The sequence below is a fragment of the Abramis brama genome (assembly GCF_963993115.1).
Source record: "Abramis brama genome assembly, chromosome: 10".
Classification (NCBI taxonomy): Eukaryota; Metazoa; Chordata; class Actinopteri; order Cypriniformes; family Leuciscidae; genus Abramis; species Abramis brama.
In genome coordinates this window covers 34,401,978-34,474,066 of record NC_139972.1, presented here as the reverse complement: position 1 = coordinate 34,474,066, position 72,089 = coordinate 34,401,978, and the positions used below count along the sequence as shown (strand labels likewise).

General features: G+C 39.6%; 2 protein-coding genes across 2 annotated transcripts; both read right to left on the bottom strand.

Annotated features, from left to right (window-relative positions):
* Positions 1-10,865: 10,865 nt before the first annotated feature.
* On the bottom strand, positions 10,866-11,783 carry LOC311090505 (olfactory receptor 6N1-like; the record flags this gene model as incomplete). The annotated part of the gene is made up of 1 exon (XM_084125802.1): positions 10,866-11,783. The coding sequence occupies one exon, from the start codon at positions 11,781-11,783 to the stop codon at positions 10,866-10,868; it is 918 nt and encodes a 305-aa protein (XP_083981928.1).
* Positions 11,784-53,936: 42,153 nt separating this feature from the next.
* On the bottom strand, positions 53,937-54,931 carry LOC311091338 (olfactory receptor 4B13-like; the record flags this gene model as incomplete). The annotated part of the gene is made up of 1 exon (XM_084127231.1): positions 53,937-54,931. The coding sequence occupies one exon, from the start codon at positions 54,929-54,931 to the stop codon at positions 53,981-53,983; it is 951 nt and encodes a 316-aa protein (XP_083983357.1). The 3' UTR covers positions 53,937-53,980.
* Positions 54,932-72,089: the final 17,158 nt, after the last annotated feature.

Sequence of the window (72,089 nt, the reverse complement as noted above, 5' to 3'; positions counted from 1 at the left end):
TCCGGCGATATCCTTTGCAAAAGCTCTTTTCTGTGTGTTTTGCTTCCGCAGCACTATCTAAAAGAGCTGAGGCGTTGTTGCAAATGCCTCGCACCACGTGCGGCTCATGCCGCTCTACGCTCAGCGACAGAGACCGCCATCTTATCTGCGCTCTCTGTCTGGGCCGGGACCACGCAGCCGTCGCGCTTTCCATGGGCGGCTGCACCTTCTGTGAAGAGCTGCCGATGTCGACCCAGCGGGCTCGACTCGCCCTCTTCACAGAGCCTGCTCCAACCGTCGTTGGGCCGCGAAAGAAGAAACGCCGCTCTCAACGACCACCGGAGCCCGAGACTCGAGCCAGGGCCTCGCCGGAGCCTCTCCCGCGAGCCTCGCTCTCTCCTTCTCCGCCCCCGCTTCCCGACGCGCAGCCGACGGCTCTCGCCCTCGATGCCGTCGCCTCAGGGGATGAAGCGGATGACAACGCGCTACTGGACACGTGCTCATTAATGGCGTCGGACAGCGAGGGATGGTCCGGTTCTGTCCGCTCCGCCTCCTCCACCAGAGCATCCAGCAGGACTCACGCCAGTGTGGACGCCGAGCTTCTCCGCCTCCTCACTTTGGCAGTCGAGCACCTGGGCCTCGAATGGTCTCCGCCAGCGGTGTCCCCGCCCAACAGGCTCGACGGATGCTTCCTGCCCGCCAGTCGACAAGCTCCAGCGTCCAGACCAGCGCCTTTTCTACCGGAGCTTCACGAGGAGCTTGCTAAATCGTGGAATGCTCCAGTTTCGGCCAGACTCCGCTCTCCGGCCTCATCAGCTCTTTCCCGCGTGGATGGAGCCACGGAGAAGGGGTATGACCGGATCCCACCGGTCGAACAGGCGGTTGCTGCGCATCTTTGCCCCCCATCCGCTAGATGGCGTTCAAAGACTGCCCTCCCGTCTAAGGCCTGCAGGACTACTTCGGCGTTTGTCAGCCGCGCTTTCTCCGCCGCTGGGCAAGCCGCCTCAGCCCTGCACACAATGGCGGTCCTTCAAGTTCTCCAAGCCGACCTCCTCCGCCAGCTCGACGAGGGAGAACTGAATAAATCTGCCTTGACCGACCTGCGCAGTGCGACGGATCTTTCCCTTCGCACGACGAAGACAGCGGCCCAAGCTATCGGACGTTCCATGGCTTCGCTGACCGTCATAGAGCGCCACCTCTGGCTAACGCTAGCCGACATGGGGGAACAAGAGCGGTCCGTGTTTCTCAACGCCCCGCTCTCACCCACCGGTCTCTTCGGCCCTGCGGTGAGTGGCCTCGTGGACCGCTTCTCTGAAGTACAGAAGGCGTCACAGGCCATGAACCTCTTTCTGCCCCGCCGCTCGAGCTCCGCTGCAGGCCGCTCTAACACTCAGCCTCCTGCACGCAGCTCCACGCAGCGCCCGTCTCGACCTCCAGCTTCGCAGCAGCGCCAGCGCGGCCGACCCAGGTCCCGCTCCACCAGCCAGCACAGGCCGCTACCCCCGCGGGGTCCCCGGCCTAGAGTTTCGCTGAAACCCGAGCCTGCGAAGTCCTCCTAGCACTCGTCGAGAGGAAAAGACGGTTGAGTCCCGCCGCGGCCGGACCGCCGTCAAAGCTAACTTGTATCCCTCTGCCAGTCCCCTTGATAAAGGCTACTGCAGTAGTGTCCACCGCAGCCAACGAGCCAGTTTCTCAACTCTCTCGCCTGCACACAAACGCCGTTTTTACGGCGACCCAGATAAATCAAATAAAGAGTGTAAAATCTGGTCATTCGGCTCACGCCGTCAGTGTTATGAGTGTAGTAAACATGCCCACGTCCCAGTGTTCATTGCTACACACAAGCACAATCTCCCCTGTGTACCCCACAGAGTGCACTCGCATAAAGCGCGCTACGGCCGCTCGAGTGTTAGTTGTAGGTCACGTGCCCACGCCCCAGTGCTCACACCTACACAGTGCTCGCTCTGTCTCACACATTCGGGGTCCAGAGCAATCCGTCACCGGCTGTGTGTTAATAAAGAGCCCTGTGCCCGCTACACAGCACGCACACTCTCATGTGAACACTCACAAGCCCGCCCCGCTTCCGCGCCGCGAGCCGTCACACACAACGCTCTCTCACAGCGTCACTCAGCCGGCTGCCGCTATCAGCGAGCCCCCGTCTCCCCTCACTGCCACTGCGCGACTCGCGCACATACCGCCACAGGCTCCTTGTCCCACGCTGTGCGGCGGGCGGGACCCGGAGGCGATTCGACCCCTAGCTATGAGTGCGAATGCATGGAAAGCTATTCCGGGAGTGTCGAAGTGGGTACTAAACACAGTGATAAAGGGCTATTCGCTTCAATTCGCTCGCCGCCCCCCGCGCTTTCGCGCCCGGGTCGAGACTCAAGTGAAGGCGGATGCAGCTCATCTGCTTCACGCAGAAATAGCGAATTTGCTGCACAAAGGGGCGATAGAACGAGTTCACCCGCCGGTTACCGAGGCAGGTTTATACAGCCGTTATTTCCTCGTACCCAAGAAAGGCGGAGCGCTCAGACCTATATTAGATCTGAGACATTTGAACAAAGCGCTCGTGAAACGACCGTTCAAAATGCTCACGACCAGTCAAATCCTCGCGCAGATTCGCCCGGGGGACTGGTTCATCTCTCTCGATCTGAAAGACGCGTATTTTCAGATTCAGATTATACCCCGTCACAGGCCATTCTTGAGATTCGCCTTCGACGGTCAGGTATATCAGTACACCGTCCTGCCGTTCGGCCTGTCCCTGGCACCCCGTACATTTACGAAGTGCATGGATGCGGCTCTCGCACCCCTGAGATCGAAGGGAATGCGAATTCTGAACTATCTGGACGATTGGCTCATTATAGCGCACTCAACAGAGGAACTAGTTTCTCACAAGACAGCGCTTCTCGGTCATTTGGAAAGCCTGGGTCTTTCCGTGAACTGGGACAAGAGCTCTCTAACCCCCAGCCAGTCTATCACTTTTCTGGGTATAGATCTGGATTCGGCGGCGATGACGGCCAGATTGTCAACACAGCGCGCACGCTGTGTTCGACACCTCGCCGCTTCCATTCAAGTGGGGAAAGTTTTTCCCCTGAAAACCTTTCAGAGGCTCTTGGGCCATATGGCGTCAGCCGCAGTGGTCCTGCAGCTGGGTTTACTTCGAATGCGCCCGCTTCAATGCTGGCTAAAGTCGGAAGTGCCCCGCAATGCATGGTTTTCGGGCCGTGCACCAGTCAGAGTGACTCAGCGCTGTGTCTCAGCCCTGCAGCCCTGGCTGGCGGCCGAATGGTATCAGCGGGGAGTGCCGATGGGGGTCATCGCACACCGCAAAGTGGTCTCGACAGACGCGTCCAACATGGGTTGGGGAGCGACTCACGAGGGCAGTCCGATTTGCGGCCCATGGTCGAATACGGAGAAAAGCCTTCACATAAACTGTCTAGAGATGCTGGCGGTCGAGAAAGCGCTGAAGCACTTTCTACCGCTTCTACGGGGACACCATGTGCTAGTTCGCTCGGACAACATGTCAGTGGTGTCTTACGTGAACCGCCAGGGCGGAATCAGATCCAGAACCCTGCGCGCTCTCACAGAGCGCCTCCTATCCTGGGCTCAGGGCCCGCTGCGCTCCCTAAGGGCAGCTCATGTACCCGGTCGTCTGAACGACGGCCCGGACAGACTGTCCAGGGACAACGTTCCCCCAGGGGAATGGTCTCTACACCGCCAGACGGTCCAAACGCTTTGGCGTCGTTTCGGCGAAGCGGAGATCGACCTCTTCGCCGCGAGCGAGAACGCTCAGTGCCAGAGGTTTTTCTCAAAACACGAGGACGCGCTGGCCCAGACCTGGCCCAGCGTTCCGCTGTATGCGTTCCCACCGATCTCGATGCTGCCTCAAGTGCTAGCGAGGATCAGGGAGGCGGACTGCGCAGTGCTCCTCATAGCTCCGCGCTGGGAAAACCAACCATGGTTCCCCGAGCTAATGAGACTGGCAGACACAGCCCCATGGCCGATTCCGGTGAGGAGAGATCTTCTCTCTCAAGCCCGAGGATCGATTCTGCATCCCCATCCAGAGCACTGGTCTCTGCATGCGTGGGAAATCAACGGATATTCGTTGATCTGCCAGAAGGGGTAATTAACACGATCACGCAGTCCAGAGCCCCCTCGACGAGGCGGCTCTATGCGTCTAAATGGTCGGTGTTTAGCAAATGGTGTGTGGAAAAGGGTTCTAATGCTCAGTCCTGTGGAGTCCCACAGGTATTAAACTTCCTCCAAGAGATGTTGGACGCGGGCAGGTCCCCCTCCACGCTCAAGGTGTACGTCGCGGCCATAGCAGCGTTCGCCGATTCGGCGCGCGGCCGCTCGCTGGGCAGGAACGAACTCATTACCTGCTTTCTGCGCGGGGCCAGGAGGATGAACCCTCCTCGGCCCCCGTCAGTCCCTATTTGGGACCTGTCTCTGGTCCTAGAGTCCCTAAAAGTGCATCCCTTCGAGCCTTTGGACTCTGTGGAGTTGAAATACTTGACGCTTAAAACCGTTTTTCTGTTAGCTCTGGCTTCAGTCAAACGAGTGGGTGATTTGCAGGCGCTGTCCGTCAGCGCGTCGTGCCTCGAGTTTGGACCTAACGACTCGTTAGCCATTCTCAAACCGAAGCACGGTTATGTCCCCAAAGTGTTAGGTACTCCCTTTAGGGCTCAAGTCATTACCCTATCGGCCCTGCCGTCATCCGGCAGCGAGGAGGGTGTTAACCGCCTTTGCCCGGTCAGGGCGTTAAGGTGTTATGTCATGCGCTCTGCAGCCTTCAGGCTCTCAGAGCAGCTTTTCGTCTCGTTTGGAGGGCGCACTAAGGGTCGCGCCGCCTCGAAACAGACGCTATCCAGATGGATAGTGGATGCTATTGCAGCAGCATATGCGTCAAAAGACCTGCAATGTCCGTTGGGCATACGGGCTCATTCCACCAGAGGCATGGCCTCATCGTGGGCATGGTCCAGCGGGATTTCCATTCATGACATTTGTATGGCGGCGGGCTGGGCGTCCCCCTCTACATTTGTTAGGTTTTATAACCTGGAAGTTCCCGCCCTGCAGGCTAAACTTCTGTCAGTCTAGTCGTGTTCACGTCCTGCTCATGTGCGCAGGCTGTATTATCGATTAGCTTGTCTGTTGAGCTGCACGCTCAGGGTATCAGTATGCATAGACCGGCCGTACCGTTCTTGTGTTTCCTAGGTGTGCTTATGAACATGTGTTGGCCCGCACCGCTGGCCACCTGTCATTTCACCTCTATGCTTTTCATAAAGAGTCATATGTGATCGTTAGGCGCGCACGGCGTGGACAAGGGGTTCCCGCAGCGTAAGCAAGCTTACGCAATACGAGAGAACCTCTCGTAAGAGAACGATACTTGGTTACTCACGTAACCTCGGTTCTCTCTAGAGAGGGAACGAGTATTGCGTTCCCTGCCGTGCTTAAAGCCTATAGCTCGTGTCGCTTCATTCGACAGAAAACAGAGAATATAGCCTACGAGCCTTCCTTATATACGCTCTGACGCCGCCCATTCTGGCGGGCTGTGACGCGCGAGGGCGCGTGCGCCCTCATTGGGCGTGACGTCACGCCAGGCTCACTGGTAGGCTTAAGCAGTTGCCGCGCGGCAGCCAATGAGCGTGCAGTATGCCGCTCTAGCTCAGCTGCCTGCAGCTGCACTGCGTTGACAAAATATGAAATTAAGGATAATTTTTGGCTTCAGTATCTCGAGAAAAGAAGACTTTTCCCGCAGCGTAAGCACAGCTTACGCAATACTCGTTCCCTCTCTAGAGAGAACCGAGGTTACGTGAGTAACCAAGTATCGTTTTCGCGTGCATATGATACGCACTTTATGGCGTGTAATACGCACGCCCTCCTCACCCCTAATCCTACCCAAGGGGTTTGCAGTGCGTATCATTTGAACGCAAAAACTCGTTTTGGCGTATAAATGAATACGAGAAATATAATTCGTGCTATAGATACGCACTTTCATGAGATTGTGTTGGCTTTTTCACAGATGACGAAATATTTTACCAGGATGGGGAAGATCCATTTGAGGACTGGTATGTAACATCAAATAACCTCTTTATCATTATAATTTATTGTCTCATACATCTTGAGTATGTGTATGTATTGGATTTTTAGTCAGAGAGAGATTGAGACATGAAATGTTTGTTTTAGTGTACTATACTCCCCCTTCCCTGTAAGCTCAGTTCAAGAGTGGTGTGAAATTTGTTTCAATAGACTGACTTACCACCTCCCCCTTCACTGTAAGCTCAGTTCAAGAGAGGTGAAATGTGTTTTTAGTGGACAGTGCAGTTGTATAGGGTTACATGAGTTTATAGTGGAGTTGTTATTTTATCTACAATGAATTTTGACACAAAAAGAAGCTTCCAGTTTCATTGTGTAATTGCTCTCTCCTTTTACATTTATTTCAGTAATGATAATGACCCAAGCAAGCACCTCAGCTTCCACTGAGGAGGAGATTTAGCCAGCGAAGCACGTCATCTACACCGGCAACAGCACCTCAGCTTCCACCGAGGAGAGAAACTCCAACACGCAGACAATCTACACAGAGTGTTCAGAGGCCCACACTGAGCCACTCAAGATCACGCTCCCCACACCGTACAACACCTGAACAACACTGGAAAACCGAAAGCGATCCAGATGTGGCACCCATTCTCCCCAGGTTTGCCCCTGCCAGGAGTGCAACTCGATAAATCCAAAGTGTACAATCCACTTGATTTGTTCCAGCATTTTTTCAGCAATAATGTCATCAGACAATTATGCAGTAACACACATAAGCAAGCAACAAAGAGGATAGCACAAGGACTTCAATTCAAATGGACTGATATCACCCCCACAGACTTCCTAAAATATCTTGCACTTGTTATTTTCATGGGACTGCTAAAACTTGGATCAGTGAAAGCTTACTGGAGGCAAAAAAACAACAACATTTTGTCAGTGCCATTTCCAAAGAAAGTGATGCCAAGGGACAGGTGGCTCTGCATTTCCTCAAATTTGCACATGAGCGATCTGGCTGAGGACGTTGTGAATGACAGCAAAAAGGGCACATCAGACCATGACCCACTGTTTTGCCTCAAGCCTCTGATGACAGAAATCAAGGCAGCATGCAAGACCTTTTACCAGCCCCAAATAAATCTGGCAATAGATGAGAGGATGGTGGCAACAAAAGTCAAAACAGGAATGGCACAGTACATAAAGGATAAACCGACTAAGTGGGGATTCTAACTGTTCATCTTGGCCGACTCTACAAATGGATACACGTCTAGCTTTACCGTGCACACGGGGAAGGCAAAGTTCCCCACTGGCTCTGGACTTTCCTATGACGCGGTTGTGGGCCTCCTGGACAAACCGTATTTGGGAAGTGGTTATCACATTTATTGTGATAACTTTTATACAAGCCCTCAGCTATTCAGACACCTGTCATCTCTGCACTTTAGAGCCTGCAGTACATATAGAGAGGGGAGGAAGGAAACCCCTAAATCCACTGTGAATGCCCTCTCCAAAAAATCCCAAAGAGGCACAATCAGATGGATCCGAGATGGTGACTTGCTCTTTGTCAAGTGGATGGACACAAGAGAGGTGTCCATCTGCTCGACCATCCATCAAGCCTACACATCTGAGAAGGTCGCGAGAAGGCAAAAAAAGAGAGATGGAACCTGGGAGAAAGTGAGCATTCCAGTTCCCACTCCAGTTGTGGAATACAACAAATACATGGGGGGTGTGGACTTGTCCGATCAGCTCATCCAGTACACCTCTGCTCACCACAAAGCACATAGATGGTATAAGACTATGTTCTTACACTTTGTGGACATAGCCACATGCAACAGCTACATCCTCCACAAAGAACTGTGTAAAGAGCAAATGACTACACCGCTGACACACAGAGCCTTTATGGAGGAGCTCTGTGCTCAACTTGGCAGGGTGACAACTGAGGTAACAGTGGCTGCAGACAGGACAACTCATCACACACCCCTGCCCATTGCCCCCTTGGACCCAGCAAACCCTGCACACAAGCCTGCAGATATCAGAAAGTACTGTGAGAACTGCAAGGCAAGCAGAGTGTACAACAAGACCCCCTGGCAGTGTTGGGCATGCCAGGTGCCCCTCTGCAACTTCCTGGAGAGGCCTTGCTTTGCTCACTGGCATGCCTAAGAAAAAACGCCTGGGACTGTTTGTAAAAAAAAGTTAATTATTTCATTGTTCTTTACACATTTCATTGAACAATTACAAATGTCTGTCAAGAAAAGGGTTTGAAAAATATATTTTTTGTTCAAAAACTGTTCACTATTGTTGTGTGAGGTGTGATTTTCAGTAATAAATGACTAAAATATAATTTTCGTTTATTGTAAAATATTTCACTCATACTGGCAGAAGCTAGTGATTATAGTTTCTAAAGTTTTAAATATGGGTATTTTCCTTACAGAAATGCATGGCTTTACTTCAGAAGGCCTTTATTAACCCCCTGGAGTAAAAGTTGAGAAATTTTATCATGGATGGATGCACTTTTTTGGGCTTTAAATTTTCTCCAGCCATTCACTGCCATTATAAAGCTTGGAAGAGCCAGGACATTTTTTAATATAACTCTGATTGTATTCGTCTGAAAGAAGAATGTCATATACATCTAGGATGGCTTCAGGGTGAGTAAATCATGGACTAATGTTCCCTTTTGGGTGAACTATCTCTTTAAAGACATACATCATTCTTATGAAAATACCTGAAATAGCTTGATGAACACATATATATTATCTATGTACTGGGCTTCCAGTATGAATGAAACCGATGACATGAGAGTGTTTAACGCTCCATATCACTATTGTTGTATATCTGCCTAGCAGGGCAGATATCTTTGTTCCATTATTGAGATCTGTTCAGAATGCTCGCTCTGGGTTGTTTTGGTTATGTCTGGATTTCTGTTTTTCCGAGCTATGTTCAGTAAAGCCCGGTGTGAGTCTGCATAGTCATCTCGTCTTGTGTTTTACTTCATGCATCATATGACAGACATCACAACTATCATCTCCCCATTTTGGGTAAAAATAGAAAAATAATACTAAAGTACTTTGTAACGTAGATACTTGAGTAGTTTTTAAGCAAACTACTTATTTACTCTTACTTGAGTCATATTATTTTTCAGTACTTCTACTTGTACTCAAGTAAATTATTACTTAAGTAGCAATACTTTTACTTGAGTACAATTTGTTAGTACTCTTTCCACCACTGCCTGTCTGTAAGGGCCGATATTTCCCGATATGTGCGTTTGAGCATTTGACTTGCCATTTTCGATGTTGGTTCCGTTGATTTATCATTTGTGCAGCCATTTTGAGAGTTTGATTTATTATTTAATAACTTGACCATTTGATTTATCATTTGAACAGTTGTTTTGAGACTTTGATTTTATTATTTGATCTTTTTAAGCATTTGAATTTGAATTTTAATTATGTTAGGAAAAAAACTTCCATAGCTGCACTGTAAAAATGAATACACTATATCTAATCAATAAAATTGTGGCAACAGATTACAAGCAATATTATTAATTACATTTAACAAATTAGAATTGAGTAATAATTAATCAAATTAATTCCTTAAAAGTTAACCATTTAAAATGAGTAAAATTTACAACCATTTTTTTTTTTTTTATTGCCAACATTGAAGACACCTGATGTTAACAAGCAGAATCACTGAAGGAGAAAACCGTAATTTTAAGTTACCATGATGGTGATCAGTGTTTGTTTTAGTTGGGCTCTTGACCTTAAATCATTGACTTTAGATTTTGTTTGGCTGCTGTACCTGAGTTATAACAGCCAGATGAACAAAGAGAAAAGGTGATCTGATGGTTTTGGTTGTGTTTTAACATAATCATTATTCCACTATCATTTGACCTGAATCTCTGAAATTCTAAATTTAATTAATAATATTGCTTGTAATCTGTTGCCACAATTTTATTGATTAGATATAGCGTATTCATTTTTACAGTGTATGTGCCTGCATCATTGTTACAACGTAGAATTGTAAGACGCGATAGGGCTGTAGCAACGTTGTTGTGCGACATTCAGCAACTGAGAGATGACGTTCTGACCATTTTTTTTTTTTTTTATAATGCTAGATAGACCTATAGATATCCCCCATTTAGCGTTTTATGTTTTGAGGTTCATTTTTAATTAGTCAGATGTTAGATAATTATATACTTTTTTAAATATTGTTTACCCTTATTATTTAATGGGGCTATCAGTAAATTAGCCTAATCATAATCAACACCTGCATGTGTAAACTTTGAAGAGTAAAAATAACAGAAGGTTACGTTAATTCAACTTTATTAAAACTGCATAATGGTAGGCCTTATCAAATTGCACTTCCAAAAGTCACACATTTGTGAAAAAAAGAAGAAAAAAAAACTAAATAAATGAATATACAAATTTATTTTAAGCATAATAAATAAAACATAAAAAGCAAAGATCAAAACATTTAATGAACAAAACCGGGTTCTGTACAAGGCAGACAGGGGAGCGTAGTCGAAAAAAGCCCGTTGATAAAGGTTGGTAACAGAATCAGTCCAAGAAACATCAACAAATCCAAAGGAGCAAAGAAACGAACGAGACTAAATAGCAGACAAATCAAATGAGTGAAAAACTAATCAGTGTGAGCGAGGCTATATGAGAGGAGATAAAACAATGTTTGATTAAACAACGATACACTGTTGTATCACTGTATATCATAAACATTGTGGGTTGTGTTTCCTAAAAGCATCATAAGCCTAAGTAGACCGTAGAACCATTGCCACCAACGGTCTCCACAATAAACTTAGCTCACGATGCTTATGATAAATCTAATTCTGTATAGTATCAATTACATCAAAAACACATCTATTTGGATGCTTTTATAATGCATATAATTTTTTTGCGAATTTCAGGAAAATTTAAACCATAAACAAGAGGGTTCAGGATGGGTGGAAGAATAAGAAACTGCAGTGAAAGAATAATTGACAGACCTAGAGGGAGATCCAAAGTCGCGACCCAACTCAAAGTGACCTCACAAAAAAGAGCAATAGAGAAATTTAAAAGGATCACTATGTGTGGAATACAAGTTTGATATGCTTTTCTCCTGAACTCTGTTGAACTTTTTGTACAAATGATAATAATTTTAACATAGGAATATAATATAAAACTTAAAGGCATGATAAGAGTTGTGGTAATTGTGAAAAAGCCAAAAACATTATTAATAATAGTGTTTGCACAAGAAAGCTTGACAATTTCCCAGTTGTGACAATACACTTTCCACAGTTTGTTACCACACATAGTCAGTCTGGCATTTAAAATACCACCAATACCAATACAAAGCATTGGATAAATCCAGCTTATAGCAATTAAAACAGATAAAATCCTGGGAGTCATTATGCTGTTGTATTGTAAAGGTTTACAGATTGCAACATATCTGTCAAATGCCATTAACATTAATATTGTATTTTCATTCGATGCATATGAATAAATGACAAAAGCCTGTAAGAGGCATACTTCATGGGACACCAAGTGTGTATCAGACAGCAAGTCTGTCAGTAACCTTGGGAAAAAAGCAGCTGTTCCAAACACAGAGTTGATGGACAAACATGCAATCAGAATGTACATGGGCAGGTGTAAAGTCCTTTCCAGACAAATTGCAATAATTATAAAGGCATTAAAGAATATAATAGCACAGTATAAAATAATTCCCAAACTGAAGAAAGCATATTTTATGTACCCAATATTTTCAAACAACATCAAGTAAAAATATGTTACATTTTCCATTTTTCGTTAAGCAAAGGATGGATTCATTGACCTGAGGATGAAAGAAGACACAGTTCACGTGATTTTTACCTCAAAAAAAGAATGTTTGGTAACACTTTATTTTACATTGTCCTTGTTACATATGCTACATGTAGTTAATATAGTAATAACTATAAATTATGAATAAGTACACACAACTAACCCTAAACCTATTATTAATCTTAACCCTACAGTAAGTACATTTAGTTACCGTATTTTCCGGACTATAAGTCGCACTTTTTTTCATAGTTTGGCTGGTCCTGCGACTTATATTCAGGTGCGACTTATATATCAAAATTAATTCAGACTGAGATGAACCAAGAGAAAACATTACCGTCTACAGCCGCGAGAGGGCGCTCTATTTGGCGGAGTTATTCAGAAGCGACACCATATGAAGAAAATCCAATGGATTCAGTGATGTGGAATGAGATCGCGGGAGCATGGTGAACTTGTTTACTGGTAACTTGCTTGTTGGACTCCCTGGCTTATGTTAATTTAGCCTATTCAGCCTCCCAGGTATATGTTTTTTTATGCTATTGTGTAGCTGAATAACTGTTAATGTGTTGCGTTAACATACCGGACACCTACTCAGCCTGTTGTTCTGTGTGCTACTGTGTAGTTGAATAACTTGCCTTTCCAGATTAAATGTCTGTTCTTGGTCTTGGATTTTGTGAAATAAATTTCTAAATAAATGCGACTTATACTCCAGTGCGACTTATATATGTTTTTTTCCTCTTCATGACGCATTTTTTGATTGATGCGACTTATAGTCCGGAAAATACGGTAATTAATATTACTCTGCACCACTGCATTGTAATAAGGACACCTTAAAATTTAAGCTTAAAGTGTAACCAACTGTTTTCATGCTTATCAGCTTTGTATAATTGTAGCCACAATGTTTAATAAAGCATGTGAATATGAATTATTTAGTTAGTTTAACAATATACATGTACATGAAATTGCATTACCAGAAATACCTTCTGTGATACGATCTGACATTACCATCACTTTATCTTCAGAGAATGTGTGAATGTGCAGAGAATCAGGTCTAGCCTATGTGTGCTCTGTTTAGAAGACCTAAGAATTACCATACATGCTTTTTATAGCATAAAACAAGTCTCTGACCTCTCTGCTGTGGCTTGACTTGCATAAACAGCACACCAGAAGTTTTCCTTAACTAAAAACATTAAAAACGTGGCACAGTGGGTAAAAATCTTGTTACTCAAAATGTACAGATAACAGAGACACAATAATGAGGTTGCGAGTCTTTGGGAACGTATTCTAGTTGAAATTTAAATTGTACATATATGTAAAGTGTCAGTGGGAATATGGTACTATAGAACTAGATTCATACACCATGTTCTCAGTTGTGTTTGTCTTTTAAAGGTGAACTAAGTAAAAAAATGTATCTTAACCGAACAGCTTCGGAGACATTGGAATGGTTATATGACTGTATTCGGGTTGAATGGTGGTCTTCTCGCACACCCCGAGCGCCAAAAAACCACCCTTGCAACTTTGGGCCAGCGGGCCTCAGCGCCAGGAAGTATCGCGTGATATCAGGTCTCGCGATGTAACAAATTTCTTTACGGCACTGCAAACATACACTATCTAAACATTTATATGCTAGCCTTCTGTGTATACCTCAGTGGACATGGCTCGGTGCGTTCGCCGGCTTCTTTGAAAACAAATGCACATGACCAGCGGGAGAAGATGGGAGGGGGGCAAGTCGCCAACGAGTTTTGACGACAGTGTTGTCAAATATCTATTCTGAACCTGTAGGGGGAGCTCTATAGAGAAACCCGCGAGCAAAAAGAGAAAACAGCGAAGAAATCGGCAAAGCTGCAAGGTACGCACCATGAAAAAAGCAAAGGAAAAATTATTTATTTGCATTTTTTATTCAATTATGATAACAATAACAACAATCTTTTTTTTTTCTTTTTTTTTTTAATTAGACCCTACAGTATTTTAGATACAGTCCTCTACCAAACGGTTGAGACGTCTGTTCATAATAAAAGAACAACATTCAGAACAAGTCATATTAAGTGCAATTTCTTGACAAATAAAAAATCTGATGGCTGTTATTGATGGCTCCATAAGTGTGCATAAGTACATAGTGCATAAGTTCATAGTGCATAAGTGTATAGTGCATAAGTACATAGTGCATAAAATGCATAGTGCATAAGTGCATAGTGCATAAGTACATAGTGTAGAAGTGCATAGTGCATAAATGCATAGTGTATAAGTGCATAGTCTATAAGTGCATAGTGCATAAATGCATAGTGTATAAGTGCATAGTCTATAAGTGCATAGTGCATAAATGCATAGTGCATAAGTACATAGTGTATAAGTGAATAGTGTATAAGTACATATATAGTGTATAAGTGCATAAGTACATAGTGCAAAAGTGCATAAGTGCATAGTGCATAAGTACATAGTGCTTAAGTGCATAGTGCATAAGTACATAGTGTATAAGTACATAGTGTATAAGTGAATAGTGTATAAGTACATATATAGTGTATAAGTGCATAAGTACATAGTGCATACGTACATAGTGCACAAGTACAGTGCAAAAGTTCATAGTGTATAAGTGCATAGTGTAAAAGTGCATAGTGCAAAAGTGCATAATGCAAAAGTGCATAGTGCATAAGTGTATAGTGCATAAGTACATAGTGCACAACTACATAGTGCAAAAGTGCATAGTGCATAAGTGCATAGTGCAAAAGTGCATAGTGCATAAGTACATAGTGCAAAAGTGCATAGTGCATAAGTACATAGTGTAAAAGTGCATAGTGCAAAAGTGCATAGTGCATAGTGCATAATTGTATAGTGCATAAGTACATAGTGCACAAGTACATAGTGCACAAGTGTATAGTGCATAAGTGCATAGTGTATAAGTTCATAGTGCATAAGTACATAGTGCATTAGTGTATAGTGCATAAGTACATAGTGCACAAGTACATAGTGCAAAAGTGCATAGTGCATAAGTACATAGTGTAAAAGTGCATAGTGCAAAACTACATCAAAAGAATCAAAATAAGTTTTCCCACTCTCTTCTGCTGGTGTGGGCAAATAATCTGGATCATCTACGGGGTCATCATCACACAGATCCGCATCACTCAGGCCCCTTTTTTGAGATGTGTGGGTTTGTGGAGAATATGTATTTTAGTGTTCTCTTAATTGAGTAATGTGTGGGGCTATTAGCTAATTAAGCTAATTGATATCACAGGGTGGGTCAGTTGATTGTAAGACCTATTTATATTCCTTCATCAAGACCGAGTAGGGTCGAAACATTGAATTTTTTATTAAATATGGGAGCAAAGAGCAGTGTTGCGGACTTCACCTTTTTTTCACTTTATTAGTTTATTTTGTCCTGCACCTGCCAGAAGGTGGGATGTGCACACAATTACTTTTAATTATATAGATATTAAGTTCTGGCATTAAACTTTAGATGGCACAGGCTGATAGCAAGCGGTCTATTGTATGTAAACCTTATACAGTAAGATTATAAGCTCATGTCAATGATATATCAAATGATTTAATTATGATATTTGCTCAGGTGGTTGCTGTTTTTTTGTATCTTAGCCTGCAACGTATGTCTATTGATAATGAGTATGTTCATTCATATGTACAGATATATGCATATCTGCCTATGCTGCAGCTTGTTTTCTCACTCAGCAACACATGTTTATATAGTTGTATTTGTCTATTTCTTCCATTAACCTGTGCAGGGTGAAAAGTTGCTTTACAAATGTATAGCAATAGTCTCTTTCAGCTGTTGCATAACTCCATACTCAAAATCTAAAAGCGACTGGGAAAGCTGTGCAACAGTGCGGGTTTATTTGGCATTGGCTATACAGCCTTTAACTATCTGGAAAAGCTGTTTGTGTGGGGGAGGGCTCTACACATTTCTCATGTCTTATCTCCTGCTCTGTTGGGGGGTTATTTAATCTATGTTATGTGTGCAGCAGTAGCATGTTTTACATGCTCACAGCAATGTCTGTGAATGTATTTCAGAAACTTTCAGAAACCCTCCACCTTTCCCAGATCCACCTGTATAGATCTGCTACAGGGGGTTATTTCATGTGTTACATGTCCAGCAGCAGCATGTCTTACATGCTCACAGCAATGTCTGTGAACGGATTGGCAGTAGCAAGTCTCTGTACTTGTTCTGCAGCAGCGTAGCAGATCTATTCCGCCAAGACCAAATACATTAGCATGCCAATCTCTCCGAAAGTTGTCATGACAGAAATATATTTTTATATTAGAATGGCACAATGTACATCATTTCCTGCTTCTGTTGTGATTTTCATATTACTAATGTAATATTAATACAAGTTTCTTGTATTGATAATAAAATAGTGATTTTTTTTACAGTCATTTATGTTAATATGTACTGTGATAGTTTTAATTTTTCATGTATTTAAGTATTTTTGGTCTAATTAGTTTATTTATTATTTGTGTCTATTTATCCTTATAGGAGAAGCGACGACAGTGAAGAGCGAGAGAGGAACAGGCCTGAGTTTTATGTGATGTTTTGTTTCTGTTTTGTGTGGCCAGCAGTCGTCCGCGAGGGGCTGCTGGCTTATGCTTTCATTTTTGTATTTGTTTATTTATTTATTAAAATGTATTTGATTGTTTGCCGGTTCCCACCTCCTTCTTCCCATAACATCTGAACTTCGTTACACTGGTGCCGAAACCCGGGAGGAAAGAGGGACACGCTGTCGGAGAGCCATCGCTGCTGAGGGGGATCGCGGTGCTGAGGAGGTCGGGCAGCACGAGGGAGCGATGGCCGCCGATTGCTGCCCGAGGCGATGGTGCTGGAACGATGGAAGATCAGGTGGGACGGAGAGCTCGCTGCTGTGCTCCTGGGTCGAGGAGGGGTGGCTGCCGTCCGAGAGGGCGCGGAGGAGTCGCTCCCGTTCGCCGTGGGATGGAGCCTATTGCCGTCGGCCATGATGGGGGCGGAGCAGGGAACAGGAGACTCGCTGCCGGCTGCCCTCGACCGGAGGAGCCATCGCCGTCCGCCAGTAGGTCGGAGGAGCGTCGAGCCGTCCCCCAACGGATGTCCGGAACCGGACCAAGATTTTTTTTTTCTCTCTCCCCTCTTTCGTCTCTGTCGCTCCTCATGCTTCCGTCTCCTTTACTCTCGCCTCGTCTGTCCATACCCCCAGGTACCACAGCCGCCGTGTCCGGTCTCCCCGGAGGAGGGGGGGGGGGGAGTAGAGCGCAGTCTCGTGGGTGTGGGAGATGGGGGTATGTGACAAGCAGGACGAGGCCAAGGGTTGTGGGAGAGTGGCACGAGGCCCGTGGCGTGATTAATGATGAGCCACACCTGCGCGACGCACCGGTCTCGTATCTCTCACGGAGGAGCGGAAGCATAAAGGAGGAGCGACGACAGTGAAGAGCGAGAGAGGAACAGGCCTGAGTTTTATGTGATGTTTTGTTTCTGTTTTGTGTGGCCAGCAGTCGTCCGCGAGGGGCTGCTGGCTTACTTTCATTTTTGTATTTGTTTATTTATTTATTAAAATGTATTTGATTGTTCGCCGGTTCCCGCCTCCTTCCCATAACATCTGAACTTTGTTACATTGTTTGTTTCAAAAAACATCAGTGAATCAGTCTATTTCATGACAAATATAAAACAATCACCAGGTAACCATCATCACCTGATCTCATTTCACTTTAGCTTTTTTTGCTGCTGCAAATGTGTTTAACAAACACACTGTCACAGCAGTCAAAAAAGATGAAAGATATAATAAGAGTTAAGAGCCCAACTAATGGAAACACTAATCACTGTTATGGTGATTTCAAATGAAACACATTAGAGTTAAACCTCTGTTAATTATCAATAAAAACTTTTGTAGACGTCTGACAGAAATAAAGTCAGTCTGGTTAGTAATAAGTGAAGCTGGTAATGCTGTTTGTGGAGTTGTTTAATCCTCCTCTGCTGAGATCTTCACAGATTTAATGTCTTCTTTTATCTTCAGTTGATTTCATCTAAGGCTGTGGCTGAAGTCAATTGTAGTTCTTGTGTTTCTGCTCATCTCTTTTTCTGTTCTCTTCTTTCCTTCAGTGATTCTGCTTGTTAACAGGCTTTTAAAGGCCGGGATGACTCAATATTTAATATACACAGATTTTGTGGCTCAGATAAGGTCCAGTTCAGGTTTATTTATTTAGCTCTTGGCTGACATGTGGCATCGCTATGGCCTGCTTGCGGCCCAGATCTGGCAAACAGAAGTGGGCCACCCAAGGGCCGTCATTCTACATTGCATGTGGGCCAGATCATCTTATGACACGATCCAGATGTGGGCCGGATCTGGGACATCACAATGTTGCTATTTGGGTTGTGTCTGGAGTGGCTGATCCTGTCTCCTGCAGGACCCCATTAATGTTTCTGTCTATAAAATAAAATACTTTATCTCATGTTATCACTGTTATAATATCCATGGTAAATCTACCATGCAACTCATGTATAAACAGTTTGGTCCTCTTTAATCCAGTCTAAATGTGCACCTAAGTCGTTGCAAAATTCTTTGACCTCTGGGTGGAGCATTTTCAACGTTTCTATATCTCTCAAACACATCGGTGTTAAAATACATTATCAACTCGAATGCTTTCACACAATATTCCATCAATCCATCAATGTCATTGTACCCATATATTCTTTACTTTATCAAAACCATTCTTTACATAGGTCTCCCATTTCAAAATCAGCTTTCTGTTGTAACCGCACTGGCATTAGTAGTACATTTAACATTAGCTCAAATGATCTATAGGGAATTTTAATAATTAATAATGAATATGATTAATATTTTGCATATTACAGTTACATTAATTTATCGAAACTGAAACTAGATCGATATGTATATATGAATAACCCATCACAACGAATTATAATTCCTCATTCATATATCAATAATCTTATTTCAAATCGAAGTTATGGGATAACTTTCAATGGAATTAATTTAGTTATCAAACAATCTGTTTGTCCAGCAAACATTAAACGTAAGATTAACTTATCGACTTCTCAAAGAAAATTATCCTTCTTACAAACGCAAGAAAGAGTATTTTTTTCTGGCCTTGAAAAAAAACAACTCTCTGTGTTTATGAAATTAGGTTACTGAAATCGTAACAAGATAAAGCATGTAGCTTAAGATCAACAAATCATTGACTTCGTAATTATGAGTCAGGAGGTTACAAGCTTTAGTAAGCTTAGCAAAGAACGTTTTGGGAAGGACTGTGCTTAGAAAACACAGAGAGTTTGAATTTGTTAATTCAGGCCAAACGAATGAATGATTCAAATAGCCCAGTCGCTACACTGTACAAATAACATTTTAAAGGCAACTCATGCATTCATCATTTCTACTTGCAATACAACACTTCTGATGTCTTAACAACAGTTTTCTTCTTGCAGTTTTTCTAGACTCCTATAAATACATCATAGTCCAAAGTATATTGTTCCATTTCATAACTTCATATACTTCTGCTTCTTCTCATTAATTACAATGTTCAATTGTCATTAATGAATAAAGTTATATTTTTCTAGATATAATAAATGTATATCTACCAGTATGTTGTACATGCCATGTTCCTCCGGGCCTCTGAAAGGTTGTGTAAGGGTCAGTCTGCTGTATATCATGTTGAGATATGCTGGTATCTCAAGTCTCTAGTTCTCTGCGTCTATGTTATTAGATACCCATTGCTTTATACAGTACTCCTAATTTTCTCTGGTTCATCATTTTCCATTCATTCTTGATGTTTTCTAAGAATGGAAATGGTGGCATACAGTCACACTAGGGTCAGACAATAATCTGCTTATCCCTTGGTTTATATTATTCCTTCTAATATTACTGTCCCATGGCTGATTTAAACATGCCCATACTGCCTATATGCTTGGACTCATTCCTCCAAAATACTTTACAGTCCAGAATTTACTCCAATTGAACAATCCCATTTCCTCTGCCAAATTATCAATAAAATCCCATGTTATTTTATATGCTTGTTATGGCAGATCTTTTGTCTTATACAATACTCTGGAATTTCTTTAGAAATCTCCCAGGCAATTATTACTTCATCGTTTTTACTTCATTCTATAAAGTCTAAAGGTATAGGATAATATTTTACCCATTCTGTCTTATTTACTGTACTCTTACTATAATGCCCTAATTATGAGCCTTTTATCAGACCCTTGATTTTGATTGGAATTATTTCCCCATACTTGTGCATTGCTACATCTTCCAGCACATCTCACAGTCTAAACTGTATTATCATCTGACTAGTTACTGTATTATTCTCTGTTATCTCTCTGTCTTTGAGTCTTAACTCCATTTTCATCTGAAAATGTTAGCCTTAAACACTCATCTTTGTACTTGCTTTTGCATTATAGTTATTTTCACATTTCCAATTTCACACACATATATAGCCTATCCAATTCATCTCTCTAGCTTTTCAAGTTTTATTGATTTAACTTGATTGCTTAATTCTCTTAATATCTTACTACTACATATTATATGTAATTTACCATTGTATCTCGTTTTATCACATTCATTACAATTGTCATCTAGACATTCTTCCCAAAACTTATCTGTTTTAATACTAACTTAAAAACCTTTCTTTTTTTTTTTTTTCTGAATACTTTTCACCTCCTAAAGTTATTCCAGCTTTTTATTGGATTCACTATACCATTTTAAACTAGGAATTGGATTACTTAATTTCTGCAAAGTTTTATATTTCTCTTGTATACTACTCCTTGCAAACTTCATTAAATGTCTAACATTTACTTTTTCTTTTCCACCTATCATAATGATTCTTTAGGTTCTAAATCAATTGTTTTCTCTTTTAGATTTTCCATATCAATCTATTTGTCTATCACAAAGGTTGCATCCTTTTTGTACCTTTTTTCCACCGTGTCTTGATTTATTATAGTCAAACTGTCATTAAGATTTTGACTACAACCCAGAATACCACCATAACTATTGCTATGTTTATCAATGTTACCACAATAATTGACTTAAACAATGTCTTTATCTTGTCACTGTGTTATTCTGGGACACCTCTGTTAGCCCAACATCTCGATTCAGACTCTATTTCCTGAAAGATATAACATAAAGTTGAGCTCTCTGTATAAGACATCTCTTAGTCATTAATAATTCGGCTCCTTCTTAAACACTCTTCAGTATTTGCTTCTGAAGTTCCAAGTTCTTAAAATGCCAAGTTCTTGTTTTATGTGTTAGAGGATTTTTCTCTTTAAATTGGGCTGTATTCCCCTTCTAAAAATCCACCAACACATATTCCCCTTCTGTCAAGGGTTTTCTTAATTCGTATACTTACGGTGTTAGATATCCAAGTCACTGCCAACAAATTTACATAATTTGTTTAGGGCCTCATTTATTTGCTCTGCCATGTCAGTCTCATTTCATATTTAACTTTGTATCCTATATGACCCATGTTACCAGAGCCGCCTTAACCTAATGTTAGGCCCTGGGGCTGAGAGGTTTTGTAGGCCCCCCATCCCCTCGATTTATAGAGTCTCATTTTAAAAAAGTGTAATATCTAGGAAATCTACATCACAGAATGCATTAATTTCTTTCGAGACCTACAACAGTGAGTTTTTTTATATTGTTTTCAATTTTAATATTGTTATTAACATATCACTGAGCACATAAACACAAGACACTTTATTTAACAACCACACACAGCAACTAAATTTCAACTTTATAAAATGAGAAGCGATTTTCGCGAGCGACAACCAATAGGAAAGAAGCCTTTCAGTTGAGCTCAGCTCCCGTCACCGTCTCGAGTGCAGGAGACAGAAGAGTTCGAGGGCGATTTCACTGTTTTATATGTAACTAATCACAAACATGGATATAATAAAATGATGCATGGAAAAGAAACTGTCGACAGTCTCAGTGAGTTTATGCTGGATTTAGTGCGTAAATCATTTTGTTTACAAATTAGACGCTTTGCAGTTGTTATATACGTTAAAGATTTTATTTTGGATGTGTTCATTGTGATTATATTGGCTGGGTTTGTAAAAGTTTATAAAATTGAAAGGATCATTGCTTGGTGCATTTGGAAACAAAGCTTGTCTATTTCTAAATGTAATCGCGTGCATCGCTGCTGATTATACTGTCCGTGTGTTGAAAAAAACTTAGATTAAACACACTCGCAACAGACACACCCCAAAGCGGAGACGGAGACGTTACAGCGTTGCCAGCGGCACTGAGCGGACTTTTGCCGCTGTAGTGGACACGCACCGTCCGCCTCATTCGCGCCGCGGGACCTCTAGACGCGCGTAAACGCGTCTTTACATTGACTTAACATTGAAATCACTCGCGCCAGACGCTCTATTCGCGTTTGGTGTGAACGCACCATAACAATAACATTATAGCGACAGCAACGTCCACAAGCGACTAGCGACATACAGCGACAAAATCTGACAAGTTAAAACAATATGACCTTTTCAGCTCATCATGAACCTGAACATGGGAGGCCCCTGAACTTGGGAGGCCCCTGGGCTTCAGCCCAGGTAAGCCCGTGCATTAATGCGGCCTTGCATGTTACTGAACACTTTTATTCACGTTCAACTTTGCTTTAACTTTGCTCCATCCAGAGACACACTATCAGTAGTTTTATTACCCCGTAAATCTGCATTCTTGTTGTCTCACACACACTCACAAGCACGCTAGAATGAGTTTGTTCTGTTCCATTCTAGGATCTTTAACGCCGTTATCACAAATATTGGTAAGAGACCTATCTCTTTATATCGTTTCACTCTTATTAATTATAAGAGCATGTTAGAAGTATTTTATACTCTTTCTTTTTTTCTTTTTTTTCTTGGTCTTTAATTAGTTATTTTACACTGTTGGTAAGATACAATGTCTTTGTCTTTAATGGTAATTCTACCTTCCTTCCTCTCTTATTCCAATAATTAAATTCTTCCTACTCCAAAGCTCATTTTCTCTAACCGTACTGTATGTTTATCAACTTTTTCTTTTTTAAATACTTTATCTTTCTTAGTAATTGAATCCTTAATAGGTTTAGTTGATAATAATATGTTTAATTTACATTACGCCTTTTTCACGCTCAAGGACTCTTTACAATAACAGTATCTGACGTTTGTCATTGTATTGTTTATTTTTTCTCTTTATCTTTTCGAATTACATTAGTTAAGTTATTACAATTTAATGACTCCTCAATCTTTTCATCCCATCTTATGTCCTTATATTTGCTCTAAAGAAACTTTCTAAAGTTCTGCACATTTTTCAATTACATTACTTTCTGGTGTATACCGCAAAGCTTTGTGCAAAACAATTTGTTTTCCAGATAACCTCGACCTTTCCTCTGACAAAGTATATTATTATCAACCCCAATATCGGGTCTAAACCATGCTGTCAGTAACTCCTCTATTGCTCTTACAAAGGTATTTACAATAGTGTCTTTTACGGTATTTGCTCAACGACTATCTACTGCTACTAATTTATATTTATTTTCCCATTTTTACCTAGGATTTAAGATCCAGCTATTTTCAATCAACACCCTTGATTGACTACTTCTGGTGTGATTCTAACATAATCACTTCTTATAATTTTGTGTCTTCCCCTGTTAATATAATTATCTATATTATCATTTTTAGGTTTACAAAATATTTCCTATCATTGTGTATTTTCTTAATACAACTGTCTCATTTTCTTTAATTTTAATTCTTCTCTTTATTCTTGCTAATTTATCTACTCCTTTGTTTCTTAAAGCTATCTCTGTGTTTTACTTTGAATGTCAATACTGATAAATCCCTGCTAGGTCCAAATTCTTAACTAGATAATAAGTTTCTTCCATAAGTCACTATGTTCAACAGGTTTTCTATCAAATTTAACGAACTTGTTCTATCTCCAAATGTCTACGTTTTCATTTATACTTGTCTTAATCTTTTTGCTATAAGTTATAATAATAACTTGTGTAGCATTTATTTATTTTAGTCTTTCTAGTGCTTTTAATACAGCTATAACTTTTACATATTGAATAGTACTCAGGACTAAGCCCCTGTCTCTTATTTCTTTATCCTTTTTATGTTTTATATACATCCAGTAAGCATTATACTCTTCAATAGTTTTTGATCTATCTGTATATACTATCGTACCTCTAAATACATTTATATTTCTTCTGTCACATTTTACACTCTTTATTTAATATCCTCACATTTGGATCTAAGTGTTTTATCCTATACTTGCTCAAATAATTTTGGATTTTTGCTTTTTATACTTATCTTTAGTTTAATGCCCCTTTACTGTTCTATCAGTATTAATTAGTCTATTCCTTTATTTATTTATTTTATTCATTTTCTCTTGCAAGACCTGGTAATTCTGCGTATCATTTACTCATAGCTGCCAGTTTCTTCTCTACAAAAAGAAGTTTCTTTTCTGGATTTTCCCAGTTTTAACACTTTATACATATTGGTATTTTGCTCTTCTTATTCCTTATTATTAACTGATAACCAATTAAATCTATATTTATAGCTCAACCTCAAGAGCCTTCTCCTCATCTCTTCCTTCTAAGATCTTAAAATTGTTTGTTTGTTTTTCCACTCTTGAAGTGTTCTTTTTTCTTCTTCTGCCTATTCACTACAATACAACATATTGCCTTTTATTGTGTCATTTTTTTGTCTAGCTTTCTGACTAAATTCAGGAATTATATCTCTCATATAATTCATAAGCCCCTTTACCTCTTTTTGTATCTTTCTAATGTTCTCTGGGGGTTCTTAGACCTGTTCTCCGCTCTTTCATCAATTTCTTAATTCCTTTGTTTCTTACAGAGACCTAAGATCCTAAATTAACCATATCTGCCATTACTGCACTTTGTTTATTTACTTATTTTTAATCTTAATCCAGCCCGGGTAAGCCAATTAACTTAAAGCCTTTCTTTTACGGTTTCAATATGCTCTTTTTCCTTCTTTATAACTAATATTTAATTAATATAAACTTCCACAGGTAATTCTTTAATGGAAATGCTGAGGAATTTATCTATCCCTTTGGTAATCTCTGATATACTTAATGTTGGTTATTTTTAGTAAATTAAGTATTTTCTTGACTAATCTCTGTTAATAGAATTGATTAAAAATCATTAGCCAAATCCAATTTTAAGATAAATTTACCATTCCTTGATTGTTCAATCGTATTACTAGCATTAATACCATAATGCCTATTTGACTTTATTACTCTAATTAGTGCTTTATAATTTGTTACTTGTAAAAGTCTCATCTAATTTTGGTGTTTATTGTACAGGACTTTATGTTATTGCATAAGTAATTTCCTTAACTCCTTGCTCTAATAACTCTTGTATTGCCTTATTTAATTTTTATTTATCCATCATATTAATCGGATATTATATTTTTAATTTCTGTATCTTACTCAGTTTTTTATGAGTATATGCTTCACTAATTACTAATAGACTTTATTCCACAATCGCTTTTATATCTTCTTAAATAGGGAATTTCTAATAAAGCCCATAGTAATTTCTCTATTAATTCTTAATATTATAAATTCATTCCATTTTCATTTATATTCTTGTTCAATATTTACTTTTAATCTCAAGACTTTCTTTAAGTCTCTTCCTTCATGCAAATTGTCTGCACTCTCCATTATTTTAATGCCTATTCTTCTCTCCTATTCATTCATTTTATTTTTTTTCTTCATAAAAATATTCTCTGTAAATTGCATTAGCTCTGTTGTTGAGTACACCTGAGCAGCTTTGTCTAATATAAATTTAATTTATTTATTTGACAAAACAGTTTTTATTTTTATTATTCTCTCTTTGGTCATACCTGTTTCTCTTTAACAGCCTAAATATTTTCAATGTATCCTATCCTTCTTTTTATCCATAGCTGTTTTTATTCATTGAGCTGCATTTCTTTTTCTATTGACAATTTATTCTGTTCAAGTCTTTTTATACTTGAATTTTCTATTTCACTCATCACCTGTCTTCTTTGTTTTAGGGTTATCTCTTTCCATTTATCATTAGATATAACTTGTCTATTGTATACCATTTTCATCCTCACAAATTCTAGTATTATTTTCTGTCAGGCTTTTTCTATTCTTCTGTTTTCAATTAAGTCAAGTCATCTTCATTTATATAGCGCTTTTAACAATGTAGATTGTATACTGGTTTCCATCTCTCTGTTTCACTTGAAAACAAGTATTATATGTCATTTCTTCATCCATCTTGACACTTTGTGCTATCAAAGGATAAATTTTTGTTTCTATCTTAATTTATTCTGTTTTCCTCACCATTCTACATTTACATTTACATTTATTCATTTAGCAGACGCTTTTGTCCAAAGCGACTTACAAATTGGGACTAAATTGAGCGAGTCATCGTGAAGAGGCAAAAACAACGCAAGAAGTGCTCAAAATACGAAGTCCAGGCATTATTCAGAGTAGCATAAGCCCGATACGCGAGAATTTACAGGAAAAGGATTTTTTTTTTTTTTTTTTTATGAGGTTAAGTGCTCACGGAAGAGATGAGTTTTCAGCTCTTTTTTGAATGTTGTCAGGGATTCTGCATTCCGGATGCGGGTGGGGAGATCATTCCACCAGCATGGAACTGTGAATGAGAATGTTCTGGAAAGCGATTTTTTGGCTCTCTGTGATGGAACCACGAGACGTCGCTCGTTGGCCAATCGTACACTGTAAAAACTAAAGGAGCCTCAAATATCCTGTCGGATACTCAAGGAACTTCAAAATGTAATTTAAGTGCCTCAAAGCTCTTTCTCCTATAGTAGGGTTACTGGAGGAGCATTGACAATCTTTGAGGTTCTTGCTGGAACTTATGGGATCCTTTAAGCAGTTTATATTTAGTTCAGAGGTTCTGGAGTCACCTTTTCATTACTATGAGACCTTGAAGTGCTTTGGGGGAAAATAGAGGAACTTGAATGTGATAAAAGGGTTATTGGAAGATCTTTTAACATTTAAGTGGTTCCTGGAAGATCTCTTATGTTAAAGCCAGCATCTGGAGGAACCCAATGGTTCAGTGAGGCCAGGTCCTATTATTATTATTATAGGCTACTTAAGTTTGATTCAGTATACATATACCCAGGTGAAAAAGACGTACTATTAAAAATGTACTTGAGTGTTTTCTAGTAGGCCTACAATACAAATATAGCCTACTTTAATGCATTTTTAATACATTTAACAGTGGCCTAGTCTTTTTCACCTGGGTAGCTTACATTTATTTAGTATAGGCCTATTTTATTGATTAATTTAAACCTTAAAAAACAACACTAAATAATAATAATATTAATAATAAGAATTCATTAATTATTATTGAATAAATAATAGTAATAAAATAATAATTTTTACCTACTTCTTCATAAATTATTATTTGAAGAAGAAGAACCCGGAGGAGAAAGGTTTTATTGTGTCACAAAACTGCTGCTATTCCTCTGCTGTCGTCGCTTCAGTGATGCTCGCGCTGCTCACGCGCGACAAAGCTCAGCTGATCGACGTCATGGGGTTTGAAAGTAACGGCTCCTCTCTTCAAAGCTTCCGCCGTTTGTCCGGCTCTCTGTTAAAGGGGTCGCACACCGGACGCGCAGCTCAGCGCCGCGCCGCGCAGAGCCACGTCTTTTAAATTCGAACACATCATTCTCTATGAGAGTACACACACCGGCGGCGCCTTTCGGCGTCTGTCCGTGGCGCCCAGCAACGGCTCAGGACCGTGTTCAAAATCCTGCCGCGCCACAGAGCGCCATTTACATAGTTTTATATTAAATTTACATTTATGTGTCTCAAATCGTAGTTAATGTATATACGGACTTCACCCCGTGCTGTAATATACATTTAGTTTTATATTTATTTACAGAAATCAGAAAATTGCTGATGCTAACGGATTTTCAGGTGAGAGTTGTCCTAGACGTGGCGCGGCGCTGAGCTGCGCGTCCGGTGTGCGACCCGCTTTACAAGGTTTGTAAACCCGCCAAATAAATATAAATACAGAGTCTACTTACTATACATTCAAACACACACACATATATAAGCTAAATTTATTATACATTACTACGTTTTTACATTGTTTACCACTCGTTTATTGCATAGTATCTGGTATGAAGGTTTTAGCCGCGATGCTACGTTGATCTAACGAACAAATGGAAATTATTGACTTATTGTCTTAGATTGATTTAGTCATTCAATTCAACATATTCTGTACAACTGTGTCTTCAAATTGCTGATATAGCCGAACTAATTTAGCTGACTCCTGCTGTCGTCATTGGCGTTTGTTTTGAATAACAAAAGCAAGTTAATATAGTTTGGTCTGTTTTTGTTTAGCCTAACTTTACTTACTACAGGTGCCCTCATTCTCTCAAATACAATTTTAAAGCCATTTACTGGTCAATAAATATTATGTTGTGAATAATCAGCTTTGTTCTTTTGTTTCCCCAGAATAACCAGTAACTTACATCTCTAAAATAATCTGAACATTTCAGTGGCAACATTGAATTACAGTAAGTTACCTTCACCACATGCAAGTACCTTATTACTATGAACTTTCTCTATGTGAAATTGTATTGTTTGACTGTGTACTTGTGCTTTTTAATCAGTTATTCTCTGAAAATCTTCCCTCATGCTTTTAAATCTCATTCATGTTACTCAGAAAAATAATATCACAGGTTTGGCGCCAATAATGCTATGCATTTTTTATAGGCTATACCTTAATCATATGAATTTGAATATAAGACATTTGAACCCTGAATTATAACTTCAAGTTCGGTCTTTTTCTACAAAAAAAGGGAAAAAGCTATTATATGGCTTCAGAAGACTTACAACACAACCCATAACACATGAGTTGTGAACTCAATTATTTTTAGGATCTTTTCTGGGACATTTTTGGAGCTTAACCATTTTTACATAAATTGTTGCATTGAATTGAACTAGACAAGTGTACATAAGAATGGTTTCATGAATGAATTACACAATTTTTTTCTGCTTGTGTTTCCTGCAGTGAAATTGAATGATGACTGGGGTTGCATTATGCCTGAGATGTGCTTTTGGGTTCCAGACAGAACATCAAACAGGTTTGGAACATCACAAGGCTGGGGAAATTATTTAAATTTCACAACTATCACTTTAATAACCTTACTAACAGTAAATTTTGTACTTTGCAGGGATCTCGATAAGCTGTAAGTTTGAACAAGAATAAAAATCCTCCTGTAGACCTGAAAATCATTGAAGTGCCTGGACCATCCACCAGAAAAGAGGAAAAACAAACAGAAAATGAATCTGATGCACCTTTTCACTTTTCTAACTCTTTAAGTACCTCACATGTCCCTTGAAGATTTTATAATTGATTGCATTTTATGTTGCAGCGAGTAAAGGTGCGGTCACATTTGTGAATTTCGTGAAATTACACAGGCAAAAAGGTCCATTGACCATTGTCAGCAGTGTAGCGACGTAATGTATGAAGCACCACACAAAATTGCTGATTGTGTGGATTCTTATTGAAATGACTAAATTCACCAGTGAACATTCACAGAACAACAGATAATTTTAGTGCACCTTAACTCTGTTAAAATGGAAAATGTTTTCTGCTTGTTGTGACATAAGGAATACTGTTTCCGGGTCGAAGCCTCTACTTCCTCTATCTTGTTTCTAGATATTGATAATACTCAACAACCATTTATGGGAACTGTTGATTTGAGTCACACATTTAAATTCACACTTTTCAAAAGCCACAGTGTACGTTACAGTCTCCAGTCTCACGTCATCCCAGACTTCAACATTTTATGATTCAAAATAGCTGAATAACTAACCATCTGAGATTTCGGAATAGAGATAAAGATTAGGATCATAATTTTCAGGAATATTACAGCACAATGAGTGTATATTAGCACTGTTTGTTGTTTGTTTTTGGCATCTTATAGAGCTTTTGGACTTGGAAACAGTGGCGTCAGACTTAAGCGGACTGAAACACGTTTTAAAATTAAGTGAAGATGGACATTTTTAATTAGTCAAAATTAAAAAAAATACATAGATTTATTACATGGAACATGTGTTTTCCATGCATTTTGTTGAGATTGTTTTCTTTGTGTAGCCTATTGTATACACATGGTTGATTATTCATGTTACTTATGTATTATACAATTTTTTTTTTGTGTATTCATTGATATTAATCTATTACTAGCTTTTTTTCCCAAGCGCATTGAAGTGTATGTATTAAAATGGATCTAAAATATGTAATAAACAATTCTTATTTTGTATTTGGTTCAGTTTGTTTATTATAATAGAAGTTAATGGTAACCATGGTAACAACATGAAATTAATTTAATACAAACAAAATAAAATTGAAATTTGGTTCCTGGAGGCACCCACAGTGGTTCCACACAATGCTTCATGTAAGAGTTCCTCAGGAAACTTGTGTGGTTCCTCAGAGAACCGCCCCTTTTTAAAGGGTGCCTAGAGGATCTACAGACGGTTCCGCCGGTGTGGCAAAGTGAAGAACCCCAAAAGGTTCCTCCAGGCACCTTTTATTTTTACAGTGTAGGCTTCTGGTAGGGGTGTAGGCTCGTAGGAGTGAGTGAAAGTAGGAGGGAGCTGAGCCTGTGACAGATCTGTAAGCAAGCGTCAATGCCTTGAACTTGATGCGAGCAGAGAGAGGTAGCCAGTGCAGTGAGATGAACAAAGGAGTGACGTGGGCCCTCTTGGGCTCGTTGAAGACAAGAAGAGCTGCAGCATTCTGAATCATTCTGAATCATTTGTAGAGGTTTAGTTGCACATGATGGAAGTCTGGCCAGAAGAGCATTGCAGTAGTCAAGCCTAGTAATGACCAGGGCCTGGACGAGAAGTTGTGTTGCATGCTCAGTTAGGAAAGGCCTGATCTTAATGATGTTGTGCAGTGCAAACCTGCATGATTGAGCTGTCTTTGAAATGTGATCTGTGAAGGTCAGCTGGTCATCAAATGTTACTCCAAGATTTCTGACCGACCTTGATGGGGTGATTGATGACGGATTGGCAGGGAGGACGAGAAGCTCAGTCTTTGCCAGGTTGAGCTGCAGGTGATGATCCTTCATCCATGTCGAGATGTCCGCCAGACAGCTTGAGATCCGTGCAGCTACTGTGTGATCATCTGGTTGAAATGAGAGGAAGAGCTGTGTGTCATCAGCATAGCAATGGTAAGAGAAACCATGTGCCTGTATGATGTGTCCCAGTGATGTGGTGTAGATGGAGAAGAGCAAGGGTCCAAGGACTGAACCCTGAGGAACCCCTGTGGTCAGTTGATGTGCTCTGGATGCCTCGCCTCTCCATGCGACCCTGAAGGACCTACCTGTGAGATAGGACTCAAACCAGTGGAGTGAAGTTCCTGTGATGCCCAGTGCTGAGAGGCTGGTCATGAGGATCTGATGATTCACAGTGTCAAAGGCAGCAGACAGATCCAGGAGAATGAGAACTGAGGATTTGGAAGCAGCTTTTGCGATCCGCAGGGCTTCTGTGACCGACAGTAATGCAGTCTCAGTTGAATGCCCTTTCTTGAAGCCAGATTGGTTGACGTCCAGCTGGTTTTTCAGAGACAAGAATGATGTTACTTGGTTGAAAACAGCTCGTTCAAGTGTTTTCGCAATGAATGGTATGAGAGAGATAGGTATCTCTCCTATTCTCACATGCTGATAGCTTAAATCATACTCAGCTATATTTTTCCTCTATTTTTTTTTATAGTTACAGTATTCAGGATCATTACAAATTTATCAACCTTGTTATTTTCCGACCTACTTCTCTTAGTAACCTTACTCTGTTATAGGTATTTCATCCTCTATTGATAACCATACACTTAATAGTATTTGGTCTTTAGATGCATTAACTAATACCTCCTTTCATTGCAAATATTTCTCCTTTGTCCCTGTTAAACTTCTCACATTGTCAATAGCTTTTAGCTTGTTAGCTATACCAAATTAATCAATGTTATAGCTTCTCAACTTAAATTCACATTTTTAGCTGTTTTAATTATACAATCTGTATTAGCGCTGTGGTCTTCTCTTAACCATTTGGATCCTATCTGTTTTCTGGCCACATCTGTTAGGGCTCCAATAATTTCTCTTCACTTTTCTTTGGGTTTCTAAACTCCAGTTGTCCGACTGGATTCCTCTCCTAACAGAAGTCAAAGGTCCCCTTGTATCAACCTCTCTCTGCTTTGCGTCTACACTCTTTTAGTTCTCAGATATCTCTGAGTTTAAGGGCTTTATAGCTTATAGCTTTATAGCTTATTGTTTCCAGCATTCTCTTTAGTCTCTTTATTTCAGATGTTTTAATGTTTTTATAACTCTTCACATTTATCTCACTATTCTTCTGTTAAATTCATAACTTAAAACATAATTGTATCATATTATTCTGTTCTCCTGACTTTCACAATCCCTTTTCTTTAACTATTTTTTGAAGCCGGAGGTATTCGGCTGTTTCTCTTGCCCATAAGTCAAGTCTCTATCAGGATTTCCCCGTTTCTTATCAGCGCTCTTTTCACTGCTAGGATTCCTATTTAATCCCTTTAACTTATTCCTCAATATGTTTAGTTATTCTTTTCAACTGCAAAATACTGCAATATAATTTTTTTTTTTTCATAGTTTTGTCATATTCCTAACTTTGTTTCAGTATATTCACTTTCTGTATTATTTATTGATGAATACAATTCATCTTTTTCCTGCTCTCTGTCTGAGCTATTTTAAGAAGTCCCTGGACCTGTGTCTGTCTCCCTGGAACTTAAAGACTGCTGTTACGGCAATCATTGCTGCTATACTTTTATTTTATTATACGCTTGCTTAAACTCCTCTCTATTTCTATTATTCAACAGGTTTATTATAAAAGATTCCTCTTTTGAATTCTCTATTATTCCTGTTATTAATCACAGCTATTACTGAATGTTTAAACTGTCCTGTCCCCATTAAGGTTAAATTCATTATTATAACCTTTCCACTAATTTCATTTTGATTTGAGGACTACATTTTTAATTAAGCTCTTGACCCAGAGCATTTAGTAGTACATATTCTCGTTCTACAATCTGCCATTACAGCTTCGCTGCACAATTTCCAGTGGGGTGCACCAGAACTATTCTTACTGACCCCAGGGATTTCACTTTTACTCTCCCTTTTTCATTGTCTATCTCTTTTAACATTTGCGCTCCTAACAGATTAAAACTGCACTGCAGTCCCTTCAATTATCATTTGTTTGTTTCTACTTAAGAAAATCATTCCCTGTATAGCCTCTACTTTAGACCATAACATCTATATTTCTACTTTTTCCAATTTTTAATCTATTATTTCCTGTTTTTTCTTTCTTTCCTCTTCTGTCTGTTTTCCTGGTATTTTGTCTAATTTAGTATAGTATATTATTATTGTTACTACCTTTGGTATTTTTGACAATATACCTTCTATTTCTTCGTTTTTATACTGTATTGTCACAGTGTCTGGTTTATGTTCCTTGGGTCACCACTAGATGTCCTCCTTCCCCACGGTGTCCATCACACTCTTGAACTACATCCCCCATGATCCTTGTCTTTTCATTGCCAGCTGTCCCTTATCACTGATCATTGCACTCAGCCTGTTCCCCATTAGCATTGTCATTTCCCTGTGTATATAACCCTGTCTGTTTTAGTATGTGTCACAAAGTCCTTGTATTTATCACGCCACTTCTGTTTCTTCTGTGTTCCTGTTTATGTTCTTGTTTTGGATGGATTATGATATCGACTATTGCCTGGACTGGATTTTGACTGGATTTCCCTAATTAAACATACTTTCTGCAATTGGATCTTCTCCTGTGTTTCCTGGTGTGGATCGTGACATGTATATATTCAGAACTATTTCTATCACTCTCTAATTCTTGTGCCCACAGTATTACTGAGGTGGCTACCTCTGTCTCATTAAATTTTCCTTCACTCAATTGGTCTCTGGATGGAAGCCAAAGCACAAACAAATCATTATCTATTTCTATTGCTGATGTATTCGCTCTCAACGCTTTTTCTTCCCATTCAAGTACTCTTTTATCACCAAAAGTATATACTCTATTATGGGTTTTTTGCTGTCCTCTCCATCCAACAACGTGCACTTTGTTAGATGGTTTATACAGCTCACACTAAATCTTTCTCCTATTTAGATTTAGTCTATCTCTACGACACTTATTCAAACTTCCTTAAGTTTGTCACTATAATTCTTATTTGAATTATTTTCTCTATTCAATCTAGAGTCTCTATGTTTAGGCCTATTATTCCACACTCCGTTGTAGAGATTTTTTAGTAGTGCGTGCATTCACTAGCCCCTTTTTGGGATAAAATAATTCTTATTTGAATTATATTAGTATATTGGATTTTTTTTTTACCCTATATACATCTCATTATATGAGATTGTTACACTAGGGGAGAGCCGGGACAGTTGAAACACTTTTCAGATAAATGTCGTTTTCTAAGATAAGGTTACAGATAGATTTTTTATTTTTTTGTGATTAACATCTCACATATGTGTTCTCTTAGTATCATGTGTTATTCGGTACAAATATAGAATGATTTAAGTAAAATTTGACTTTGAACGGGAGTTGTGCTTTGTTTCAATCGTCCCGCCTGTGCGGGACGATTGAAACACGGGTGGGACGGATTAAACATAACAGTTTAAACGGCAACTATTCATCTAATGCTTATTTTTGTGAACAATATCTGACAAGTAACTTATGTACATATTGTTACAAACATATTTTGTAATTTATTTTAATTTAAAGGTTCATATTAACCATTTTTGTTCTGTCGCCCAATAAATAATCGGCGATAAGCCTATGCGCATTTTGTAATCTTTCTAATAGGCTATTTTGACGAAGATAAACAAATCCGTTTACAATTAATTTCATTTCATTTCTTCCTTGAGTCATATTGAGTGTTTGCTAGTTGAATAGATAAAATTTTTATACCATAAATTAAATTTATTGAAGATTGAAGATTGGACAATTGATGATTATTACAGAGATAGCATGTGTTTTGTAATTGAAAATTAATTTGCATTAAAAGAAACACAAGTCTAGAAACAGTATATTAATCTATGAACAGTATAGGCTATGACCAGGTTTAACGTGCAGGACGCGCGGTCGGGACGGTTTAAACACTGTTTCAACCGTCCCGACAGCGCCTCCTGTCATTTAAACCTCTTTTGCCCTTAAACTAAAAAACTCTGATATTGCACACTTAAGGGTGTGTTGCAGTACTAATACACCTGCCGTATTATCATTACAATTGCACATGAAACAATAAATCCAACTTCAAAAAAACGTACCGCACGAAAGAATTCAATTACAGCACTCAAAAACAGCTTTGCGGCTTTAACTCCAAAAAGGCACGACGTAAAGAAGAAATGTTTTCGCGGGTATGGTAGGCATTGCGTTCTGTACGTGCTGACGAAATTTGACATACATGACGTGAGTGGTTTTCAAGGAAATCTCAGTGTTTCATCCGTCCCGCGTTTCAATCGTCCCGCCTCTCCCCTACTATTTATACTATCCTTCTATTGGATTGTTTCAATAATTCTTATTTGAATTATTATTTAATCAAGCCTTTTTTTAGGATTTCTCTTTTTTACTTCCTAATTAACTTTATTTAGGATTTCACTTTCAACCGTGTAATCTATACAGCCCCTCTGGGTCGTCTTAATATTTCACTACAAGTACACGACGATCACTCGTATTAACTTGAATGAAAAGTCTGGCTCTGTATTAAGGAGGCTTCCCTCCCCTTCACAAAAACCCTGTCTCTTCGGCTTTCCTAGACTCTCTGAGACCTGCCGTTTAAGATTTATCTCACATCTTTATCGGCTAAATAAACCTCCACAGCTCTTTCTTGCTTTTAGGGTTTATTATTCTCATTCGCTCACTCAACCCTTTCTAGGTCGTTTAAATAATTATTTTTTTTTAGAATTATTCTTAGTCTAATCGAGTCTTTTAGGATTTATTTTTCTTTCCTATTTAGCTCTACACTCTCGTGTATATTACACGACTATCTTAGTTTTTTGAGCAATTGATCACCGATCTTGGCCAGGGATCGATAATCAATCTGCCCCTTTCACGTTGGGCGCCATGTTTTGTGGTGCTTAATTTAATCCCTTGTTTGGGTCTTAAATATAGACACCTTCTACCTTATTTTGTTTATTCTCAGCTTAGGTAAAGTCAGTCGAATTCGTTCTAAACAATAAGTACATAAATTTCCATACTTACAATTCAGTCGAAAGACTGCTCCGTGGTTTAGTTCAGCTCAATCTTTTGTAAAACAGAGACTTAAGGCAGGCGAGCTTCTTAATTTCAATTAAATGCATTTTTTATTAAATGCAGGTTAACTAGTTTACATAAAAGGTACTAATATATAAAATAAAAATAAAAGTAATTCAAAATCAATTCATTTACACAAGCTTTCATCTTCATGAGGCGCAATGGCAAGACATCTAACACCGACATGAACCAGCGTCTGACTTTGACATTCCTTACAATACTTTTTATAGTCCACACGCCCTCCGTACAGATTCAGTCCTTTACAGACAGTCTGTCCAATCCGAAGTCTTGAACTGTCCTCAGTTCTGGAAACCCCCTTCTAAACTCCATATATAAAGCTCTTTCCTTTGTTCTCCTTTGCTTGCTGCTCTGGACCCTCTGCCTTTCTCCTGCGTCTCATGCTCCTCATCAAATGGGTAATGCTTGCCATCTTCTACTTTGCTAAGATACATGCTTTCTACTACTTAGTGTTATTACTACCTACTGTAGTTTATTCTTTCATTTGATTAAATGCTTAAACATCGAATATAGTCATTTATTTCATGCATTATCATAATAAAAAACTTTTACAATACAACTTGCAGTGTTTTTCTCAATAGGCCTAAACCAGATTCATAATAAAAACTTGTACAATACAAGTTGCAGTGTTTTTCTTAATAAACCTGATTCATAATAAAACCTTACAAAAACAAATTGAAGTGTTTTTCTTAATAAACACTCTCTTACAATTAACTCTCTCTTAAGTTACAATTGTGGTTATATCATATATAAGCCTATATATATGATATATATGAGGCATTATAACAGAATAAATTGCATGTTTACTTAACAATATATATATATATATATATATTGCTCTTGCATTCTTTCTTGTGGCTCAGTGACACACCTGAATGAATGGCTCATTATGTATGCGGGCCCCATTGTCTCCTCAGGTGCGAACCACTCAATATGCATGATGGTGTTGGATCGTTGACGCCCACTCGCATATTGCCTTTACAAACAGAAAGTGTCTTGCAAAATTTAAATCAATGTATTGTTTTATGTGAATGATTAGGCAGGATGATTTTCACATCATTTTGAAGAAAAAACTCTAGGTGACTATTAGACAAAAGTCTTGTGGACACATATTTAGTATGTGTTTTGTGGCCTTATTTCAGAAACTTTAGTTTTTAGTTTTTTCAATAACCATGCATAAACATTATTCTCTCAAAAATACAAACATGTACATACATGTTGCTCACATATTATGGTAGCCCTGTTTGTGCTAAACAGAGTGTAATCATACCTTTGCCATTAATATGTTTATAAGCAACTGAAAAAAGCACAAATGTCAGGGCATGTCAGAAAATCTCAAGGACCCCAAAAACACCTTAGACCCCAGAGGGTTAAACAAAAATTAGGCCTACATCTTATCAGTTTAGTAATGTTATCATTCTTATCTGTTTGTAAATAAGTGAACACAAAAACACATTGGTGTAGAAGCCTCGGGTATACCAAAAATTAAGGAAATGTATAGGTCAGAAATGACACTATCTAAGGGGCTGTTTACACCTGGCCACTTCATGCGTTTTCTCAGATCGGATAGCTATCCGATCGTGAAAAGACCAGGTGTAAATGCCCTCCGAAACGCATTTGATACGGATTTGAATCCGATCGCTCAAACCACTTCAGGAGGTGGTCTGGGCCGCATTCCAGACAAAACTGGACAAGTGTAAATGCATCTGGTTGTTGAAACCACATATGTAAATTGTACTCCTCCCAAAAATGCTAAAAAAATAAACGTGTGAGAGCGTGTTATATGTTATAGCCAGATATGACGACGCTACTGGAACACGCATCACCGCAGATGAGAAGCTGAGCATCTATTCATTAAGCCAACGTGCAAACTATCGCAAATCAAAGTGACGCAGACGCTTAACACACAATCATCATCATTAAAAGTAAAGAATCGAAATGACATTACCAGGGCTGTTGCCGCTCTCTCTTGTTGCGGTCTTTGATTTTGAAAATTTTAGCTGATGATCAATAAAATGCAGCTCATATCCAAGGCCGCATTAATGCACGGGCTTACCTGGGCTGAAGCCCAGGGGCCTCCCAAGTTCAGGGGCCTCCCATGTTCAGGTTCATGATGAGCTGAAAAGGTCATATTGTTTTAACTTGTCAGATTTTGTCGCTGTATGTCGCTAGTCGCTTGTGGACGTTGCTGTCGCTATAATGTTATTGTTATGGTGCGTTCACACCAAACGCGAATAGAGCGTCTGGCGCGAGTGATTTCAATGTTAAGTCAATGTAAAGACGCGTTTACGCGCGTCTAGAGGTCCCGCGGCGCGAATGAGGCGGACGGTGCGTGTCCACTACAGCGGCAAAAGTCCGCTCAGTGCCGCTGGCAACGCTGTAACGTCTCCGTCTCCGCTTTGGGGTGTGTCTGTTGCGAGTGTGTTTAATCTAAGTTTTTTTCAACACACGGACAGTATAATCAGCAGCGATGCACGCGATTACATTTAGAAATAGACAAGCTTTGTTTCCAAATGCACCAAGCAATGATCCTTTCAATTTTATAAACTTTTACAAACCCAGCCAATATAATCACAATGAACACATCCAAAATAAAATCTTTAACGTATATAACAACTGCAAAGCGTCTAATTTGTAAACAAAATGATTTACGCACTAAATCCAGCATAAACTCACTGAGACTGTCGACAGTTTCTTTTCCATGCATCATTTTATTATATCCATGTTTGTGATTAGTTACATATAAAACAGTGAAATCGCCCTCGAACTCTTCTGTCTCCTGCACTCGAGACGGTGACGGGAGCTGAGCTCAACTGAAAGGCTTCTTTCCTATTGGTTGTCGCTCGCGAAAATCGCTTCTCATTTTATAAAGTTGAAATTTAGTTGCTGTGTGTGGTTGTTAAATAAAGTGTCTTGTGTTTATGTGCTCAGTGATATGTTAATAACAATATTAAAATTGAAAACAATATAAAAAAACTCACTGTTGTAGGTCTCGAAAGAAATTAATGCATTCTGTGATGTAGATTTCCTAGATATTACACTTTTTTAAAATGAGACTCTATAAATCGAGGGGATGGGGGGCCTACAAAACCTCTCAGCCCCAGGGCCTAACATTAGGTTAAGGCGGCTCTGCTCATATCTGTTGCTTTCGTGATGTGCACTCCATTAAATCTGCATATAGCGCGGGAATTGAAGATCAGATTTAAATCCATTTCGCAAAAACACATTTATGTGATCAGGTGTAAATGGAATCGTTTTGATAAATCAGATAGCTATCCGATCTGAGAAAACGCATGAAGTGGCCAGGTGTAAACAGCCCCTAAAAGTAATTTTCAGTTAATGAATGCAAGAATTAAAAAAAATATATATATACATTTTACACATAAATATGTTGAGGGAGATGCTTTTTGTTTATCAAATTTAAACAGTCTAGATAGTGTTTAGGATATTTAGATTACTTTATGTATATTGTATTATATTATTAACATGGTATATGCTCTTCTTTAAATTACACTACTTTTTTAATTATATGCCCATGATCAACCACTCCTAATAAACTTTTTTTGTGACTTGAATTTCTGTTCAATTCTTTATTGAACACAGCTCTGGCCAATAAAAAAAATGGTTCATTACATATAGTTAGTGAAGCATTCAACATCCAATTATCTATGGAGATGTGTTAAAAGAATAACGAGTCTCAATCACAATTCATATAAATAAGCCTACCCATCTTTGATTTGTCATTTTGGCTGTCAATATGGATAAGGAAATGTTTCAAACCTTGTACGAGTTAAAAAAAAATCTTGAAAGGTTCCCCATGGAGTTTCTAAAATTGAAAAATATGTCCTTCTTAGAAGGGCACAGAACTTCACAATCAAGGGTGAGTGAAGTCACACTTAGTGATTTCTCTGACAGTCTCTTCATTACCAAAATTTTCAACTACTTTCAGATGAGGTTTTATACTATATATTGCAAAGAGGAGAGGGTGTACTGGCCAAAGTTTTGGACTCAACAGAGGAGGCCAAACGGGTATTTGATGAGTTCCACAGCAGTCCGATTGGTGCACACTGTGGTGTTCAGAAGACATCTGATGCCATTAGTAAAAGGTTTTATTGGCCTACCATTACCATTGATATTAAAACCTGGGTGACTGCAATTAACTGACATTCATGTCTTAATACTTTCCTAGCTCTATCAAAATGAAATTAAACAAAAATGTTTTAAGTTATGCACTGTGCAGCATGCCAGAAAAAACAAGCTGAAATTAAGGACAAAGCTGAATATACCCCTATTGAGGTAAGTTGTGTGTTTGTTTAATGAAGAATATTCTTACTTTAAGAAAGTAATGATGTTTTTTTTTTCGTCAGGTGGCTGAGCCATGGGACATTGTTGGCATGGATTTAGTGGGAAAGCTCATACCAACTAAAGAGGGCTACCAGTACATTTGTGTAATGGTAGACTATTTCACAAAGTGGTGTGAGGCTTTCCCACTAAAGACTAAGAGTGCTGACGAGGTAACAGCCTGCATTGTCAAGCTATTTTACAGATTTTGGTGCCCCAAAAAGGTTTTTGACTGATCAAGGCAAAACATTTGTGAACAAGGTTAGAGAATTACTCCTTTAATTTTGGGACCGTTGCTGTTTTCGCTCTACATGCTTCCTTTAAGCAGTGTTTTTCGAAAGTATAGCATTTCATATCATTGCTATGCAGACGATCTCCAATTCTACTTTCCTGTGAGGCTAGATAAAACCTGTTCGTTGGACAAAGCACAGGAATGTTACAGTGACATTAAACTCTGGCTATCTAGCAGCTTTCTCCAATTAAATGAGAGTAAAACTGAGGTTTTGATTGTAGGCTCTCCCGTCTCATCTAGCTTTCCTGATCATTTGGGTTCTTTATCCCTAAAGACTGAGAATCATGTAAAGAGTTTAGGGGTAATCATGGACTCATCGCTTAACTTTAAGAAACAGATTGGTGCCGTTGTCAAAGGAAGCTTTTTTAACCTGAGATCAATTGCTAAAGTAAAGCATTTTTATCCAGTAAGGATTTAGAAATTGTAGTTCATTCTTTTATTACATCTAAGCTTGATTACTGCAATTCTTTATATATCGGTCTCCCCCAGACTCTGCTTGTCCGCCTACTGTTAGTGCAGAATGCAGCGGCAAGGCTTTTAACGGGGGTGCGTGAGAGAGAACATATTACTCCGGTACTGCAATCCCTACATTGGCTTACGGTCAAATTTAGGATTGATTTTAAAATTCTCTTGTTTGTTTACAAGGCATTGTCAGGCCTTGCCCCCCAGTACATCAGTGATCTTATAGTTCCTTACTCTCCTTTTAGAGTTCTCAGGTCCTCCGATCAACGACTTTTAAAGGTACCTCGTTGTAATTTAAAATCAAAAGGAGATCGTGCTTTTTCCGTGGTAGGTCCCAAACTCTGGAATAGTCTCCCATTCCATGTGAGGTCAGCTCCATCGATTACAACTTTTAAGTCTTATTTAAAAACTTATTTATTTTCTTTAGCTTTTGAATAAAGTATGTTTGTTTTGTTGTATGTTGTATGTGTTTTCCTTCATAATTTCTCCTACATGTAAATAACATTTGTTCAAGCTTTTCTTCTCTATCTCTCTGTAGTTTTGCAAGACATATGGGCAAGGAAAATGGGTGGGAAACTTTGCAGTAAAGTTGGCCCGTACAAGGTCTTTACCTGGGATTTGGAATGCCTCAAACCTGGTGCTAAACTTGAAAGTGAGGTTTGTGCTGCAGTTAACATGATTGATACAATTTCCTGTAGTTCACTGTCATTTTGCTTTTAGAATAGACCATATTCTGTAGTCATACAGTTATACCTTGCAAGTCTGTCATCATTCTTTTTGACCACAGGTCATTAATGCGTACCTGACCTGCCTTGTGAGGAATTATTCAGGCAGTGCATTTGTCCTGGATTCCTTTCAAACCACAAATATTTGGAAGATGAAGGCCAGTTTGATGAAAAGGGTAAAGAACAAAAAATCCTGATGCCATACAAGTAACTATCATGTTCTCAGATCATTTGGTAATCTGTTATTGGAATGCCACATTTATACCTGTATGCTGTAGATGGATCTAGAGGCATATGATGTGCTAATGGGGTCAGTTAACGAGACTGACCACTGGACACTCCTGGTTTGTTCCTTTTTTTTCTCCATCCTTCTCTGTAAACTACAAAGGCTTAAATGTGAGTCATTAATTCATGACCCCATCTTGACAGATGATATATCCCAAAGAAATAATCATTTTGTATGTAAACTCCTTTGGTGAAAGCAGAGGCAAACTGCTTCACTGCAGAATGGTTGTAAGGTAAGGACAAATGTATGAAAACACTCAAAATGTTGGTCTGTTATTTTTATTAATCTTCTTTTCTTCTACCAAAGTGAATTTATGGCCAGCAAAGGCACTCCAACCCCAAAGTGGCAATGTCAAACATTGCAATGTCAACAGCATCCAAAGGGATGGGAATTCACGTGGTGTATTTGTCTGCTAGGTACAGAATTGTTGCATATATATATATAATAAAAATGTTGATTTGCTTTGTCAATGCTCTTTGTAGTTTGCTGAAGCAGTTCTAAATGGGGGCAGTTTGGAGTTTCCATGCACTGATGCAGATGTTGCTCTGATGCGGCAAAACATAGGCCTATGTGTGCTACAGCAAACAGGTTTTTTTTTGTTTGTTTTGTTTGTTTGTTTTTTAAACCCAAGTTATACATGATATTGCTTGGTGATATGCATCATTACACAAATACCTTGATGCCTTTGTTTCCACAGAAGACCTGCTTGTCATGTGGGGACAAATATCCTCACACACAGGACAACATTGACTTTTGGGTTTATTTTTATCTAACTTTGCTTATTTAATTTGATAAATTTCATAATGTCACTGTCTCTTTCAGATTGAATGTGACAGTTGCTATGGCTGGTACCATTGGAAATGTGTGAACCGGCCAAACAAGAAACAGGTTTTTATTTGCCCTGGGTGCCAAAGCCTTTCATTTGGTACTCCCATCCACAGCATGATTTCAATGCACCGTCAGAAATTTGACAAAATAAAATAAAATCTGTGAATACAGAAATCTGTGCCAAATAAAAATAAAACCAAATGAATCAATTTTCTAGCATTTTGTCTGTTTTGTTACAGTTAAGTACACTTACATTTGGATTGTTACATTGTTTTGAATAATGCCTTAAAACATAAAAGTGGCCTCTTCCTTGTTTCTTTTCCTGAGTACTGTTCAATGTACAGAGCATGCCTTCAAGAAACATCTCACAGACTCCTGGAAAACATTTAACCACAAGTTCCTATATGTGAAAATGCGTATAGCTCAGTTTCAATTTAGAGCTACATTCATGGAGCAAATCCTAACCCATAATGTGATGTAGTAATTATTTGGTCACCAAACTTGGCTGTTATTACATAATGAGGTCAGAAAAGGGAAATATTTCTACAGCAGAAAATGCAAATAATAAACTACTTATTGCAAAAACTAAGCATAACATTACTTTAGTTGGACCTTGCTTTGTAATGTACACCAGTGCATTTGTGTTCACTTATGAGTAGGATGATGTGAATGGATGAGCTTTACTTTAGAGGTTACACATCAATACAATTGAAATAATTATCACTTAATTTGACCAACATTCTAAAACATTGCAAGAGAAAACAACTGTTCATGCAACTTAATTTTAACATTTATGATAACCTTCTAAGTATGGGGGTTGTATATAAAAATGATTTTCAGTTGATTGTAAAGCAACATTCAAAACATGCAACTCCAAGTTCTTGCGTTGTCTTGAGCAATCAGCCTATAATTTCAATAAAGACTATCTGAATATGCAAACAATTTAGGATGACAGAATAAATATTTAAATATTTATTTAAAGATGTAATCATACACATTTAAAAAGCTTTTTTTTTTTTTAAGTCATTCATGAGAAACGTGCAGTTCTGCTGTCATAAAATGTCAACAACAACTAATCTGGGAGAAATTGAGAAAATTGTCTTCCAACGCGTCCTACATAGTGATCAGGTCTGTAATAGTTAAGGTAAACACATGCTACAAAATCGATTCATTATTTACAAAATGTGACCAGTTATAGGAGTATTTTAGTGCAAAACGCGATCTGAGGTGCTCACTAACTATTTCTGTTCCACTCGCCTGTAGTATTGGTCACCCTGCCCACGATATGATCTCATGAATATTCATGATAGCCCCACCCACTGGAACCAAATATTTCAGAAACCAAATATATTGTAACACCGGCGACACACTGGCTGCGTGGCGTCTCAGCTGCGTGGCGTGTCCGTTTTTATTTCGGCTCCCATGTTAACAGGTTAGAGCTTGCACACTGCCTGCGTGACACCCAGAAATAGATTATCGGCTCATGCTAGAAATAGAACCCACACCTATTTTTCACGCGACACGCAAGCGTGTTGGAAGCGTTTCCAGGCAAAACAGAATAGGAAAAGATGTTTATATGTCATTTAGACATACATATACATATATTAATATATGTCATTTTGATGTTTGAAAGTCTCTAGGTTTGTAATGTAATTTAAAAAAATATTATCAATTTTCAAATACTGCACCTGTCAATACAGAATGAAATATTCTATAGCCTATTTTGACGTCAACACTGCCGACGTTGTCTTTGCTGCTATATATTTATGTTTAACATGAAGTATAGGCCTTCCACAACTCTATCCCCATGTGTCAAATATTTCACCAATGAGGCTTATCATATGTCACCTAGCAGCAGCAGCTTCTGACACGTTTCTGGTGTGCAAAGACATGGAAAACGCCACGCAGCTGACATGCAACAGAAACGCCACGCTCACGCCACACAGCCAGTGTGTCGCCGGCCTAAGTTGTAACAATGATGCAGGCACGTAGACAGCTATGGAAGTTTTTTCCTAACATAATTCAAATTCAAATGCTTAAAAAGATCAAATAATAAAATCAAAGTCTCAAAACAACTGTTCAAATGATAAATCAAATGGTCAAATTATTAAATAATAAATCAAACTCTCAAAATGGCTGTACAAATGATAAATCAAATGAACCAACATCGAAAATGGCAAGTCAAATGCTCAAACGCACATATCGGGAAATATCGGCCCTTACAGACACCGAGGTCAACAACGTTGCAATTGCAAACCTGCGTGAGGTACTGAGGCAACTGCAGGTGCAAAGAGTCAGTTTTTTTTAAACTGTGGTACGGATACCACTTTTGGCGCTCTTTTTAGTGATACTGAATTAACTGCTATAACCTAGACATTAACCTAGAAATTATTCTCTTTTGGCAGACGTGATACTGTCATGTTTCTCTGTATAAACACAGTGATCTTTCTAGTGATACTGAGTTAACTGCTATAACTTAGACATTAGCCTAGAAATTATTCTCTTGGCAGACGTGATACTGTCATGTTTCTCTGTATAAACACAGTTTCTAGTGATACTGAGTTAACTGCTATAACCTAGCCATTAACCTAGAAATTAAATATCTCTATCTGTAAGCAATATGTAGTGCTTGATTATTGTCTATATGTAGTGCTTGATTATTGGCATTTTAATATACCATAAACCATTTAATAGTATTCCTGTTGAATGTATAGTTTAATATGTAACTACAAGTGTACTTGTAACAATATTTATAACAATGTTTTCTAGGTTTCTTGCCACTGGGGACTCATTCAGGACGATAGCGTCCAGCTACCGGGTTGGTGTCTCCACTGTGTGCCAGATCGTCGCCCAGGTAGTGACTGCCATCTGGGACTGCCTTGTGGAGGACTACATGGCTGTGCCCACCACCGAAGACTGGAGGTCCATCGCAGAGGGATTTCAGGAGCGGTGGAACTTCTCTCTGTGCGTTGGAGCGGTGGATGGGAAGCATGTGGTTATCAAGGCACCCCCCAACTCAGGATCCCAGTTCCACAACTACAAGGGAACGTTCTCCATCGTTCTGCTTGCAGTTGTGGATGCGAAGTATCGCTTCCGGGTGATTGATGTTGGGGGGTACGGCAGGACCAGTGACGGTGGGATTCTGGCAAACTCTGCCTTTGGACAGGCTCTCCGGGCTGGCACTCTTCATCTGCCTCCTGACCACCCTCTACCTGGTGCTGAAGACAGAGGACCCCAGCCCCATGTCTTCGTGGCTGATGAGGCGTTCCCGCTGCGGAGGAACCTCATGCGGCCCTTCCCTGGACGCACGCTTCCTTCAGAGAGGCGTGTCTTCAATTACCGTCTCTCCAGAGCCAGGCTGGTGGTGGAGAACGCCTTTGGCATCCTCTCCTCACAGTGGAGGATGTACCGCCGCCTCATCGAGGTCCACCCTGAAGTTGCGGAGAAGTGTGTGAAGGCGACGTCAATCAATCAATTTAGTGATTTATCAATCAATAAATTTACACTAGAAACAACCTTGTTGTGTTATTTTGGTTTAATGCTGTGAAGCTGCTTTGATGCAATCTGTATTGTGAAAAGCGCTATATAAATACACTTGACTTGACTTGACTTGACAGCTTGCTAGCTGGTTAAATTAATAGATCAATAACGTGACTCAAAAGTGAAATTTGTATATCTTACAACTTACCAGGTTGTACAATCTCCTCACTAATTTTCTTCCAAGCGAGGTCCTTTTTGTTCCTGTCTCTATAAAAGTACGAACTTGAGTCATACAACTCTGGGTGACCACTCACAGCAAGAATCAGTTTCTCCTCCATTTGGAATGAATGACTTCGAGCGGGAGTTTGTAATGCTATGTCACTTTATGCCACGTGAAGCAAGCAGGCTCCTGATTGGTTAACGCGGCGCGAATTGACGCAGAAGTTCAGATTTTTCAACTCGGGCGGCAGACGTGAATTCGCGTCAAACGCGTGAATGCACAAAAAGCACTAATAAAATCATTTGCGCGTAACGCGCTTAACGCGCCAGACGCTCAATTCGCGCCATTCGCGAGAACTTGACGCGCGAATGAGGCGAATTCGCATCTACCGCGCCACGCTAAACGCCTCATTCGCGCCGCAGGAATTTTTTACGCGCGTAACGTGTCTTTGCATTGACTTAACATTGAAATCACTCGCGCCTGACGCGCTATTCACGTCCGGTGCGAACGCACCATTAGCCTTTAAAATGTTTGAATGTATATCCCCAATGCAATATCAGGGGGAAAAGGAGCAACTGTGTCTAAAGTGCTGGAAAAGAGAGAGTCAAAAGTTTCTGAAAGTGCTTTGCAGCAATGCATTTTGGGTACCAGCATAATACAAAACTCCCAGCATGCATTGCAGCATGAATAAATTATGCAGCTAAATTGTCCTATTATTTTGTTATACATATATGTGCTCATGTTTATTAAAAGTTTAACTGATTGTTATAATACTGCTGGATTTCATGCTGCAGTAACACAGGGGTTGTGATGTAAATGTATTAATGGCAGGACGCAGTTGTTAGATTAATATGATATCAGTGTATTAGGCTATTTCACAATGATTTTAAAACCATCAACAGGTAAGCATCATCACCAGATGTCATTTCATTGTAGCTTTCGTTGTTACTGCAAATGTGTTTAACAAACACACCATCACAGCAGCCAAACAAGACAACATATATAATAAGAGTTAGGAGCCCAACTAATGGAAACACCAATCACTGTTATGGTGACATCAAATGAAACACATTAGAGTTAAATCCCTGTTAATTCTCAATAACTACTTCTGTAGACGTCTGACAGAAATAAAGTAATTCTGGTTAGTAATAAGTGAAGCTGGTAATGCTGTTTGTGGAGTTGTTTAATCCTCCTCTGCTGAGATCTTCACAGATTTAATGTCTTCTTTTATCTTCAGTTGATTTCATCTAAGACTGTGGCTGAAGTCAGTTGTAGTTATTGTGTTTCTGCTCATCTCTTTTTCTGTTCTCTTCTTTCCGGTAACACTTTAGAATACTGTTCCTTCATTAATGAATAATTACACAGGAACAAACGAGTAACGTATTATTAACATTCTAGTAACTACTATTAACTAACAAGAAACTCTGATTAACAAATTAGTAAGTAATCGCGCTCAGATGAATGTAGTAGTTCATTATTAGCTAATCAATAACTACTATTTTTTTTCATACCTCCCAGAGAACTACTATCTACAGGTTTATAATTAACATGAATAATGCATAATTTATAATAAAAGGTAAAGGTAACCCACTAGTAATGACTCAAGTATTACTACATCATTTTAAAGGAACTACTAATTATTTGGATCAGTATTCTAAAGTGAAATACATGATAACAACCTAATATTGACTGAAGTCATTGTAAGCTTTTGAGATTTTTGTAAGATTTTGAATATCAATTCCTTCCAATGGATTTGGTAACACTTTAGTCATTACTAGTGTGTTCCCATGATCTTCACTCTAGAATACTGATCCAAATAATTAACGTTAGTAGTTCCTTTATAAAGATGTAGTAACACTTGATTCATTACTATCCAAAACCTTACAAAAGCCTTAAAAGCTTACAATGACTTAAGTCAATATTAGGTTGTTATCATGTTTTTCACTTTAGAATACTGATCCAAATAATTAGTAGTTCCTTTAGAAGGATGTAGTAACACTTGATTCATTACTAATGGGCTACCATTACCTTATATTAAACATTGTGCATTATAAATATTTATTAACCTGTATATAGTAGTTCTTATAGTCTTCAGTGAGGTATGAAAAATAGTAGTTATTGTCGATTAGCTAATAGTGAACTACCACTTTTGTAAGGCTTTTGTAAGGTTTTGGATAGTAATGAATCAAGTGTTACTACATCTTTATAAAGGAACTACTAATTATCAAGCGTAGCGTTAGTTCTGGCAGGTCACGTTAGTCAAGCTCGCATCAGCTGACCCTCAGCTGATCCACATCTACCTATAGGAATACGACGCCTATCACCATATATAAGCTCCTTCAGTATTATCAGCAGGTATCGCGTTTCTCAGGAGCAAATTAAATGGCGAAATTCGTCAGGCAAACAACATCACCTCACAAGGAATCGTGCAATCGGGAATTTAGCAAGAGGAATTCATTCCCCACAAGGATTTCACCTCAGATTCATCTTAAACTTGAACACGAGATTTGCCGCATTGATCATAGGCCTAAGTTGCCTGATTTGGAAGTGACCTCAGTCTGCATTGTTGCTCGCATCTCTGCATTATTGACACAGGACTCGATGTGATTCATTCTCCATTCATCTCTGAAAGTCTTCACAAAGCTAAGCTAAGTTCCTTTTTAATGCTCATTGCTAAAATCTATCAGGGTTTTGATAACATACGTGTGGCTTGGGCTAATCTAACTTAGTCGTTTTCATTAAAATGCTCTTGCTAGGCTTATGCTATCATATGGCTATGTGCGTTACTACTATGTGTTGTCATCGGCAACTGATCGCGTTGCACACGCTGTGCTTTTAGCGCTATGCAGCGCAGATTCAAGCAGCAGTTTGATATGAATTAACAATTCATGGTGCAAACGGAAATATTCTGCTGTGGCACAGCTTTAAAAGACATAGTAAACAGTCACAATTCAGTTGAGTCACTTCGGACAAGCTTGGTCTATCTAGTTCTTGGAAACACGTCGTTCTTAAAGCTACAGTGTATTGTATTTTACAGTGCTTTCATTTTAATGCGTTGTTGTTGTTTAAGGGCTTGCATCTTTATAGGCTGAAATTCAACATGATGGTATATTTAAGTTGTGTGTATGTAAAAAAATAAAAAAAATAAAAAAAATAATAATAACAATAATAAATAAATAAAAACTAGGCTATTATTGAAACACTGCTTGTTCAAGGCTATATAGTAGCTATTAAAAACTGCTTGCTTTAAAAAATGTTAGTTGCTATTGAAACATAGTTATTTTATTTTTAAGGTTTTTAGCCCAGTTGTTATTTGGAACATGGCTTTGTTTTAGGCTTATACCTGGTGTCATTGTCACATGCTGTGCTAAATTTTTCAGGCATCAGTAATATGCTGTCATTTCAGCAACTTTGCTATCAGTACTGTATGGTGGTTGCTAGATCAATGTTATCGAATATGTGTTTGTTACTTCGGCTTGTGCATACTGTCCTCAGCAACATAATCAAGCGTTGTTTGTGCTATCTGGTTGCATTGGAAAAATGCCTGTGCTTTGATTATTGATTATTCTGATAATTAATCAGATGATTGCAACGTAATGTGTTAGTTACCACATGCTTGTGGCTAAAGCTATCTAGATATCAGTAACATACTTGTGCTTTAATTCACAGTACATTCACCGCAGAGGTCTGGTATTCAACACTAACAACATCGTAGCTTGATGGTCCTGTGAAAGAGTGTGGAATCATGGGAGTCGTCATCTTCACCTCCACAGCCGAAGGAATCCGTAGGACGGGAGCAGTAATCATGTTCATTAATGAGGAAGCACACTGTATGTCATTGCTTAGCTGTGCAGTGCACACTGCATCTGACTCAGAGCTAGAGGATGTATGCTTCTCCGACCGGACTACACTAGTTTTAATACTAGTCCTATGGTTATACAAGCATGCTAGTTGTATTAGTTTGTTGCCACTAGTCGGAGCTATTGCTGTAGGGTGTATGCTTCCCCTGCCAAACTACACTAGTTTTAGCAATAGTTCTGTGATTTACACACTATGCTTGTTGTATTAGTTTGTTGCCACTAGTCGGAGCTATTGCTGTAGGGTGTATGCTTCCCCTGCCAAACTACACTAGTTTTAGCAATAGTTCTGTGATTTACACACTACGCTTGTTGTATTAGTTTGTTGCCACTAGTCGGAGCTATTGATTAGGGTGTATGCTTCCCCTGCCAAACTACACTAGTTTTAGCAATATTTCCGCGATTATACAACATGCTTGTATTAGATTTTGCTGCCGCTAGGGGTGTAAGCTTCCCCCAATAGATCCCATACAATTGTTAAATTGGGTACAGCAACACGCTTGTTGCCATGTGTCCTTGCTTGCTCCAGCTTGGTGTGATGCTTCCCCAATTAGATTGGATATATATAGTGCTCAACATATGATGCTAAAATCAGGATGTAACCATTCTATCAGCCTCAGACATGGTGGGTGTAAAAATTATAATAACAAAATGTGTGTGTGTGTGTGTATATATATATAATTTTTATATTTTTTTTCTCTTTTCTACAGAAGTAAACTACAACCAAGTATAACAAGGTTATGACGTCATTGACAGGTTACAGTGTACGCAGTGCACGTCAACAAATTACTTGTCTATAACTTTGTGAGTAAATGTATCCAAGCATCAGCATCACGCTTGTTACATTAAACCATCCAGCTAATTCTAATTCAGTATTGCTAATTCTGGGTGAACCAGAAGTTTCCACCAGGATTACTTCAGTATTGTGTACTTCAGTACTTATTTCCAATGAAAAAGATCATTGAAAATTAAATCTCCATCTCTCATCTCTAGCTCACAGGCGTCACTCAAAGAAACTGGAACTGGACTGCGGATATACAACAAGCAAGCAGCTGATTCATTTTGATATCTAACTTTAACTTCTTCATTTCAGGTGGTATGTCATTCATTGCAATATGCATGTTTACTGTTGAACATTTCGGGTATTGACAACATGCTTGTTGCTATGGCTTATGTGGGTATTGGCAACATACTCGTTTAGGCCATCTAGGTAAGGGCAACATACTTGCTTAAGGCTTCTGGTATTGTTGGTAACATGCTGTTGCTCAAGCTTTTCAGGTATTGGCAACATGCTTGTTGCCTTGGCTCACTCAGGTAACTACAAAAGCATTCAGATTGCGCTGTCAGTTGGTTTTGGGGGATATTGGCATATGGTTTTGTTTTGGGGGATTATTGCTGCTCTCCCTGCTCTTATCCATGCTAGGCTGCATGGATGCGCAGGGAGTTCTCGCCCAGAACGGAACCATTCCGCCAATCCAAACTGTATGCTAATTGTCAATCATATTTGACAGTAGTGGTCCTGACAGAAATCAAGCGTAGCGTTAGTTCTGGCAGGTCACGTTAGTCAAGCTCGCATCAGCTGACCCTCAGCTGATCCACATCTACCTATAGGAATACGACGCCTATCACCATACGTATATAAGCTCCTTCAGTATTATCAGCAGGTATCGCGTTTCTCAGGAGCAAATTACCCTCCTCCATCCCCAGCTCCTCCTCTCGCCCAGTCAGGATTTGACATTCTGATTCCCCTTGAATCAGAATAATTATCGAATAATGTTGTACTTTAAAATCTTGAATTAAATATATTTGCAATCATTCATGTTGGTTCTGTTCTGTTTACCCCAAGGGGGATTATTGCTGCTCTCCCTGCTCTTATCCATGCTAGGCTGTATGGATGCGCAGGGAGTTCTCGCCCAGAACGGAACCATTCCGCCAATCCAAACTGTATGCTAATTGTCAATCATATTTGACGGTAGTGGTCCTGACAGAAATTTGGATCAGTATTCTAAAGTGAAGATCATGGGAACACACTAGTAATGACTAAAGTGTTACCAAATCCATTGGAAGGAATTGATATTCAAAATCTTACAAAAATCTCAAAAGCTTACAATGACTTCAGTCAATATTAGGTTGTTATCATGTTTTTCATTTTAGAATACTGATCCAAATAATTAGTAGTTCCTTTAGAATGATGTAGTAATACTTGAGTCATTACTAGTGGGTTACCATTACCTTTTATTATAAATTATGCATTATTCATGTTAATTATGAACCTGTAGATAGTAGTTCTCTGGGAGGTATGAAAAAAATAGTAGTTATTGATTAGCTAATAATGAACTACCACATTCATCTGAGCGCGATTACTTACTAATTCGTTAATCAGAGTTTCTTGTTAGTTAATAGTCGTTACTAGAGTGTTACTAATGCATTACTCATTTGTTCCTGTGTAGTTATTCATTAATGAAGGAACAGTATTCTAAAGTGTTACCTTCTTTCCTTCAGTTATTCTATTTGTGTACAGAATTATTAAGGCTGAGATTAATCCATATTTAATATACACAGATTTTGTGGCTCAGATAAGGTCCAGTTCTGGTTTATTTCTTTGCTCTTGGCTGACATGTGGCATTGCTATGGCCTGCTTGTGGCCCAGATCTGGCAAACAGAGTGAGCAACCCAAGGGCCGTCATTCCACGCTGCATGTGGGCCAGATCATCTTTCCACGTGTGCCAAATGTGGTGCTGGATCTGGGACGTCAAAATGTTGTTATGTGGGGGCTAGCTTCTTTGCACGAAGAACAACATAGTGACGAAACTCGTTTGTCCGTTCAGGGCCACTGTAGAAACAAATCGACGCATTTCAATGTCCCGCAGTGTATGTAGATAGAAATGGCACATTCTAAGCTAATAAAAACATAACGGTTCATTTTGTAAGGTCTTTACACACCACTGAAAACATAGTTATGTATGATATTGCATTTCTGTCAACAGATCCTCCTAAATATTACACAATGCACCTCTAAAGACTAGCATTTGTATAATGTTTTTGTACAAAAACAAAAATTTGTTCTGTGGTCTAAAAAATTCATAAGAAGCATTAGTGAAACAAAATGAGAAGCAAAAAGAACATTTATTTTTTAATAAATTCAGAGAAGCAAGACAAGAAAATTTTTTAAAAGCACTATAAATTAATTAATTTGCCTTTTTTTAACAGTATTTCTACATTACGAAATCATCAATCATTATAACATATTCTTAATAATCTTATCTTATAAGATTTTCTTATTTAGACAAATACAAACAGTTTTTGTACACATGCAAAAGTTTTTTTTTTTTTTTTTTTTTTAAGCGCATGACAGAATTAAGTTATTTTTCTACCTTATAGGTGACAATAAACAATTGTCTTAGACACTATTGTGATTCAGGTTTTATGTGGTTCCTGGGGTAAATACATTTTTTAAGTGCCGTTTTTATTTTAGAAAGTCTCATACCATACATGATAGGATTGATGAGTGGCGGACACATCAGAAAATAAACTGAAAGAATCACACGTAGTACAGGAGGCATAGGAACCTTATCAAATCTGCTTTGAATTAGTTCAAATGAACAGCCAACGGAGTAATTCAGTAGTGATATAAGGTGAGGAGTACATGTGCTTAAAGCCTTTTGGGTCTTTATTCTTGTGGACTTTAGGCAGACTCTAAAAATGTTTGTATACGAGAACAAAATTAATGCCAGAGGAGCAACAATGGTCACAGTGGTACCGATTATGCCAGAGATGTTGTTTGCTGTGGTGTCCGAGCATGCCAGTTTCACAAGCATGTAGTTGTCACACCATACTTTGTCCAGTACATTTCCACACAACTTAAGCTGTACATTCACTGATAAAGTAATGGAGAATTTGATAATTGATATTGACCACCCCAGAGCGATCAATGTAACTGTCCTGGCAGGAGACATGATTCTGTGATATTCCAACGAGTAACAGATGGCTACATACCTGTCATAAGACATGATTGCTAAATTACAGAATTCTACTGATCCATAAGTGTATAAAGCAAATATTTGAGCATGACAAAGGGTGAGTGAAACTTCTGGGATCTTTGACAGTAGCATATTACTTAAAAGGGATGGGAATAAAGCAATGCAGCCATACAGTTCATTTATAGACAAACTGCATAAAAAAACATACATAGGTTCATGCAAGGACTTCTCCTTGCATATTATTCCAATAATTAATTGATTTGCCACTATGATTGCAACAAACAACAAGATCAAAACAATGAAACATAAATACTTAATATTCCCAATATCAATGTAACCAGCCAATATAATGGTTGTGAAATTAGATAAATTACCCATGGATGACAGATATTAACATTAAATATTTAACAATTGATCAGATAATCAGCACATACTGGGGATGCCATAGTACATATACATAGATGCAATAAAGATAAATTACAATCATTACAATCATCAACCACTGATAATTAGATGATGTTGAAGGGAGCGGATTGTCAATAAAATGTTATTTCAAAACATGTAAACCTACATTAAGAATATGGCCAGGATAAAAATCTGTAGCTTGTCAAAACCTGCAATCAAAACGATCAACCTAGCAAATATAAAATAACTTTTTGAAAATGGACAAACAAGAAACAGAGTTGAATTATGTTGTGCTGGTGAAGCATCTACATTTATAATACAAGACAGACACACAAGGGAATGTTGACGTGGATGTTCACGTAATTAATTTTTAGGTCTCTGAGCTTCACTTGTGAAAAAAATCACAAATGTAATAATGTAATAAAAATAAAAATCAACTCCCTAGTTGATTTAGTTGCATCATTACATTTGCTCTCCTCATCATCAACTTATTCCAATCATTAAGGGAAATAAGCTTTGTCAAAAGTGTATGATGTTTTGCTGAATGTTTTGATAAGGGAAAAAACATATACAAAAAGCAACAATACAAAAATAAACCCCATACTGTAACAGAGAATGCAAAAACTAAAATCGTGTCCTGTAAAAACATAACATTTACTTATAATATCAGACGTTTTTATCCAAAGTGACTTACAAATGAGGAAAGCAATAGAAGCAATCAAACCAACAATAGGGCAACAATATACAAGTGCCATGACCAGTCCCAGTTAGTCCAGCACAGAAGTTTTATTTTTTTTATTTATTTTTTTATTTTTTTATATATAGATATTGAATAATAAGTGTTAGTATTAATGGGTCAAGTGTTGCTGAAAAAAGATGTCTTCAGCAGTTTCTTGAAAATGGATAAAGACTCTGCAGCTCGGGTTAACCCTTAGGGGTCCAATGTGTTTTTGGGGTCCTTGAGATGTTTTGACATGCCCTGACATTTGTGCTTTTTTCAGTTGCTTATAAACATATTAATGGTGTCATTACACTATATTCAGCACAAACAGGACTACCATAATATGTGAGCAACATGTATATACATGTTTGTATATTTGAGAGAATAATGTTTATGCAAAATGGATAAAATCATATGTTACAGACAGAAAGCAATGTGTTCATGTGGATAATAATATCTCCCAAATAACTGACATTAATTTGGGTGTACCCCAAGGTTCCATTTTGGGTCCCCTGTTATTCAGTTTATATATCAATGATCTACCTGAGGTCTGTCCACCTACTGTCACCTGCCAGATGTATGCTGATGACACTGTCATATATCTACATGCTACAAACAAGAGGCAAGCTGCAGAAGAGCCATCAGCTACAATGATCAATATCTCCAATTGGCTATAGCAAACTTGTGTCTGCACCTTAATACTGATAAAACAGTGTGTGTGTTTTTTTTTTAAATCCGCAACTACAGATCTAGACCCAGATGTTATAGTAGCAGGGAAAAGACTTCCAGTGGTCCAAGAGCTCAAATATAGATTAATATAAAATCTTGTAAAATCTTAATTAAATATGATCTGTTAAATTGGGAAAACATGATTAAAGGAATAGTTCACTTTAAAATGAAAATTCTGTCATCATATACTCACCCTCATGTTGTTTCAAACCTGTATGAATTTCTTTCTTCTGCTGAACAGAAAGTAAGATATTTAGAAGAATGTCAGTAACCAGGCAGTTTCTGGGTCCCATTGACTTCTATAGTTGGAAAAAAATATACTATGGAAGTCAATGGGACCCAGAAACTGTCTGGTTACTGACATTCTTCTAAATATCTTCCTTTGTGTTCAGCAGAAGAAAGAAATTCATACAGGTTTGAAACAACATGAGGGTGAGTATATGATGACAGAATTTTCATTTTAAAGTGAACTATTCCTTTAAGTTTGCAGATATCTTACTTGTATATAAAAATTTTCATGGTATGGCTCCCCCTCTGCTCAATAAATTCGTCCAACAAAATCTAAACGCATCCACCTACAAGAGCGTCTACAAGCGGGGATTGTAAAATACCATGTAGAAAAATTTGTTTTGTACAGTCAGCTTTCTCTTTTCGAGCAGCTCATATAGTAGGGTAGGAAGGTACCGCTCATATAGGTAGGAAGGTACAGCTCATATAGTAGGGTTCACCTGCACCGAAAGGTATATTTTTTTAACCTAGTTTTTTGTAATCCTTAAGGTGTCTAGAAAAGGAATTTTGATGTTCCCCACACAAATTATTGTCCCATATGTGTTTTTTTTTGTATCATCTTTTGTGTCTGTGCTTGATTTTCGGCTGTGAAAAATGAAAACTTTAAATCTACATAGAATTTGAACAATACTGTAATGATGAGTCAGCAGAAGTGGGATCCATGTGTAGCTTTTATTAAGATAGTAGAATAACAACAGACAGAGGTCAATCACCAGCAACAGAGATATCGAAGGCAAGGCAGAAACGTAGTCATACAACAGGCAATGGATCAGGGCAGGCAGCAGACAAAAGGATAAATCCAGGTAAACAGGCAGAAGATCAGAAGGGCAGGCAGCAAAACAGGAATACGAGGAAAACAGTCCAAGGTCAAACACAAGAGATCAATATACTGGGAAAAACGCTCAGAAATGTCTGCAATGGCAAGAACAAGACTTCGCAGTGAGTGTGTGTGTGTGACATAAATAGTCCTTGGAATGAGAATCAGGTGTGACTGTAATCAGTAACAGGCATGGAATGATGGGAAACGTAGTCCGAGTCAAAGTTAGTACTCCGGTGAGGGAGCCCTCTGGTGGTGATCAGAGGGAGCCACAGAGGATTGATTTGTGACAGAGCCCCCTCCCTGCGAGCGGCTCCTGAAGCGAGGAGGTGATCGACGCCGGGGTCTTCCACGAGGGCGAGGGGCAGGTCTATCTGGATGGGTCCTATGGAAGTCGGCAATGAGAGATGGATCCAAAATGTCGTCTGAGTTGACCCAAGACCGCTCCTCTGGACCATACCCCTCCCAGTCCACGAGGTATTGTAGTAGTCTGCCCCGGCGTCTGGAGTCCAGGAGTTCATGCACTTGATAAGCCTCCTCGCCATCCCTGATGATAGGAGGGGGTCTCCGGTCACTAGCCTCATCTAGGTCCTCCTCTCCTCTCGATCCACCAGTGGGCTTGAGCAGAGAAACATGAAAGGTGGGTGAGATACGGTAACTGGAAGGGAGAGCCAAACGGTATGAGACTGGACTAATCTGTTTAATTATTTTGAAGGGACCCACGTACCTGGGACTGAGTTTTCGGCAGGGTAACCGGAGTCGAAGATCCCGAGTAGAAAGCCATACCCATTCTCCAGGGCGATAATCAGGATGAAGACGGCGGGAGCGGTCAGCCTGTTCCTTCTGGCGCCTTACCGCCCTTTGAAGATGTACATGTGCTTCATTCCAAACGTTCTCACTCCTCTGCAGCCAATCATTTACCGCAGGTAGCTCGGAAGGTTCTCCCGACCACGGGAATAGAGGGGGTTGATAGCCCAGGACGCATTGAAAAGGGGTTAGTCCGGTGGAAGGTTTTCTGAGTGAGTTTTGTGCATATTCTGCCCAGAGCAGATAACGACTCCAGTCTGTTTGGTTGCGGTGACAATAGGATCTGAGGTAACGTGTAAGTTCTTGGTTGAGGCGTTCTACTTGACCATTAGACTGAGGGTGATAACCCGAGGTCAGACTGAGATTGACATTGAGCTTCTGGAAGAATGCGGCCCATAAACGAGAAGTAAACTGAGGTCCTCGGTCGGAGACGATGTCTTCCGGAAGACCATATAATCGGAACACATAATTACACAAAGTTTCTGCTGTTTCAAGGGCCGAGGGTAATTTGGGTAGGGGAATGAAGCGACAGGACTTGGAGAAACGGTCGACTATGGTGAGTATTGTGGTATGACCTTGGGAGTTTGGGAGATCTGTGACAAAGTCGATAGCAATATGGGACCAGGGGCGTTGGGGAACGGGTAAAGGTTGGAGTAGACCAGTAGGAGCTTGGTGAGATGATTTGGTCATTTGACAAGTGGTACAACTCTGGATGAAAGTGATGATGTCGGATTGTAATGACGGCCACCAGAAGCGATTGTTGACAAGTTGACTGGTAGCATTAATGCCCGGGTGACCAGAGCTAGGAGAATTGTGCACCCACTGAATAACTCTTCTACGGAGTGTCGTAGGTACATAGGTACGACCTGGGGGACAGTCAGGTGGAGATGGTTCAGAGTTCTGAGCATCAGTAATCTCAGTCATGAGGTCCCACTGTACCGGTGCCACGATGATAGTGGAAGGAAGGATCGGTTCATTAGTGGGTGGTGATAGTGCTGATTCATGTTGTCTAGAGAGGGCGTCTGCTTTGACGTTCTTGGAACCAGGTCTGAAAGTAACAGAGAACTGGAATCTGGTGAAAAATAATGCCCATCTTGCCTGTCTTTGATTGAGTCTTTTAGCGGAGCGCAGATATTCTAGGTTTCGATGATCAGTTAATACCAGGAAGGGATGCCTGCTTCCCTCCAGCCAATGTCACCATTGCTCAAAAGCTGCCTTCATGGCCAGAAGTTCCCGATCTCCAACGTCATAATTTTGTTCAGCATATGTGAGTTTTCGTGAGTAATATGCGCAGGGAAAAAGTTTGGACGGATTGCCTTGTCGTTGAGAGAGTACTGCCCCGATGCCTGTGCTGGATGCGTCGACCTCTACAATAAACTCACGTTCAGGGTCAGGATGATGTAATATAGGAGCTGTGGTGAAGCATTTCTTCAATTCTTGGAAGGATCGTTCGGAAGCTGACGACCACGAAAGACGATGTCCTCCCCTCTTAAGCATGGAAGTTAGAGGTGTTGCAATGATGCTGAAGTCTCTAATGAAGCGTCTGTAAAAGTTGGCGAATCCCAAGAAACGCTGTAACTCCTTAACTGTATTGGGTTGGGGCCACCCCAAGACTGCATTCACTTTGCTGTCGTCCATGGTGACTCCCTCGGAACTGATGATGTATTCGAGGAACGAAATTGAGGTTTGGTGAAACTCACACTTCTCTGCCTTGGCGTAAAGTTGATGTTCAATGAGGCGTTGCAGAACGGTTCGGACATGGCGAATGTGATCTTCCAGGGTGTCGGAGTAAATGAGGATATCGTCGATATACACAATGACCCACTGATTGAGCATGTCACGGAATACGTCATTGATGAAGGCTTGGAAGACAGAAGGACTATTGACCAGTCCGAAAGGCATAACCAAATATTCATAGTGGCCTGTTACCGTGGAAAAGGCAGTCTTCCACTCATCTCCTTCACGGATTCTTATCAGGTTGTATGCACAGCGCAAGTCGAGTTTTGTGAAATACTTGGCAGTGCGAAGTTGCTCCAGAGCTGCAGGTACTAACGGCAGTGGGTAACGAAATTTTACAGTAATTTCATTGAGACCTCGGTAGTCGATACAGGGTCGGAGCCCACCATCCTTTTTTTTTTACAAAGAAGAACCCTGCTGATGCCGGAGAAGTGGATGGTCGGATGAACCCCTTTGCCAGTTCTTCATTGATATAGTTCTTCATAGCCTCAGATTCGGGTTGTGACAAGGGAAAAATCCTGCCCTTGGGAAGAGTGGTACCTGGAAGCAGTTCAATGGCACAATCACCAGTACGATGAGGAGGTAGTTGAGGTGCCTTGGTCTTACTGAAGGCCTCTACAAGATCTTTGTACTCCGGGGGTAGGTCATGGATGGAAACTGGTTGCAGCTTGCAAGTAGTGGATTGGGTGTTCAGGACAGGAACTGGTTGGATACAGTTTTTAAGACATGAGTCAGACCATTGTACAATTTGTCTATCAGCCCAGGAAATGTGAGGATTATGCTGTTGTAGCCAAGGGAATCCAAGTATAATGGGGTTACGTGGTGATTTAATAAGGAACAAACGAATGATTTCCGTATGTAAGGTCCCAGTCTTTAAGGATATGTCGCCAGTGGTGTACTGAATGCGACCGGTCCCCAGCGGACGTCCATCTAATGCTGCCACTGCCAAAACAGAATCACATGGAATTAAGGGAATGTTATGACTTCTGGCAAAGTCTGGATCGATAAAGTTAGCTGCAGCTCCAGAATCAATCATGGCCGTGGCATTGATTGTTCCACCATTAACAGTAAGAACTACTGGTAATTCCATATTAGAAGATGACTGGGACTGATAACTCACCGTCGTTGGGTTTCCTTGAGATGGACGTGTGGGACAGGATGCTCTCATATGCCCTGGTTGCCCGCAGTACAGACACAGTCTTTGACGGTAACGACGCTCCTTTTCTTCTGAGGAGATATGAGTGACACCGATCTGCATTGGTTCATGGTCAGAAGTGATCGTGGCAGCAGAGGAAAGTGCAGAAGGAATCCTATTAGGACGTCTCGAGCGGATCAAATTATCAATGCGAATTGCTAGTTCAATGAACTGGTCAAGATTCTTCCCCTCATCACGGCAGGCCAGCTCAGACTGAAGTTCCACACTTAATCCTTTGCGAAATAACAATTTCAAAGTATCATCTACCCACACTGTTTGTGCTGCAAGAGTGCGGAAGGTGAGCGCATACTCAGCTTCCGTCTGTCTGCCTTGTCGAAGAGCCAGCAGTTGTTCTCCCGATTCCTTTCCCCCCTCTGAATGCTCGAAGACTTCGCGAAATCTTTGCAGGAAGCTGTCAAATGTGGAAAAGGTGGGTCGACTCCCCTTCCAAACTGCGGTGGCCCATTCTAATGCTCTCCCTGTCAGTAAAGAGCATACAAAGGCTATACGGCCTTCATCTGTGGGATATAATGTAGGTTGTTGGGAAACAAACAACGAGCATTGCAGTAAGAATCCCTTACATTTTGTTGGAGAACCATCATATTTCTCAGGAAAAGCTAGCCTTGGGCTGGCAGTGGATGACGTCATCGGTGCATCGTTGGCGGTGGGGTTGCTCGATGGCTGGCTTGTTTCGGCCGCGGGGAATTTCATGCTTTGCAGTGCTTTCACCAGTTCCTCTGTCACCGAAGTTAACCGGGAGAGTTGATGCTGGTGAGTAGCTAGAATACTTGCTTGAGTGGATACCTCGGTAGACAGACGATAGATAGCCGCTGGATCGGGGTCTGGCGAAGTCTTCTGTAATGATGAGTCAGCAGAAGTGGGATCCATGTGCAGCTTTTATTAAGATAGTAGAATAACAACAGACAGAGGTCAATCACCAGCAACAGAGATATCGAAGGCAAGGCAGAAACGTAGTCATACAACAGGCAATGGATCAGGGCAGGCAGCAGACAAAAGGATAAATCCAGGTAAACAGGCAGAAGATCAGAAGGGCAGGCAGCAAAACAGGAATACGAGGAAAACAGTCCAAGGTCAAACACAAGAGATCAATATACTGGGAAAAACGCTCAGAAATGTCTGCAATGGCAAGAACAAGACTTCGCAGTGAGTGTGTGTGTGTGTGTGTGACATAAATAGTCCTTGGAATGAGAATCAGGTGTGACTGTAATCAGTAACAGGCATGGAATGATGGGAAACGTAGTCCGAGTCAAAGTTAGTACTCCGGTGAGGGAGCCCTCTGGTGGTGATCAGAGGGAGCCACAGAGGATTGATTTGTGACAAATACATCCTACAGACACAGTCCACCCCATTTTCTCTTTGTCTTTGCATGAGGAATTGATAGATATGAAGATTGTTATGATTAGATGATGTATGGTGCATTAAATCTCAAATAAACGCAAAAAAGTGTAAAAAATCTGTGACATTGGATCACTGGAACTCCTCCCCTATGGACCCTATTGATATATGTTTTCTAACTTTTGCAGAGACAACCTGGTCCCACACATCAACCGTGTCAACCACCGTCTGGCCATCTACAAGAGAGCAGCCACACCGATATTTTGGTGTCCCAAGCCCCATGATCCTGGCCAAGGCTGGGAAAAGACTGAAGAGGGTACCCTGGAACCAGTGTGGTCTTGTGGACCTATCCTCCCCACTTCACTCACTGACTTGCTAGAGGAAACAGTCGAGGAAATGGATGGAGATGGTGAAGAAAACGAGGAGCAAGAGGTTGATTATGAAGACCTGCTGTATGATGAATAGACATCATTGCCCTTGACCTTTGATTAGAATCACTTTTTTTCTATTTCAGTTTATTCTAATGGGGATTTGTTATACCCTATATATACACACATTTGACTATATGAGTGGTTTTCTGTTTTGTTTCAATAAATATAATACCAATATAACGGTTTTAATAGTAACTCCTTATTATGGGAGATGTTCATTTGGACCAACATGTGACAATATTTCAAGTAGGGATCATCAACATTTGCTTATTAGACATCATAAAGACTATAAAAATACAAAAGTTAGAAAACATATATCAATAGGGTCCATAGGGGAGGAGTTCCAGTGATCCAATGTCACAGATTTTTTACATTTTTTGCATTTATTTGAGTTTTAATGCACCATACATCATCTAATCATGACAATCCTCATATCTATCAATTCCTCATGCAAAGACGAAGAGAAAATGGGGTGGATTGTGTCTGTAGGATGTATTGTTCAAATTCTATGTAGATTTAAAGTTTTCATTTTTCACAGCCGGAAATCAAGCACGGACACAAAAGATAGTAAAAAAATAAAAAATTACATATGGGACAATAAATGGGACTATCAGAATCAGAATAATCAGAATAATCAGAAAGAGCTTTATTGCCAAGTGTGCTTGCACCCACAAGGAATTTTTCTTGGTACTGAAGCTTCCAGTGCACATATACAAATACAACAAGAAACATAGTAATACAAATTCTAAGAATAAAAATATATAAAAAATAAATAAAAATTGTATAAAAGTAAAAAAGTAGGGTCACAGTTGGGTTTAGTCCGAATAAACATTTACAGATTATGAACATATTTACAGTATTTTGAGTAGTATGAATAATATAAATATAAATATCACCTGAGTTAGAGAATATTGCACCAGACAGTGGGAGTCTAGCGCATGTTACAGATTATAAACATATTTACAGTATTTTGAGTAATATGAATAATATAGATATAAATATCACCTGAGTTAGAGAATATTGCACTAGACAGTGGGAGTATTGCACTTACAGGCATATGCCTTGGGGGCATGTTAAGTGTTCAGAAGGGAAATGGCCTGTGGAAAGAAACTGTTCCTGTGCCTGGATGTTCTTGTGGCCAGTGATCTGTGTCGCCGTCCTGACGGTAACAGTTCAAACAGGTGGTGTCCAGGGTGAGTGGAGTCTGTGATGATTTTACCTGCTCTCTTCCTCACTCTGGAAGAGTACAGGTCCTGGAGGGTTGGCAGGGGGGCACCAATAATCCTCTCTGCAGTCCGGACTGTCCGCTGCAGTCTCCTGATGTCCAATTTGGAAGCTGAACCAAACCAGACAGTGATGGAAGTGCTTAAAACAGACTCAATGATGGCTGAGTAGAACTGGATCAGCAGCTCCTGTGGCAGATTGAACTTCTTCAGCTGGCGAAGGAAGTACAGTCTCTGCTGGGCCTTTTTCACAATGGAGTCAATGTGATTTGCCCACTTCAGGTCCTGAGAGATGGTAGAGCCCAGGAACCTGAATGACTCCACTGCTTCCACAGTGCTGTTCATGATGGTGAGAGGGGGGAGTGCTGGGGTGTTTCTCCTGAAGTCCACAATCATCTCCACTGTTTTGAGTGTGTTCAGCTCAAGGTTGTTATAACTGCACCAGACAGCCAGCTGTTCAACCCCCAGTCTGTAAGCAGACTCGTCACCATTTTGGATGAGACCGATGACAGTGGTGTCGTCTGCAAATTTCAGGAGCTTGACAGAGGGGTCTTTAGAAGTGCAGTCATTAGTGTAAAGGGAGAAGAGCAGTGGGGAGAGAACGCACCCTTGGGGGGCGCCAGTGCTGATGGTGAGGGTCCTGGATGTGAGTTTCCCCAGTCTCACTAGCTGCTGCTGGTCCGTCAGGAAGCTGGAGATCCACTGACAGATTGAGGATGGCATGGAGAGCTGAGTCAGTTTGGCTGTGAGAAGATCAGGGATGATGGTATTGAAGGCCGAACTGAAGTCCACGAATAAGATCCGTGCATAAGTCCCAGGTCTGTCAAGATGTTGCAGGATATAGTGCAGTCCCATGTTGACTGCATCATCCACAGACCTGTTTGCTCTGTAAGCAAACTGAAAGGGATCCAGCAGGGGTCCAGTGATGTCCTTCAGATAGGCCAACACCAGTCTTTCAAACGACTTCATGACCACAGACGTGAGAGCGACAGGTCTGTAGTCATTAAGTCCAGTGATTTTAGTTTTTTTGGGAACCGGGATGATAGTGGAGCGTTTGAAGCAGCAGGGAACTTCACACTGCTCCAATGATCTGTTGAAGATCTGCGTGAAGACTGGGGCCAGTTGGTCAGCACAGGCTTTTAGACAAGCAGATGAGATGCCGTCTGGGCCTGAAGCTTTCCTAGTCTTCTGTTTTTTGAAGACTCTGCTCACGTCCTCCACGCAGACCTTAAGCTCAGGTTGGATGGCAGAAGGGGGGAGGAGAGGGGTTGCAGGAGGTGATGGTGGATGTGTGAAGTGCACATCAGAGCGGGTGTGAGGTGTGAGTCTGGGCTTCTCAAACCTGCAATAGAATGCATTGAGAGTGTCAGCCAGTTGTTGATTCTCCACAGATGGGGGGGATGGTGATTTGTAGTTGGTGATGTTCCTCAGGCCTCTCCAGACTGATGCGGGGTCGTTGGCTGAAAACTGGTTTTTCAGCTTTTCAGAGTAGCTTTTTTTAGCAACTCTGATCTCCTTTGTCAGTCTGTTTCTGGCCTGGTTATACAAGATTTTATCCCCACTTCTGTAAGCATCTTCTTTTGCATGACGAAGCTGTTTGAGTTTCCCAGTAAACCATGGTTTATCATTAGTGAATGATAAGAATGTCCTGGTAGGAATGCATGTATCCTCACAGAAACTGATATATGATGTTACAGTATCTGTGAGCTCATCCAGATCGGTGGCTGCAGCTTCAAAAACAGTCCAATCAGTGCAATCGAAGCAGGCCTGTAGATCCTGCTCTGCTTCATTGGTCCATCTTTTTACAGTCCTTATTACAGGTTTAGCTGATTTCAGTTTCTGCCTGTAGGTCGGTATAAGATGAACCAAACAGTGATCAGAGAGCCCCAAAGCTGCCCGTGGGACGGAGTGATACGCATTCTTTATCGTGGTGTAACAGTGGTCCAATATATTACTGTCTCTGGTAGGACATGTAACATGCTGTCTGTATTTTGGCAGTTCACGGGAGAGATTTGCTTTGTTAAAATCCCCAAGAATGATTAAAAGAGAGTCTGGGTACCTTTGTTCCATTTCAGCTATATGTTCAGCCAGCTGTTGTAGCGCTGCGCTCACACACGCGTCTGGAGGAATGTAAACATTCGCGAGAATGAATGAGGAAAACTCCCGCGGCGAGTAGAAAGGTTTACAGTTTATGAAATGCGCCTCTAAATTAGGAGAGCACATCTTCTTCAGTGTTGTTACATCTGAACACCAACTTTCGTTAATGAAGAAACACAATCCACCACCTCTCGTTTTCCCCGTTAGTTCCGCGATGCGATCCGCTCGGAACAGCTGGAAGCCCGGCAGATGTAGTGCGTTGTCCGGTATGGCTTCACTCAGCCAGGTTTCAGTGAAGCACAGAGCAGCGGAGTTTAAAAAATCCTTGATAGTGCGGGTGAGGAGAAGAAGTTCGTCCATTTTGTTAGGAAGAGATCGGAGATTCGCAAGACTATACACTTTTACCCGTGTCTACTGTGTGTGATACTTGTGTTATGTTTTTTATTTTATTTTTTGCCATCAACCTGCCAGTTGTCCTGATCGGGAATAGTGGTTATGTTATTCTTATCTATATCTAAGGCTTTCTTATTGATATGTATTTATTGTATTGTTGTACTGTAGTGTATTTATTGTTTTCTCTTAACCATCAACCTGCTAGGGACTGCAGATGAAAATTAGCCTGTATGGCTAAATCTGGCACATTTACATGTTGGACTTTGTACTCATGTTGATTAATGTGTGTTGTCCCTTTTAAATAAAGAAATCAAAAGGCCACAAAACACATACTAAATATGTGTCCACAAGACTTTTGACTAATGAACGTTATAGCCTAGATTGTTTGCTTCAAAATGATGTGATCATCCAAATCATCCTGCCTACTCATTCACATAAAACAATACATTGATTTAAATTATGTAAGACACTTTTTGTTTTAAAAGGCAATATGCGTGGGGGCGTGAATGATCATGAATAATGCTGTAATTCATACCTGAGAAGACAATGACTGCATAATGAGCCTTTCAGTCGGGTATGTCACTATATGATGTCACTGTATGTCACTATGTCATATATATATAGCTTTTAATTTATTTAGAATATAGTTAACAATATAAACCAACTATGAATGAAAGTCAAAAGCACATTTTGAGTACACAGTCATACCTGGAAACAAATCCTGTTTGAATATGATATATGGGCCATTTTACAGAATTGGTTCAATTCTCAATGGTCTTTTTCCACAAATTTTGTATGCATGCAAATTGCATAATATCCAAAGTAAACATTTCTAGTAATTGTGCAGTTAATTATTATACTGTGGTGCAGCCAGAAGAAGACGAGAGAGAATAAAAGTTCCAATACAAACTTTTACTTTATAATAAATTTCCAAAGAGTACAGACAGGCAGGATAGGCTACTAACACACATTAAGTATAACAGGTAACGGAACAAAGACTGACTGAACTGAAGGAACTAAATACTAACACAAGGCGCGTTTCCATTAAAGAATCGCGCAAAACTTTTGCGATTTACACCGTTTCCATTAACCGATGTTATGTTATATGTTATGTATATATGTTATGTTTTATATATATATATATATATATATATATATATATATAGCCTATATCACAGCTACGTACCGCACTAGACATTATTATTATTAATGGAAGGGAACGTAGGCATGTTATCCAAGCATTAATGGCAAGGAAAGACCCTTATACTGTGAGCGGCACATATGAAGTGTTTCTGGGTTTTTCTCACTCATTTCTGCTCCGAGGTCTTTATTGTGGCATTTCTTTGAGGTTTAGAATCCAGTATTTCTGTCATTCTTTTGTCTTTTATGAATTCAATAAAGAACTCCGTCTCATATTCTGTCCAAACACAACGCGCCTTCTAAGTCCATTTCCATTGCAGTTTTGCGAAATATTCCTTTTTCGAATTGCCTGAAAAACTACCTCATGCGAGCGTAAAAACTTTTTTGCGATAAATGGGAGTTTTTGCGAAATTGACGTGTTTCCATTGGCCATATTTTCAATTCGCAATTAAATTTGCGCAATTTGAAGGGTAATGGAAACGTGGCTACAGATGAACACTGATTAACTGAACACAGGTGATGTGGATGATGATGATGATGATGAACTAAATCCAGGTGATACAGATGAACTGATAATGATGAAGACACATGACAAGAAGACAGGCAGACAAGTCCAATGAAAACAAACTAAACAGAACACAACTGTGACATATACTGTATTTTCAGAAATTATATTATATTAATTATATTTTTATATTATATTTTTATTAATTTAATTATATTATATGTTTCACATGTAAATCAACAACAATTACAATTTTAACAATATTTCAAGTGTAATATTTCTTTGTAAAAAGCATCAAGTTTATCATACGTATTTCAAAGTTAAGGATTCATTAGTTTGAATATACATTGGAACAAACACTCAATATACCTACTTTATTTTTGACAAAACATCCCATACTATTTAACATATGAGCAGGAATTGGCGAACAGAAGCTTCATTGATGTAGCAGTAGTCTATTTTATAATAAAAACGTTATGATCTATCCAAAACTGGTCAACGAACTCGTGTCTAAACATTCATATTTGGTCTGTAACATATCTTTTTTATGATATATTAATATATGGCATAGGCTATGTTAATTTGCAGTTTAATACGTTGCTTATACAAAGACATTTTATTTCAACATATGTCAGTCGATTCTTACTATATATATAGTATAGCAATATAGTTTGGGAAAAGCTAAACTAGTAGATGTGTTCATGTTCATGTAAAAATAGCATGTTTACTAGTGCGTGTAGTAAACAACAGTGTGCATCTGTGCCGTTCACTCACACATAGATACGCGATTCATATTTAATAAACAAACTACAGCTGGTCCAAAACACAGCAGCAAGAGTTCTTACCAGGAAGTATGACAATATTAGCCCGGTTCTGTCAACACTGCATTGGCTCCTTATTAAACATTGTATAAACTTTAAAATATTGCTGATTACTTACAAAGCACTAAATGGTTTAGCTCCCCAGTACTTGAGCGAGCTCTTAATGCATTATAGTCCTTCACGTCTATTGCGATCTCAAAATTCCGGACAGTTGATAATACCTAGAATATCAAAATCGACTGCTGGCGGTAGATCCTTTTCCTATTTCGCACCAAAACTTTGGAACAGTCTTTCTAACATTGTCCGGGAAGCAGACACACTCTGTCAGTTCAAATTTAGACTAAAAACACATCTATTTGACCTAGCATACACATAACACATTATAAACTTTTATAATTCAATGTTAGGCTACATAGATTAGGTCAGCCTAGAACTGGGAACACTTCCCATAAATCCTGATGTACTCGTTACATCATAAGAAGAATGGCGTCTACACTAATATTAGTCCCTCTGTTTATCCCTCTGTTTACCGCAGTCCGCCGGATCCATGCCGTATCTAGATCTGATGAAGGACCTGCGCCTGGACACGATGACAACACAGTCCTGAAGTGTCAACTAGTCAACTAGCCTCCATCCCATTCCCTTTACCTCTGTACAGATAAAACGTTGTCAAAATAATTCCAGTTCACATGGCTACGCAGAAGCGATAAATAATTCTGTATTATAATTTTTTAAGGCCAGACAAGTAATTTGTTGAGGTCAAAGACTACACGCCTGCGCACATGTATATATTCAAACGCGCATACATATAGACTAAACACGTAATACACATGCACGTCATCAGCGTTTTCACAGGTTTGCGTTTTTGAAGTTTGCGCAGAGATAAAACATTTTCTAAATTTTTCAAGGCTTGCACCTTGGAACCTATTTCAAGGTTTATGTTCTCGAGCCACCAGGCACTGTTTTTTGCAAATGAGCGGGCTGGAGTGCGTTAAGGGCTTTCTGTTAGAACGGCGTTGTGGTAGCGGCCCCCTTAGTTAATAAATAATGACCTTTGCAAGGAAAGTGATTCAATCAAAACTAACTTTAGCTGGACTAACTTTATTCTAGAGCTGCTGAAAAGCCAAAACAATCTCTGTTACTTTAATTTCCTATTATCACTGTAAAGCTGCTTTGAAACAATCTATATTGTTAAAAGCACTATATAAATAAAAGTGACTTGACTTGCGATGGATGAGAGGAGTGGGGATTCCGCGGGGACTCCACTGAAACCGCTCGCATCACCCTGTGTATTACCCGAAGAGGCCCTGTGCGCATCAAGGCCAGATCGGGGAATAGCAGACGGGACTACACCTGTTTCCAGGTATCTTGATCTTGAACTCAACATTGCGATGGTCATCTTTCCGCAGTGGGTGCATGACTCATAAACGAACGCCACCTCAGCATGCTTTTGGCCCAGACACGTGAGGCAGAGATCGTGGCTGTCAGACGGTGTCAAGAAACAACTGCATTCAGTAACACAGAGATGCAAATCTCACTCGCCAATGTGCATTGGCTTGTTCTGTTACTACTCGAACGTGATTGGGCTCTCAGGCTAGATCCCAATTCATCAATGCCCTAATCAGGAACTAAACAGAACATGATAATGAAACTATGAACTAAACATGAACATGACAAGTGCAATTATAAATTTAGCACAATTTATTCTTAGTGAATTCTTTCTGACAGTTAAGTATTTTGTATTTTTAAAGTCACCATGTTAAGCTGAATTAATGTTATACTTCTTTTAATAAACCTTAGTTTTTATTACAAAATGTAACAATTTTAACACTTAATTATGACACTTAATAATAGACAAACATAAAGAACACAATTATTATTCTGTGAAACACCCCTTTATGAACAAAGTAATTAAAAAAAAAACAAAAAAACATACAGTTTGCATTTTACAACCATGTGACCAACACGATTAATTTTGCATTAACCATGTCATTGGGGCACATGTCTTTGGGGGACATGTCTTTTAAGTGCAGCCCCATCTCACATTATCTACATCCGTCTTCAAACAGGCAAGGTGAGCTGTCCTCTGTCCGAAGCTGCATGAAGACGCTGGAAATTGTAAGATGTAGGTCTACATCTTTTGTTTTGTTTTATCACTATCACTTTTTTATATTGATTTATAGATGTATTATAGTATGAAATATAATGTGTTGCACTGTTTTCCTTCCCATTCTTGATATTGCAGGGTCATGACACAAAGCACAAAGTCTAATATCTCTTTCATACTGGATGCATACATTAGAACTCATGAATTGAAATATGTTTTTATTGTCATGCTATATTTTTCCTCTACACAGTCATTATCACTGCTAATGCACTGATCATCTATGTAACTTACACTGAAAGAAAACTGCATAAGCCAATCTATTTCTTCATATGCAACATGGCATGTATAAATGTATATGGTGGTACAGCAGTTGCACCTTTTGTCATAACTAGATTCTTGACAGAGGATTATCGAATATCATGGCTTTCTTGTATTGTACAGGTCTTTTTTATATATACATATGGTGGATGTGACATAACAAACCTAACAGTTATGGCTTATGATCGATATATTTCTATATGTCATCCTTTAATGTATGAAAAGAAAGTCACTCCTACGATAGTGATTATAGGTATTGCATTCACTTGGCTTTTCCCTTTTTTCCGATGTACCATCACTGTCTTACTTACAGCAAACATTGACATCTGCGGTATCATCATTGAAAAGGTCTACTGTGATAATTATTCAGTAGTGAAGCTAGCATGCTTTGATATTTCATATTACAACATATATGGCACAACAATGATATTTTTTTCAGTTGTACT